At 35.6% G+C, this 72,089-nt stretch overlaps 3 protein-coding genes across 3 annotated transcripts; 1 reads left to right on the top strand and 2 right to left on the bottom strand.

The window, feature by feature from the left end:
• Positions 1-8,228: 8,228 nt before the first annotated feature.
• Positions 8,229-10,226, bottom strand: LOC131157151 (GATA transcription factor 9-like). The gene is made up of 2 exons (XM_058111070.1): positions 9,795-10,226; positions 8,229-9,162 (listed from the first exon to the last, which is right to left on the bottom strand). The coding sequence occupies exons 1-2, from the start codon at positions 10,023-10,025 to the stop codon at positions 8,494-8,496; spliced, it is 900 nt and encodes a 299-aa protein (XP_057967053.1). The 5' UTR covers positions 10,026-10,226; the 3' UTR covers positions 8,229-8,493.
• Positions 10,227-30,918: 20,692 nt separating this feature from the next.
• On the top strand, positions 30,919-34,028 carry LOC131157150 (probable polygalacturonase). Its single transcript, XM_058111069.1, has 6 exons — positions 30,919-31,213; positions 31,488-31,820; positions 32,451-32,571; positions 32,670-32,844; positions 32,936-33,006; positions 33,139-34,028. Exons 1-6 carry the CDS (start codon positions 31,181-31,183, stop codon positions 33,837-33,839), a joined length of 1,434 nt encoding a protein of 477 aa, XP_057967052.1. The 5' UTR covers positions 30,919-31,180; the 3' UTR covers positions 33,840-34,028.
• Positions 34,029-34,893: 865 nt separating this feature from the next.
• Positions 34,894-48,716, bottom strand: LOC131157149 (mitogen-activated protein kinase 2). The gene is made up of 6 exons (XM_058111068.1): positions 48,189-48,716; positions 46,141-46,270; positions 45,157-45,294; positions 37,418-37,750; positions 35,576-35,759; positions 34,894-35,471 (listed from the first exon to the last, which is right to left on the bottom strand). Exons 1-6 carry the CDS (start codon positions 48,353-48,355, stop codon positions 35,299-35,301), a joined length of 1,125 nt encoding a protein of 374 aa, XP_057967051.1. The 5' UTR covers positions 48,356-48,716; the 3' UTR covers positions 34,894-35,298.
• Positions 48,717-72,089: the final 23,373 nt, after the last annotated feature.

Here is a 72,089-nt window from a genome sequence, read left to right as displayed (position 1 = left end):
AGTTTTCTTCTTAACTTTTCCTACCTTTTTCTTTGTGTTTTTGCCTTTTTTACTTTGTTTTTACCGTTTTTTACCATCCGGATAATTTGGAACGATCTGAAATGTTTGGGTGGGGTCTAACAGTGATATTGACTTTGAGTATGTAAATCGAAGCAAAATTATGGTCATTTTTTGGACTTTTCTGATATTTTTCTGCCAAATATGACTACAATGGGTGATTCGGAGTAGTCTGCAATGATAAGAAGTGATTTGATAGTGATTTTGACCTTGAGCATGCAAATCGAGGCAAAACTCTTGTCACTATGAGATTTTCTCGTATCTTTTTTGTCAAATCTAACTATACTGGGTGGTTTGAAGTAGTCCGTAATTACAAGAAGAGATTAAACAGTGATGTCAACTTTGAGCAAGCAAATTGAGATGAAACCCTATATTCTATGGCTTTTTTGGTCTCCTTCTGCCAAATCTGACTGTATTAGATGATTCAAAGTAGTTCAAAAGTGTAAGATAGAGATTTTGATTTCGGGTGCTCAAATTGAGGTAAAACCCTACCGTTCTTGGCGTTTTCTAGTCTTTTTCTACTAATTCTGATTGCACCAGGTGATCTAGAACAGTTCGAAATTATAAGACAGTGTTTTTCAGTAGTTTCGCCATTCGGTACAAAAAACCTTGTTGTTTCAGGCTTTTCGACACATGCTAAGGTGGATGAGTGATATTACATTAAAAGATAAATTAAGGAAAAAATTATATTTACAATAAGTTAGACATAATATTGACAAGATAAAATAAGAAAACGGTTTAGATAGCTTGAGCATCTGAAACACTAGTCAAGTAATGCACAAAGAGAAAAAAGTGGGCTAATTATCATTATGGTACTAGATGGGGATTGAAAATTTTAAAATAACTTAAATGAGAAAGTGAAGAAAGATTTAACAATTCTTAAGTTAGTCAAAGAAAATGTAGTTGATCGAGTGAATTGGTTGAAAAAAAGTGAAACTTAAGACTTGTTATTATTATTGTTGTTGTTATTTTAAAAGTTATGCCCAAAGAAAAATAATAGTTTATCCTTTTAGTTAGGATTTGCTTGTTTTTATGAAAAATTTCCCTTGAAAAAATAATAATAATCTTGGCCATGCATTAAGAGTTTGACAAAATACCATATGACATTAAGGATGAAGAAATTAAAATTTATAGATTTACTTTTTGTTTTTGAGTTCGTAGGATCTGTTTGAATCAAGAATTTTTTTCAGAGGAAAGAAAGAAAAGGAAAATAAAAAGGAGACTCATTCTTTATTATTATTTTATTTATATTAAATCTAATTAAAAATAAAATTCATTTAAATATACTTAAAAATTAAAAAATCAAATATTAATGATATATAAAATCTAATTTTTGTTGATTATTTTATAATTTTTATTTTCTTTAATAACCAAATATATAAAGTGAATTTTTTGAATTTTTCTTTTCTTTCCCTGACAAAACATCATGCCTAGCCCCGCTTTATCTCTATCTTTATTTCCAGCTTTATCTTTACGTGTATTGTTATTGTCAATCAACTTTACCTTTATCAGTATTAACATTTTCAATTTTATCTTTATGTGTATTGTCATTGTCAGTTATTTTTAGCTTTATCAAAAGTTATGTAAAGAAAATAAAAAAAATAAAAATTATGTCATAGTCATATTCCAAGATGTCATGATTTCTTCTCTCGCTTCTCATCTATTTAAAGGAGGTTCCAGCTTCTAACTAGACAGAGCAAGCGAGAGCAAAGAAGTTATATTGTACAACAAAAAATAGCACATTTTCTTATTTCATGTCTCTTTTCAATTCTTACCCTTTTTGAACTTTGAACTCAAGACCCCAAAATTTATAAGTATTAAATTTTAACAACTGATATGTTAGCGACATTTTATCACATAAATTAAATTAAATTTTATTTACACAAAAACACACACAAGAGCATAGCAAATTAACAATCAAGCCTCTACCTAGATAGAAATTTTTTTAAAAATACATTTAAAAATAAAACAACTTAGAAATTAAGAAAAATATTTTCTTTAAAAAATAAATAATTAGGCCCACTCAATGGAAGATAACATGTCTAGGATCGGGTGGACAGTAATGTCATCACTCCTATGCATATCTAATTTTTTAAGACTCTTCACGCTTTCCCATCACCACCAAACTCCCCATTTCCCCAAACATCTATTCTCAATTTTCCTCAAATTCTTATGCCCCACCCCTATTGAAAATCAATCACTCTTTAACTCAATCCCATCAATATATTTATCAAATTCAATCTTTTATAATTCCTAGAATATATATATATATATATATATATATATATAATATTTATTTAATTTCTATATATTTACTAAATAGTAAATTTATTGCCTTCTGAAAAATAAATTTTAAAAAGAATTCATAAAATTAAGTCAATTGAAATTATTTTATTTTATTTGGATTATGCATCGGGTATCCACGTGTTCGTTTTACGGTCCACGTAACTAATCCTGCGCCGCTTAAAGTTGACCCCATAACTCCAAAGAGAGGGTAAATTTAGGAGTTTAGGGGCGGAAACGAACTCGAAAGGGTTTAAACACCTGACCTCGTAAGAGGCACTCCCGCAGCCCGCACTACCACCTGAACCACACCCTGGGGTGTTGCTGTCAAAATTTGTCCGAGGGAATTTGGATCAATTATTTCGCCCTTCTGCCAAAAGAAAAGTAGCTTGGAGGACCAAAGGTGTGCTTTGGGGGACCACTCTAATGTCTAAGTGTGAAAGGACTATATGATTATAGTAGTAAAAGAGTGAGTAAGGATGAAATGAGATGAGATGAAATGTCTTACCTTTCTTAGAGGGTTCTTTTTATATATATTCAGAATACCTAACTCCTTATTAATTTTCCTACATATGGATTGTAAGAGTTGTAGTTTGGCTATTCATAAGTTACTAAGGAGTAAATATTAGTGCGGTAACCTATTGCTTTAATTAATGAACTTTACCTCCTTTCTATTAAGCTCTTGATGTCTTTTCATTTTTTGATCTTATATAAGTTAATGTCAAATTTGAATGTCGGTGTCTCTCTTAGGTTATATCAGTCATAAAAATTGTTTACTCCACTTATAAAAATGAAACCAACAAGTTGTTGTCACAAGTGATTAGTAAAAAGGTTGTTAAAGTTGTTATTAAAATATGTTTTATCTAGAATTATGAAATATAATACAAGCATTAGATAACATTATAGCACCATGTTCATATAGGGATACAAAAAATATTTAAAATATATTATATGAATATGACATAAATATTCTAATTAAAATCATGCAAAATATTATAATATTTAAACACATAAATTATTTATTATTATTCTTTATTTTATAAAAAATCTCAATATATGACCTCTTTCAAAGAAAATATCAATAAGATTGTTACAATTTCTAAAATATTATTTTCTACTTCAATCTTTATAATTATTATTATTTATATAGTTAATGATTGAAAATTGAGTTTTACATTTTATTACTTTGTTCGACATTTCTATATTTATAATTTTATTTCTACGATTTTTCTGCTACAACCTATATGTTTATTTATCTAAATGATGTTAGACTCGTTATTATAATTTTAGAAGATGTCCCAATAATTTTTACCTATTTTATTTTGGGATACATATTTTTTCTTTAGCAATTATAATGCACATTAAGTTTATTTTTTTTAATCAAATGAGCTTTTTTTAATTCAAATATTAATCATTTTAAAATAAAATTTATAAATTTAATTTTATCTAACTTATTGAATTTATATTTTTGTAGAAATGTTTAGTCTTACTTTTATACTTTAAGTATAAACACTACTTGTTTACTTCGTTTTTCAACTGAATGGAATTTCTCCCTTTCGGTATAAACGTTAACTTTTTAAAATATATTTCATATATAATTTTATCTAATTGTTGTTTAATTTACTCTCTTTTAAGGTCTATCTAATTTTTTAATTTGATTTACCCCTTTTATACATTAGTTTATAATATACATATAATATAAGATGGAGACATAGTCCACCATTGATAATGAAAAATTCACTTAGAGTGAGGGATAGTAGAAGGGGTAGGGATAGTGTTGAGAATTCCACTTTTGAGTTTGTCCCATGTTGAAAAAATTGAATGGAAGATGGATACTTATATACATGGTTTGGCTCAAAACCCAATAGACTTAAGTTTTTTGGTCAAATTAGTGTTTACCTATGTGTATCAAGTCTACCTATGGACTCCTTCGGTGCTAACAAGTCGTATCAGAGTTGACAGTTTGTTACTCTGGATGAGCAACATCATAAAAAAATAAAAATAAAAATTTAATGGTGTGAAGCTAATTCTCTTAACGTGCTAACAGTTGAGGACCAAGTGTATGACTGAGACCAATAAGGATTATCTAGGCCTGAAAGATAGATCCGAATAGGGTCAAGACATGGGAAGTCGGATTGATTCAGAGGTGCGTGGAATACAATTTGAGGCACGTAAGGCGCGGTGGTAAGGCTCACTTAAGCAAGTGTTGGAGAGTTGGACTTACTCCCATGAGGGAGACAATTTTTGTTCAAGGGGGAGCAGTTATAACTCACAATTGAAGGAGAGAATGTTGAGAATTCTATTTGTGAGTTTGTCCCATATTGGAAAAATTGAGTGGACGATGGGTGTTTATATACATGGTTTGACTAAAAACCTAATAAGTTTAAACTTTTGGGTCAAGTTGATATTCACTTATGTATATTAAGCTCACTCATAGACTCCTCCGTTGCTAACAGATAAACCTAAAGTAACTTAAAATGAAATAGTGAATAAAGGTTTAATAGTCATAAATTTATCAAAAGAAATTGTCTATGATCGTCGGAATTGGTGGGAAAAAATTCATATAATGGACCCACCTAATGGAATTTAAGATTTGATTTATTATTGTTATACACATATGCACTATTACTTTGTTTTATTTTAATCAAATAGAAGTTTTTTCTCTTAGTTTCAAACATTAACTTCTATAACATAGATTGCAGATCTTGTCAAGAAAATTTTTTTAAATCTTCTTTGCTTTGTTGTGGGGGTTGTGGTTTGCTTTTGGAATCAAGTTGTATTGGTAGATTCTAACTTTTTCCTATTAGTAATAAATTGGAGGTTAATTCTTCTTTTAAAAAAATTCAAAACATAGACTTTTTAAATGAATCCACCTTTCTTTTGAAATATTTATCTTATTTTTTAAAAATAAGAATAATTTTTATTTACAAAGTTAATTATTTATACTATTCATATTTATAATTTTATATTATATTTTATTCAAATTGATATCAGAATCTATATGCATGGTATGAACTTCAATCTCTCATAAGTGGGATAGGAGAGGGATGCGCTTCAATTTTTAATCACTCATTTTCTCATATACAAGAAAATTAAGGACCTATTTAATATCGTTGTTATTTTTTCATTCTAAACTCTACTGTTGCATAAAAAATCTTTCAAGTCAATCCCTTACTTAGGTATCAGAGAGATCTCCCGGAGTACATTCCGGGTCCTCCAAGCCTTACTTATTTATCCCTTTCCAGGTGGTCGTGATCAGGGATCGTGAAGGTCGTTCAATTTTTGGCTGCAACATAGATTATAAAAATATATTTAGTTATGTTGTCAATTTTCTATTTTTGTTGTTGGTTTTCAACTATTTGCCAAAAAAAAAAAATTGAAAATTATATTTTATTATTTTTAGTTGTTTTGATAACCTATTCTCAGAAATTTTATTAAATCACTCATTTTATACACTTTAAAATAAAAAAAAATGATCATATAAATTTAAATATAATAAAATAAAAATATACATAAATTTCTATAAAAAATAGTAATAAAGCCAATCCAAAATATTTTCACTATTTTTTCTATTCTCATGTCTAATACATTTTTATTGTAAAATAAATTTTGAAAGCACAACAATAAAGTAAAATAATTATAATAATTTTTACTTTTATTATAGTAATTTTTTTAATATGTATTATTATGCACTTTTATTTTTTTAATCATATTTTTATAATATTAATTATTTTAAAGATAAAATAAAAAAAATTATTTTATTTTATTTTATAAATATTAACCAAACAAGTTGTTGGTTTCTAGTTTTTAATTTCTTTTTTTGGCTTTTAATTTTTATTTTTAGTTTTCGTTTTTGTAATTTTTAACGATGATATCAAACTACTCATAAATTATTCTTACCCTAAGCTAAATATTTCCTTTCGTCACTTATTTATGAAAACTTTTCTTCTTTCATCATCTACATGGGCCAAACTTAGCCTTAGGAAGATCGGTTTGTCTGTCCAAAATTTGTAACTTATCAATGGTATCTCATTAACAAATAGGCAGGGCCGACTTTCCCTTTAGGCGGCTGAGGTGCTCGCCTAGAGCCCCAAAAATTTTGGGGCCTCAAATTTTTTTTAATTAATTAATGTTGACATTATTTATTATGCTCTCTTCTCATACATTGACTTCCCAACTAACAAATAAATAAAATTATATTTTAAAATGTAAAATTAATGCAATTTAATTTTTTTTTTTCAAGTCTTATTTACTTCCCAACTAACAATTTTATTATATTTCTAACTATCTATTACTCTCATGTCTCTCTCTTAGCCTCTCTAAAAATTTTTTTTCATCTCTCACACTCTCTTACTCTCATCTTTCAGCCTCTCTATGATTTTTGCTCCGACTCTTGTGTTCATCGTCTTCGGGCCTCCGATTCTCTATAATTTTCATCAACCCTAATTTTGATTTCAATGTTTGTACATTATTTTTCTATTATTTTCACTGAGTTTTTTTTTTTCTATCCAGCAAGAATCCGATATTTCTAAAGTCTCGCTCGTCAATCAATTTGTAATAATAATAATAATAATCAAGTTATATTGTTTCAATATATTATTTTTATAGATTTATTAAATTTAATTTTATTTGTTTACATAATTTGTCAATTTATAGTTAATGTTAATTTTGAAATTTAATTATGCCAACGAGAAAATATGAATCCAAATATGAAAAACGAAGAAAGAAAAAAATATATTACACAAAATATTAAGGGTTCCATTAAATCTCGCCTAGGGCCTCATATTTTGAAGAGTCGGCCCTACAAACAGATTCTTATTACACGTTTTGCACATCGAAACGTGATAGATTGAGGAGAATGGAATGGAATCTATTATTTAATTTTATCATACTGTCTGTTCAAATTTTCATTTCATTCATTTCTCGCTCCATTTCATCTTACAAATTAAACACGACTTTTTATACTATTTAGAATATACATTAAAGCATACCTCATGTTCAGATACTTATCTATATTAAATTTCCTATCCCCTTAAAAGAAATATTCCTTTCTTAGAACAAAATCAATTTTTCATTTTACCTTTGCACCCAAAATTTATTTATTTATTTTTCATAATCATGAGAAAGAAGGATTAGTACATAAGAAAGCTATGGTAGAATTTCCAAGTTAACAAGCCTTCAGATCATATGCCCTTTTCCATATGTACATGTATCAAGTATGGTCTAGGATAGGGACCATGGACCCAACCCCCTCACCTCAAGCTTTGCATCTAAGGATGCTTCAAAATAAAATTTTCTTTTACTGCATGAAGTTTTTAAAAATTGAATTCAAAAATTCTAATGCAAACAATTTAAATTCATGTGATCAGACATTTCAATGTTAAAATCTAACACTTTTTATATTATAGGTATCGAGTTCAGATACTGAAAAAAGAAAAAAAAAATGATAGAAAACAAATTACCCTTTTTGTATATGTAGATTCAATTAGAATTTTGAACATCGATAAAAATATATATCAAAATGTTTTACCCAATTATTTAGAGAGCTTTTGAATTTTAAATTTGTGTTGGATTTGAATAAAATATAATATAAAATTATATTAAAGTTTATTTAAATCCGCTCAAATATAAATTCACAATCCAAAATTCATACTCCTAAACATTACTTTAAAGTAACTTATATCAAGTTCATCATCATATATATCTATATATATATATATAAAGTGACTTCACCATGTGCGAATGTCAACAAATTATTATGAGGCATGGGCATGACTCATATATGGCCCATTGTTTGCATGATTAATTATACAGTAATTTCTAGAGATATTTTTGTTTGCTTGAAAATAAATTAAATAATATTTATTTTAAAATTTAAAAGGAGAATATTTCCACCAATGGAAATTGATTAATTCTAAAATTTCCAAATACAGCAGTTAAAAAATGAGAATATTAGAGAACACTATTGAGTACTCTTAAGTCTTAACACTTAACGATTCCCCCTTCTCCCCCTAATTTTTCCCCTATTTTTCAATTTAAAAAAAAAAAACTAAAATTGCAAATTTTTGACTTTTTTTAAAAAAAAACTACAAAAATGTGCTAAATGAAAAACTCCGACCCGGGTCCTATACCGACACCCACTAGATCAGACCCCTAAAAGCCGGACCCGTATGAAGACGGGTCAACTATCAAGTAATCTCCAACGTCCGATACCCCGAAAATGGTATTCTGACAAACGAATGGCTGCTGCGGGGCTCTTTGGAACTCCTTCTGCCTTCGGAGCTCCATAACCTTCCGGTGCGAATTCGAATGCTTTGTGGAAACGAAGGTCGGGCTCGCGGCGGGTCGGTATTCGGGTACCAACCGACCCGACTTGAACCGAACCCCACAAGCGTTGCACAGCGTTTTAGGACCCATGGGCCCCGTCCGCCACTGCGGGGTCTTCTCCGTCGCGCAATGCAAGCATTTCCGCCCCTCGGAGTTCTCCGAGCTCTCTCTCTTCTTCATTTTGCCGGGTTTCTTCGCCGGCTCTAACTCAGAGGAGGACATCGCCGGGGAGAGCACCAGGAGGCGCGAAGACCAGTCGCATGGGGCGGCGCGTGACCGCTTGCTCCGTGCCTTGCCGGGGACGGACACGTCGGGCCGGAGCATGGGCGCGGTGACTCGGGTTCGGTTCTCGGGGTCGATAGGATGAATTTCGGAGGAGGATGAGTGGGCCGGAGCTTTGAGTCCGGAGAGAAGCTGGAGCTTCTGCAAGTCTTCGCTTGAAAACGATTCCTCCACGAAGTTTGACAACCATTCAAGCTCAGCCAAGTCATCACACTGCAAAAAAATTAATATACAAACTGAAATTAAGCAAAATTAAAATAATAATTTGATGAAACTCGGAAGTTTTAAATTAATTTCTGAATTATGAGAACGGAAGTATAAATATTTTTAAAAAAATTTGCAACGGAAAATTGTTGATCAGAAAATTTAAGGCACAGAAATTATTCCGCTGCTAAAATTTGTTGTTCGAGGCTTCGCGCGAAAATTTTCACGTAACGATAAAATGGAAAAAAAAAAAATTCAATTCATAAATTTAGAAAATTTTCTATTTGAATTTACCAGCGAAAAGGTACGAATATTTTCATAAATTGCCGATAAAAAACGGTAATTTAGAAAAATGAAAAGTAGCCACACGATTATTTTACTAAAATTGGTTAGTTGTGAAAATTTTAAATTTTTTCTATTTTTGTGTATGTATATATATTTTCAAAATTCACAGGCGAGCAAAGAGTGGAAAACGAACAAGGAGTTAAAACAATTTCGTTGAGTAAAATTTAGAATTGCTTTCCAAAATTAACCTGCAACATTTGCAAAAATTTTAGAATGAGTAATAACGGAAAATTTTGAGGAAGGGGGAGAACTGGAGAAGGTCTGCATTCAAAATTGAGCGTCGGTGGGAGAATTACCGGCACGCAGAGTTCGTCGCTGGGGAATTGAGCGTCGGCGAAGGGCCGGCTGGCGATGTTGCCGGAGAAATGAGGCTGTTCGCGAGCGGAGGCGGCGGAGTTGTAGCTGTCGACGCCGGTGACTGTGGAGGAGTCGGTGGAGTTGCCGGTGACGGAGTCGAAGAATTCGTCGGTGATCAAAGCGTCGTCGTTGGGGAAATCGAGGAGGTCTTCGACGGCGAACTGGTCCATTGCTCAGACAAGGCTCGGAGCCTAAGACAGGGCTTCTTTTCCACTTTAGCGAGAGAGCGAGAAATGCAGAGAGAGAGAGAGAGAGAGAGGTGTGTGTGGAGAGAGAAAAGGCTAATTTTAGAGAGAGAAAGAGAGAGGTGGGTGGTATGGTTGGAAGGGGATGACACGGGGACTGAAGCTGAGAGACTGGAGGATTTTGAGGAGTAAAATAGGGGCCAAAGTGAAAATTAAGGAAACTTTAGGGATCTTTTACCTGATTAAATGAAATTAAAATAAAGGGAAGTCGCTTGCAGGTTCTATAAAGTTAATTGCACTTTGTTAAATTACGCATTTGCACTCCCATTTTGTTTAATTGCCCCCCGGTTTAACTACCCCTCATCTTTTGAAATGACCATTCTACCCTCACCCCAATTTCCTCTCTTTTTTTTTAATAAAAAATAATTAAAAAATCATAATTGGAGTGGTTCACTTCCCAATTTGGATACCATGGTCTCATTTGCATTTTAATTCTCACAATTACTCTTGGATACTACCTAAATGTTTTTACTCATTTACTAAAGCAATTATATTCGATTTCATATGGCAATTTTTTTGCATCCATCCTTTGCGTGAAAATTTTAGAAAAAAAATCATAATGGTTGCCCGTCTCTCTGATTCAGTGAGGTAATGCCAAGTTTATTTTAAAAATTAATTATTTTTTGAATTGTGATTCCCTAAAATGATAGAGTGTGTCAGGTGTGTACTGCACACATCATTACCGTTCATTTTATATGTTAATGTTTCAACTTTAAAAGTGTATGTGATCCACCAAATGCTTATGTTTCCAACACATATACACTTTACATAATGAAAAAAATCTCGATATTTGCACATTAATAATTTAGAAAAAAAAACATATAAAGAAGAGAAAATAAAATTAATAACTTAATTTGTGGGTTATTAAAAGGACAAATAAATATAATTCAATATATATATAGAGTCCCAACATTAAAAATGCACACCACCCACTAGATAAAAAAACCTAGCAAAGAATCTCTTGATATTCACACAATAAATATTATCCTCTTAATAATTATAGAAACAAGTAAAATAAGGAATAGAAAATCAATAGTTTAATTTAGGAGTTGTTCAAGAATAATAAAGGTAATTCAATAAATATACCAAACACATCATTCACCATTCACTTCAAACGTTAAAAATGTACACGACCCATTAAGTGTCGACACAAATTTATCTATAGTACTACGAAAAATCTTTCATTACTCATAATTGGGGAAAAAAACATAAAGACGGGGGAATAAATTAATAATTTAATTTATGGGTTTTAAAAGGGCAAAAAGGGAATTCAATGAAAGAAATAATTGAATACAAAATAATAAAAAGAAGGAATAATAAATAAAGTAATTAACAAGAATTAAGGGGTGGGAAAATTAATAGTTGAATTCAACCCCTTAAGAATAGATCCTGCAGGTTTTGTGGCTGTGACTCTTCCATTAGCGTCCAAGTTTACAGCCGGATTCCTCTGCCTCTCTCTTTAATTATTTTTCCTCCCTTGGGACTTGGGCTTTTTCTTTATTTTATATTTTCCCCCCCTCTGTTTTCCCCTTATTCTCTTTTTTAATTTATACTATTACAACTTTCTACCCCCTATCATGCCCATTATTATATTATCTTCCCACGTTTCCGCACGATGGTTACAGCTCAACCTGATTCAACCAACGCCCACGATCCTTCCGCGTGTCCCCTCTCCCTTTTTATTATTTTTACCTTTTTTCATCTTCCCTGCCACGTCGGAATATACTTCCTTCCCCAATCCGGATTTTTGTTTTCTGCAATTTTATATTATAAATTGTTTTTTTATTTTATATTTAAAAACCCTTAATCATATAATCATAAACTTTGATATATGGCCCGCTTAAGCATAAACTTGGGTGGTAAGGACTTGCGTCAGGCGGCTTTGGACAAAAATGAATTCTAGGGTTCAAATCCTGTCATCTGCAACGCACATCCACGATTTACCTCATACATGTTGGTTAATGGCATGGTTCGCATATGCGTGAGATTAGTCTGATACATAAGCCTAGAACACTCGGTGATATAAAAAAGTAAAAAATAAATAAATAAATAAACATTGATATATGCATATGCGTGCACGTATATATAAAATGGTATCCGTCTATCTGAGACCGTTTGAGTACTTGACTAATTCATCAGAATAATGAGTTTATCATTCTACTTTTCTCCACTTAAATACTAAGATATTATTTTATGTGTAAAGCAGTATATACATAATTTATAAATAATACTTTTTATAAAAATAAATTATTAAAAATTTAAAAGTAAATTTAGTTAAAAATATTATATGCAATCTTTAAAAAATTATTGGAAATTGATATCTCTATATTTAATTTTGTAATTTCAAATTGATAAAGATGGATAATCAAAATATTAAAAAATTTAAACTTCATTTCTATGAATTCCTTTCCAGAGGCATATGACTTGTCTTGAGCAAAGAAAGAGAAGTATTAATATTAACCGTAATTATATTTTCACCATATATGGACCTCTTTTATTAACTCTAAAATAAAAAAAGTGATATGAAATATATAAATAATTTTCATCCACAAATGAAATAGTTGGAAATTCGAATGTTAAATTTTTTATTTGAATTTGTACAGATTGAGATATAATGAAATATAAATTTATATTAAATTTTGTATAAATTCAAGTTTTAAAATTTATACTCAAACACTATATTAATGGATTCTTAGTAGAAATATGATTTATTTGATTTGCACAAATTTTTTTTTTTTTTTTGCTTAAATAAATTCTTTCAACAAAGCACACATTATCACTTTAAAAAAATTTTAAAAATTAAAAAATTATCTTAGGTCTTTGAGCCCATGTTACAAAATAAGCAACATAATACAGAAGACAAACTTAATGTTTTAACTAACCTTATATTTGCTAATTGTCAAATTGTACAATTTAATTTGACACAAAATGGATAAGGTCCATTAGCAATAATTTCAGAATTTGAAAATACTAGATTTTTTAAAAAATATATTTTTGAGAGCATTTCGGAAAGACACAAATATAAAGTGGATCCCATATTTACTGTCGGTCAGTAGTACTCAAAAAATATTTATTTTCAGAATAAGAAAAAATTAGATCCGGACCACAGTGGTCCTCTTGTCAACTCTATCCACCAATGAAATTATGCCAAATAATATGAGATGTGAGCCCGGAATACCTAGCATTGCCATCTATAATAATTTACCTACCATAAGATAAAACTTTTCTTAATTTTTCTTAATTAATTAAATATTTTTTTTTGGGGGGAAAAATGGCAGTGTGTGTATGTGTGGGCTGCCTGCCTTTCCTGGCTTAACACTCAATAGGTGGGGTGGGGCCTGCGGAGCACGTGACAAAGTGGGGCGTGGTGTCAGCGATCATGTGAGCTCTAATCTAGGGGTGGTTTGGGTGTCACGCAAGGAAGTCTAACCCAGCCGGGGTCAAGTCCACATGGCTGCCATCAGCGGGCGGGGTCAAGTCCACGTGGCTTCAATCAGCGGAGTCTCAGTCTCACCCGCTTTCTTCTTCTTCTTTGATGCTTCCCGCACGTGCCATGTCTAAGCACCGTGCACTGTAGCACGTGCAATGCAGTCACGTGGTTGGCCAACACCTGACGTGTCCCTTCCCTTGACGTGTGCCGGTGAGATTGGGTCCTTGTCCCGCATTTCTCTCCCCTATTTTATTACATTTTATTTTATAACTATTTATTTCTACGATAAAATATATACACTCAAAATTACTAATAACCAAAAGGCATAATTTATTTTTTTTAAATTATATTCGTAAATTAATTAATATTTTATGCTTATTTTTCGAAAAAATAAAATGGGGGTTTCACCCTCTTGGCACATTGTTAGGCTTTTCATTTAATAATAAAAAGGTATAATTGTGGTATTTTTTGGATTAGAATTTCTGGTTAGTAATATTTGTAAATATTTTTTTAATAAACAATCTTTTTTCGTGTATGGAGAGTAATTAATTTTCAAGATAATTATTATAAATAAACTATTTTTAATCATATTATTTATTCACTTGTAAAAATAAGTAATGTGAACATATTAGATGAAAATGTTATGCTCAAAAAATAAAAAAATAATATTTTTTTCAAATAAAAGGCTTGTGACAAAGTTAATTACCTCTTTAGGAAAAAAATTAAGTAGATTAAACTTTTTATTTTGCATTCAATTTTTTTTTTTATGTTTTCTAAGATTTTTTTTCATTTTCCTTCCTTAGGAAAAAAAATATTTGATAAGGAAAATTACATGTAATAAAGTTTAGTAGCATTTTTCTTGACTCCTCGCTTGTTAAATGAAATGATATATGACAAATTTTATATTTTTATTTTTTGCTATCAAACACTAGGGCTCCTTGCTAAAGGCTTTCGGCGACATTTTCATTGCCTAATTAATAAATATTAGAGCATGTTTTTACTCCAGAAGGTTTGGCGCTTGATGAGATTTTCAAATTTGATATTAAGAATTATCTTTAAGCAATGAACTTGCCTAATGTAGATTATAAAGGATATTCCAATAATTAATGTTTAGGGTTTTTAATATTGGAAGTTTTAACTTCGAATTCTGTTAAAGATGCACGAAATGAGAAATATGCTTCTCATTTTGTCGACTCTTAATGAATCTCTCCAAAAAAAGAAAAAAAAAACTAAGTAGTCCCACAAAATTAAAATTTAGAATGCTACATACAATGTATAACGGAATAACTATTTTCTATAAATATAATATTATGCAATGCATTAATTTTATTTTTTAATATTTGAATATAATAAGGCGAGAAATATTTCAAATGTGCATTATATTTAGTACAACCATTTATTCGTCATCAACAATTGATAAATCATGAAAGTTGTGTTTGGGGATATGAATTTTAGGTCTACAATTTAAGTTTAAAGTTACAATTCGACGCTCCTAAAAATATGAGGAAAAATTAAATGATAAGTTTAATGTCATTCAATTCCAATCCTATTCATTATTGTCTTTCTAAGTTAGGAAAACCTTTTTTTTTTTTTTAGTAAAATTTGAAAATCTTCTATTGGATGTTTCTTTTTGGGCCTGTTATATAAATTATGTTGAAATGGGCCCTGTAATCAACTCCAAGGTTGAGCAAGAGGAAAAAAGGCCATAACCCAAGTTGTAGCCCATCCATAAGTCCAAGCCCAGATACCAACCCAAGCCACTAACAGACCCAAATCTCCTAGTAAACAGCCAATCTTCTACCAAACAGCATTTCCAAATTTCCCTATATTAAAAAATGGACATAGTAAAATAAAATTCAATAATTCATGTGCAAAGAGAGAGAGAGAGAGAGAGAGAGAGAGAGAGAGAGAGAGAGAGAGAGAGAGAGAGAGAGAGAGAGAGAGATGGAAATCAAAGCCATGACTAAATTGGGTCACAACCTTTTCCTTCTTGGTCCAAGTAGATTTTTTTTAAATTTTTTTTTTTTTTAAACATGAGATGGAGAAAAGAAACGTTTTTAAATAATGAATGGAGGAAAATGAGTTGAGTTATTGGAAAGAATATTGGGCCCTCTATGAAAAAAGACTGATGGGATAGGAAAACAATCCATCTTGAGGTGCCATTTGGAACTTGAAAAACATTAGAGAAAGGAGAAAAGAAAAATTTAAAGAAATATATTTTCTCATGTTTAATTATCAAGAAAAGTAAGAAATAAAAAAAATTAAGTCAATAAACAAAATTTTAATTCTACTCATCATTATATTTGATTTTTCTTAAATTTTAATCATATTAGAATAATTTTATATTTTTACTAATATTTGGTATAAAGAGAAAATATGATGCAAATTGAGTTCCATTTTTATTTTCATTTCCTTTTTTTTTTTTTTTCTCCAAGCTGTTCAAGAGCTCAACTTAGTGCAAGCTCATTCAAACTAATTCATTATATTAATGAGCGATTTTAAAGCCTAATTTTGTGACTTATTTATTAAACGAATTGAACCTAAATGTGAATGAGATCAACTTGTTTCAAATCATGAAAATGTCGACTCTAGGCTCAGTTTAGGCTCGTTTAATATGGCTGGATTAGGTTCAATTTAATGGAATAGTTTAATAAGAATTAATTATACAAGATATATTGTAGTAGATGCATAAGTAGGGACTATTTGGAAGTGAGCTTATTTAACTCAAACTCCATAATCTAAATTTAGTATTTGGGCCAACACCCAAGCCCAGTAGGCTAGGTTGGTGGGTGCAAAAAACTAAAGCACTATTAGTAAGACCCCATTTTTACTTTTTTTTCTTGACAAAGCCTAGGGCCTTTTGAACTTCTCCATAATTTTGCTTGGTAGGGTGTCTTGAGTTCATTCATTTGCATAATAAACAAGTTTGAGCAAATATTAAAGCTTTATTTGAGCTTGGCTTGAGCTTGAATGTGGTTAAAAGCTTATTAAACAAGTTTGAGCATGGTAAAGTTTGGATTGGATCCGCTTATTTGTAGCCTTATCGGGAGTTTGTAACAAGTTTTCTATTGTCGCGACGTCTCGGAAAAGGGTCCTAAATGGTAAGGGGTGACAATAGTATCGATGGTTTGCAAAACCTGTTATTTACTTAGGTGCGGTTAGTTCATCCAATTATTACTTCTTAATTGGTTTCTAGACTAATCCTAAGACCAAAAAACCAGTGGTCTCGATCTAATCTTATTAGAACTAGGATCGAGAATACAATTATGCGAGGGGAAGGTATTAGCACCCCCTATACACTAGTTTTACGAATGGTGTCTAATTAACCATGAATTATATTAAATTGAATCAAATGATCCTAAAATTAGCTCCTAAACAATCGAATTAATATTGAAATTTAAAAAGGAATTGAACAAATAGGTGCAATTTAGGAATTTCCAACCAGATCTCCAAAGGAGGAGGCTTTACTTGATAAACTCCTCTCATAATTAATATAGGTAAGGTTTGAAACACCTCTTTACCTTTTGTCTTATCATAGGGCCGCACACATGCACATACACGCAAAACATGATGCACACAAATATTAAACATGTAAAATGACCATTCAAATGCATCAAATTTAAGCAAAAAATGATCTCCAAAATTTTGCCAAATTTTCAAAGAAAATTCAAGACTTTCTACAATTCTTTAGGATTTTTATGGAATTTTTTATAATTTTATTTATTTTTGGTATTTTTATTTTTCCATTATTTTGATATGTTGATTTGAGATTTTTTTTTAAAAGATTTTCTTGATTTTTTGTGATTTTTCTTCAATTTTTCTCAATTTTTTTGAGATTTTTAATGATTTAAAAATAAAAATAAAAATTATTTTAATTAAAGAAAAAGGGGGAGCAGTTCAAGCAGACTGAGCCATGTTCACTGGTTTGACTAGGTCAATAGAGTCCAGCAGAGTTGACTCGGTTCAAGAGAGGGGAAGTGGGAAAATGCCCTGATCTGCCATGTGTCACCCATCTAAGGGTGACGCGTGGTGGCTAGGGAGTGGTTTGATCAATCTTTTTTTCTTTTTTCTTTTTTTTTTTAGAATTCCAAAGGGATGGACACGTGGTAGGATGACATCACCATGATGTCACCTGCCATATGGTAGGATATGATTTGCCCTAAGGACAAGGCTAGGATCACTGATGTGGCAACGATCTGGCCATCGAAAGTAACAAACAATGGACGACCTAGATCCCACCACATCTCTAGATGATGCCACCCAACAGACGCGGTCATGGTTGTGCTATGTGTCCCCATTCGAATGGTGATACTTGTCCTACTTCAATCCTTTTTTTTTTTTAAAGTTAACAAGTGGTAGCGTGACGTCATGATGACATCAACCACCACGTGGCATTATGCCACTAAACCAATCCAAAAACACGGATCACTAACGTGGTAGCAATTTGTCCGTCCGCATAAAATACAGTATGGACGACCAAGATTAGGCCACGCGCTAGGTGACATTACCCAACAAATATGGTCCAAATTGTGCCATATGTCACCCTCTGATGGTGACACATGACCCACTATGATCAAATTTTGTTAAAAAAAAAAATTAAACTTTTTTTTCTTTTCCTTTATTTTTTTTTGTTTTTTCCTTTTGTTTTCAATTCTTATCTCCCCCTCTCTCTCTTTACTCTCTATTCCTCTCTCTCTCTCTCTCTCTCTCTCTCTCTCTCTCTCTCTCTCACACAGCTTTCTTTTACCTCTCTCTTCTCTCTGCTCCCTCTAATCTCTCTTTCTCTCTGCTTCCTTTGATCTATTTCAGCTCTCTCCTTTCTCATTTCTCTCATCTCCTTCATTTGATTTCTATCTTAGCTCTCTCGTCTCTCCACTCCCTCAGATTTCTCTCTCATCTCTCTATTCTCCCTACTTTCTTCTTAGTCATCCAGCAGAACGATCCTTTAAAGTAACTCATTATGTTTCTCTCATCCCTCTCCTCTCTCATTTCTTTCCCTTGCTCCCTTTCATCTCTCAAATCTAGTTTTTTAACCCCCCCCCCCCTCTTTCCATTTTGTAGGTCCAGCGAACCCTGTGAAGGGCAAAGAGAAAAATCTCTCTGCTAGATCCTTGGAGCCCCCGAGCCACTAGATCCCCAAGCAGATCCAAACAATCCCCTCAACAATAATTTCCTTTCCCAATCTCTTTTATTTTCTTGTTTTTTTTATGTTTTCTCTAGGTTTTTTTTATTATAGAATTTTCTTGGTTTTTTTCTTGGATTTTCCAAGGATCCAATCGGGGATTGAGGGCTGATTGACCTGGGTTCTAACCCAAGTTAGGTTCAGGCTTAGGATTGGGTTAGGATTAGGGTCTAGTGAAGGTCGGGGTTATGTTAGGTTAGCTAGGTTAGGTCAGTTAGGTTTGGGCTTGGTCATGGTAGATTTAAGTTAGGGCTAGTCTAATTGGGCCAGGATAGGTTTTGGATTTGTTTGGGCCAAGCTTGGTTGGGCTAGAGCCAGGGCAAGTTGGGTTTGGTCTTAGTTTCAAGGTTTTAAGCTGAGTCAAGTTTAGGATGGAGTAAATAGGTTTAGGTGGGTTAGTCTTGGTTAGGCATAATTGGGCCTTAGGGTTTCTATGTTTATATAGGGTCATTTTTTTTTTAAGTTGATCCCCTATGATAGCGTCGTGGAGAGTTTAATGTATGTCATGGTATGTACAAGACCAGACTTGCCACATGTAGTGAGTGTGGTGAGTAAGTTTCTCTCTAATCCGGGTAGGCAACACTGGGAAGCCGTCAAATGGATTTTCAGATACTTATGAGGTACTTCAAGTTATGACATTATGTTCGGAAAGCAACAATGTAAGGATTTACTTAATTTACTACATAAATACTCACATTAAATGCTCTGATACCAAACTGTAATGACCTGCTTAATTTACTACATAAATAATCACATTAAATACTCTAATACCAATAACTAATGATATAAACGAAGTCGACCCGAACCCGTGGGTAACGGGGACATACCTATCATACACAGCGGACACCTAAGCAGTGGTTAAAATAAAATTTCGTCTATAATAACAGTACCAGAGCTATTCACAATCCAAAAAATTTCCGTAAAAGTATATATACAATCCCCAAAGACACCAAAAGATAAAACTAGGATCATACATCAAAATCAACTGACTCTAGTTCAAAATTCACCCTTCCAGCAGGGTAGTATAAATTGCCCCAAACAGCGTGGAGCTCGGTTTGCTTGTCTGTCTGGGTTTCCTAAAATATTTTTAAGTTTGAGTTAGACATCTCTCAGAAAGGGAAATAAACTAAATACAGTTGTGTACCAACATAAATATGTTCATATTATAATAAATAAATAGTATGTGATACATGCCTGGTAAAAATCTATAATATAATAACTGAGTAATGAATATATAATCATAGGCATATTACATCATACTAACTTTCTGTTATTATAAAATTGTCTGTTATAACTGATAATACTGAAAATACCTAGGATGGATAGCTAACTGATATCATGTATTACCCCCTATGACGGGTTGTGCAGCCCGAAGGCAGGACCTGACAATGGCTGGCTGACCACTGCCAAGTAAAATATGTCTGTAAGTACGATAAGCCCGCCCCACCCTGGTCCGGACTGCCAGGGGGACGTCTACAATACTACACTGAAGCCACATCGACTATCCATCTCCCATCCCCTTTACTGGCAAGGGTAGTAGCACAAGTCTGAACTGAACTGAATAGTTACGGTACCGAACCCTGAATACTAATCTAAACTACCATCCGGGTTCTAATAACATATAGTACATATACATATACTAGTTTAACATGAAACTAGATTGATAGCATTTCTCTGAATTCTAACATACCATAGTAAACACGGCCTTGCGCCGAATAACATGCAAAAATACGGCCTTGCGCCGGCTATCAATCATGGTCTTGTGTCGTACATATAATAACATACTGCATTGATTATCTATACTGTTTATCATGAAATACTGAAACCATACTTTCTTGTAATATTTATGGTTTTTTTGAAAATTGATGTAAATATATATCTACTGAAAATTTGACATAACATATTATCTGTAAAAATGATATTCATGCCACACAGTTTAAATAATACCAAAACTGAATATCTAAACTGATCACATTTTTTATTAAGTATTCTAAAATTGTATTTGTTATTCAACAATAGTATTTCCCAACATAATCATATTATACACATATTTACTAAAATTACTTACTCACAAATACCGAATAATTTGTATGGAAAATACTGTTTTAATTTATTCCCTTACCTAACTACTGGAAAGCCCTAAAATAACTAGTCCTGTACTCGCAGGGCTCCCAAGTCAACACCCTGAAAATAATATTTCCCCTAACAGAACTTCAGTATTTCTCCAAATACTACTTTTCTACAACTCCAGAAATACCAAATATTCATCAAAAAGCCTAAGATAACCAACTTACCCTGAATCTAGGATGGTGTCCAAGTTAGCCCTACCAACGATCTACTCCAGTAGAAATGAAGAGAAAATTTCCAAGAGTAGTGTGGCAGCTTCAAATCGTCAAACCAGTAGAAAATCGGCTCGGATTTCTAGAGAGAAGGTGAGGAAACCATATAGGAGAGAAAGAGAGAGAGAGAGAGAGAGAGAGAGCTGAGAGAAGAAATTTCTTTCACAGAAAGGGTGATCTTGGCCTAATATATAATGCTTAGCCACGTGTCTTCGTCAATGAGACATGTCACTTCATCGACGAGGCCATGAAGGAATTTTGTCAACGAACACTTACCCTTTGTCGACGAATTTCAGGCTCGGAAACAGCCTTCTCAGTATCTTCTCGTCGACAAGACACGTGTTCCCATCGATGAGCCCAAGAAGCTCGTTCGTCGACGAGACCCTGCCGAATTTCCTATTTCAATTTCTTTTCCTCTCCTCCTCCTATTATTTAATTAATATAATTCACCGGGTCTCTACAAAAAAGATAGTCCATCAGTTGTGGGATTTGTTGATACTGATTATGCAGGGGATATGGATGATAGAATGTCTACAACGGGTTATGTCTTTACCCTTTTGGGAGGACCTATATATTGGAGGTCCATTGTACAATCCTTGGTAGCATTGTCTACAACTACATTTGAATACATGGTAGTTGCCAAAGCTGTAAAGGAAGTTTTATGGCTTACCAGTTTGGTTAAAGAGTTAGGTATACAACAAAGTGGCATTGTGCTATGTTGTGAGTGTCAGAGCGCTATCTACTTGGCGAAGAATCAAGTGTTCCATACTAGAACCAAGAATATTGATTTAAGGTTCCATAGGGTCTGGGAATTGATTACTTCAGGTGAACTTGTATTGGAGAAGGTTTACACATCTGAAAATGTAGCGAACATTTTGACAAAACTAGTTACTATTGAAAATTTCAAGCATTGCTCAGACTTGCTTCATATCTCCAAGTGCTAGAAAGGAGACAGACCCGACCTAATGTTCCAAGTTCAAGGTGGAGTAGCAGGTTTATGTTTTTCGATTTCTCCTAAGGGGCATGTCACACCCCGAACCCAGTAATGGGACTCGAGGGTGAATAAGTAACCTAACATGTCCGTGTATCATACAAATCACCAATGACACAGTACCATGAATGAGGGTCCGATCCCGTGGGGTTCCCAGGCACCCTATACACATTCACATATACCACGGAAACATAGCGGAAGATAAGTCTTTCTATACATGTATAGTACCATACCAGATTCTATACAAAGGAGTCTAACTCCACAAAATACAACACAAATCTAGGTGGCAGTCAAACCCCCAAAAGACCACCCAGCATAAGCTTAGGACTTACCCAGGTACTCCCCGCAATACACCAACACTACGCTCCTACACCAGGTAGCTAGCTCTGGTTACCCGAAGGACTTGAAAAATATGTACGTACAGTAGGGGTGAGACACCTCTCAGTAAGACAAATACAGGTTATATCGGTGTGTGGCATTTGAGTGTTATCATGATTGAAAAACATATACAGTTAAATGCAATTCCAGTACTTTCACAAAATAGTTTCGAAACAGTGCACACACACACACACACACATGATCAAGTAACCCGGTGTTGTCACACCCTTCGGCCTGAAGCCGGCCCGTGATACCCGGCGTCGGCCTATAGCTGACCCATGATACACGGCGTCCTTGACACATGGCGAACCCCAGGCTCCCATGACATCGTATCGGTACAAACTAGTGGATCCACACCTTTCAATGATCAACCGGTATGGTTCACGCCCTTGGATATAGAGTCGGACACTCTTGCCAAACATGACAGGCGATAAACATATCCCCTCAGCTATAGAGCCGGACACTCTTTCAGTATCTGGAACAACTTGGAAGCTAGTTCCTATTGCATTTCATCAAAAACACAACTATGCATACTCATATAACCAAACAACCCACACCCATTTGGTAATTTATAAATCATGATTTTCCAAACGTACACAGTTTAATAAAGTCAAGGCACGACCATCCTCAACACAATACATAACATAGTATACCAAAGGTTTTCCAACAAAACCAGGGAATGCAACCCAGTACCCCTTTTTTCCCAAAAACTGTTACATGGAAAACCCACAATTTTACCCGTTAGATTTCCCCAAATGAGTAACCAAAACGCACGCAGGACCGTGAACCATAGTTCTACTAAGTCCGATTTAAAAAATAACCAACATAAACTGAATCCCCTTACCTTTTCCCGAATGATAAATCCCAAACTCCAAGACCCCTAAATCGCGAATCGAGTTCCAAAACCTACAACCCACAGTACAAAACTCGCTCACAACTCTGTTACCTACAAGACTACTGAATCAGAACTAAAAACCAAGCCTTACCTTTATTTTGGGCCAAAACCTGAGAATGCCCGAAACGAAAATCCAATCCGTAAAATTTAGAATCCTTCCCTAATCCTCGTGGTAATATCGGATCTATGATTCCCGCTACAAACGGCGAAGAAATCTAGAAAGAAAGAGAGTAGGTTGAGCTTCTAGAGAGATATAGAGAGAATTTGAGTTTTCTTAACTGATAAGTAATGAAAATATCTATTTATAACCCTTCTCTTAATTAATTAATTAATTCCCTATATCACGGTTTGGGTTCTTGCAGGGCATATGTTCACCAAGGTGGAGTTTGTTGTGAATTATGACTTACATTCAAAGGGAAAACATGAATGGAAATTATAATGCAACAATGCAGCAGAGGCAGTATTTAATTTTTATTTGAAGCTGTCAACGGATTTTCTAAAATCGTTGACAGTTTTTTTCTGGGCAGCATGGATGAGTTCAAAATTTGAATATGAACATTAAGTTGGTTGGGTTTTGGGGGGAAACCTTCGAAGAAAACTTTATTTATACATTTTTCTGAGTGTATTTAGAAAAGAAGATCATTATGAATTGTATTGTATTGTCTCCTTTAATATTTACATAGTGAAAACCTTTACTGATTGCTCCCGTGGATGTAGGCATTGCCGAACCACGTAAATCTTTGAATTTTTGTTCTTTCTTTTAGATATACTGCGTGTGTGTTCTATATTTTTCCTTCATTAGTTGCCGCATTTAGATTCCGTTGTGCAAATATGAGTTTATACACAACATAGTAGTTGGGAGAAAGAGAAGACTTCAACACACTTAATGATAAGCCTGGTACAAAGGGAAAAAGGAAGTGCACAAAGACTAAGTTGGTTCACCAATGTCACCCTTTAAGTGAAAGATCTAAAGCATGAGGTGGGCACTAGTTGCCTCAACCACGAGGCTAAGGCTTGGTGAATTTCTAGCCTCCTTGGGCATGAGAGAACTAATAGTGCAAGCAAAAAATAATACATAAATTTAGATGAATCGATGAATTTTTAGAGGAGTAGAACTAAATTGAAGAGGAAAGAGAAAGTGGAGACAAACTAGGTCCACCCAACATAAGAAAAGAGGTGGGATTTCGAGAAGCATTCCAACTCAACGCAAGCTCTAGCACCTTGGTAAAATGATCAGATATGTTCGCCTAATTAGAATTGGTAAGGTGAGTAATGTAACGACCTGCCTATTTTACCATATATTTTTTTTTCAACATACATAATAATCCTAATATCCTGTTAAACTGTCATAGTTGTGATTAACCTAGACCCATGGGTACCAGGGATATACCTACCATACAACTCTGATACCTAAGCAGCGAAAAACATAAAATTACATATATACCATACAACACCAGAAACCATACCAAAGTTCTATTGAATCTATCAAATATATACAATCATCCACAAAAAGGATCCAAAAAAGATATCCTGGGGTCTCAATCCAAAAACCCATCTGACCCTAGCTCAACTACTTACCCTTCTGACAGGGTAGCTCAGTCAACTTTTACTATTGTGGGGCTTTATCCGCCCTCTTACCTGGATTTCTTGAAATGTTTGTAATGCTGGGGTGAGACACCTCTCAGTAAGGGAGATAAACTAACATCAATGTGTGACAACATGAGTAATCTTGTGATAAATATAAACAGTACCTAGTAAAAACTGTCTGTATGATTTCTGAATAAACATAATTATTCATAACATAACATATTATACTGTATTTCTGAATCATGTAAATCATCTTATATAACGGTACAATACTTGAAATAATACCCAGGATGGATAGTTAGCTGATGTCATGTCTCACCCTCCCCCCCACATGATAGGGTTGTGCGGCTTGAAGGTGGGACTTAACAATGGCTGGCCGACCATGCTGAGTCAATATAAGTTTGTAAGTACGATGAGCTTGCCCCTCCTGGTTCAGACTATCAGAGGGACACCTGCACTACCATGAAACCACATCGACTGCCATCTCCAACACTCTATTTGAGATGTGTGGTAGCACTAACATGAACGTGAACTTGAACATATAGCTACGGTACCGTGCTTCGTGAAACTAAACTAAGTTATCCGGGTTCTAGTAACATATAATACATTTCACTGTAACGACCTGCTTAATTTCCATATATATTTTTTTCATAATATAATAAAACCAGTATAACACATCCAGCAGATCATGATCAACCTGAACCCGTGGGTACCAGAGATACTTTAGAGATATAATACGGAAGCCTAAGCAGCAGGAAACATAAAATCATATACATCTCCACGTATTATCTAACACAATACCAGAGTTACTATATTCATTATATACATCTCAAAACAGTCAAAAACCAGTCCTAGGGTTGTTTCCCATAAGATCACCCAACCCTACCAAAATACATACCCTTCAGAAAGGGCAGATAAGCAAAACTACCTCAGTGGAGCTTTATCCACTCTCTTATCAGGGGCTCCTGAAAAGTTCATATAATTTGGGGTGAGACACCTCTCAGTAAGGGAAATAAACTAATACTAGTGTGTGGCAACATGAGCTTTTCTGTGATATACATATAATCATATACATAAACATAACTAGTAAAACTGTATATATCATTTCTGGGAAAAACATATTTAATCATAGCATAGAAGAACATACATGATTTTTTAAAGCATAATCCATCTCATACAATAATAATAATAATAATAATAATAATAAGAAAACAACATTGGTAGGTTAGTTGGTTGTTGTCATGTATTATCCCCACATGACTGGGTTGTGTGGCCCGAAGGCGGGACCTGAGAATGGTTGGCCGACCACTGCTAAGTCAAAAGTACAGTCTGTAAGTCCAATGAGTCTGCCAGACCTGGTTTGTACACCAGGGGCGTTCACACTTCTTAAAACCACATCGACTATTCGTTCTCATGCTACTCCGTACAGCAGCGTTAACACAATATCATGATGATCATGAACACATAGTAGCAGTTCCGTGCAAGTGCTAGCCTAAACCAAGGCAACTAGGTTTTGATAACATATAACATATAATCAAACTGTGATACATGGATATTTCATATTATTAACTGCCAAATCAACATCATCGCATCATTTTGTATATTTATATATCATGAAAATCATTGGCCCGTATACCGGCATTTCATATTTTACCATAGCTTGGCCCGTACGCTGGCAAATTATATCCATAGCTCTGCTCGTACACCAGCAAATCATATCCATTGCTTGGCCCGTATGCCGGCAAATCATAACCATAACTCAACCCGTACGCCAGCAAATCATAACCATAGCTTGGCCCATACGCCGGCAAATGATAACCATAGTACTATTATGTTCCCAGAAAACAGTAATTTATCATAAATTCTACTCATGCCACACAAAATGGGTTTTACAAATAATCAGAATATCTCATCAGTTTCAGCAGTATTTTCCAACATAATACATATTTATATACTTACATTTTTCTAAAATCAAATGCTATAAAATTATACTTATATTTTCATAAACATCTAGCTTAGTTTATCCCCTTATCTGATTCCTGAAAATCCCCTAAGAAAAACAATCCTTCACCTGTAGGGTTCCCCGTTCAACACCCTGAAAATGATATTTCCTAGAACTAAATTTCAGTATTTCTATGCGTACTACACTTCCTACAACTGTCAAGAAGTCAAATATTGAGTAGAAATCCTTACCCTGGATTTGGAATGGATTCTGAACTAGCCCCACCAATGATCCACTCCGGTAGATATGTAGAGAACTTCCTTAGGAGTGTCGTGGTGGCCTCGGATCGTCGAACCGACAAAAGATCGGCCCGAAATCCTAGAAAAAAGTAAGGGGAACCGAAGGAAGAGAAAGAGAAGGGTTCTTGCTTGAAAATGGACTGAAAAATCACGTTTAGGTTTATTTATACACTAGCCTTCGTTGACGAGCCACACCATCTCGTCGATGAGGTCAAGAAGACAATTCGTCGACGAACTCTTCCCTTATCAATGAAATTCAGAGATGCCCAAAACACCCTCTCGGTATCTTCTCGTCAACGAAGCACACCCTCGTTGACGAGCCCAATATGTCTTCGCGTTCATCAACGAGGACCTGCTGTGCTCCCTTTTAATTTCCTTTTTCTTCTTCCTCTTTATTATTTAAATACCATAATTCTTCGAGTCACTACAATGATACTGATACATAATTGTTTCATATTTCATAGAAATATCTGACATGATCATATTTTTATGAATTATTGACATAACATACATATTTATGACATCTACACCAACATAAATCACGGCATCTACGCCGGTATATCATAACATGTAAATCACAGTATCTGCGCTGGCATATCATATCGTATAGATCACAACATCTGCACCGACATATCATATCGTATAGATTACGACATCTGCACCGACATATCATATCATATAGATCACAACATTAGCGCCAGCATATCATATCGTATAGATCACGGCATCTGCGTCGGCATATCATATCGTATAAATCACGGCATCTATGTCGGTATAAAACATAATATATTGAATCTTGATATTTTTGTACTATTTAACTTAATACTTCAAAACCATAGTTCCTGTGTTGTTTTTATAGTTTTTCTGAAAACTGTTATAACATGCTTATTATGAGAAATCATAATATTTCGATATGACATAAATTTCATAGAAAGTCATACTCATGCCACACAAACGTGAAAGTTATTCTAACATAAAATCTAAACTAAAATCATGTTTTCTATTAATATATATATATAAAATCCATTTCCCTGTTCAACAACAGTATTCCCAAACACTATATTATTTCATACATAATTTATGAAAATAAATGTTGTATAATAATAAGTAATTTCATGAAAATGATGATTTAATTTATCCCCTTACCTAACTTACTGAGAAGCCCACAATCTAACCCAAAACTATGCCTGTAGTATTCCTAACTCAACACCCTAAAATTTATATTTTCCCCAACAAAACTTTAGTATTATTTCATCTATTACACTTTCTTCAGTTCAGAAATATCAAATACCTTATAAAACTTAAAATACCCAGCTTACCCAGATTTTGGGATGGTGTCCAAGTTGGCCTAACCAACGATCTATTCCGGCAGACTTGAAGAGAATCTTCCTAGGAGTAACATGACGACTTCCAATAGTCGAACCCGCGAAGAACAAAGCTGGAAATCTAGAGAGAAGGAGAGGGAGACGAAACCTAGAGAGAGAGAGAGAGAGAACCTTGCATGAAAATTTTCTCGCTAAAACCTGAATTTGCAATATTTATAAAGTGCGGATTCGTTGACGAGACATGTGAACTCGTTGACGAATCTATGAAGGGAGTTTGTTGACGAACACTTACCCTCGTCGACGAATTTTAGGCCCTTAAATTAGCCCTCTCGGTAATGTCTAGTCGACGAGACATGCGTACATGTCGACAAGCCCAAGAAGCCTGTTCGTCGATGAATGTTTTGTGCTCGTCGATGAGACCCTGCTGAATACTCTTTTTTGAAATTCCCTTTTTCTCCTTCCTTTAATTATTTAATTACTATAATTTTTCGGGTCTCTACAAGTCTAGCATCTTAGTAAAATGTTGTAAAATGAGTATCTTAAAGTGTACAACCACAGCAAAAATCCACTCTAGTGAAATGAAACATTATGATAATACAAGTGTTCAAAATAAAAAGTTCATTGTTAAAATGAAATAGCCTTTAAGTTTCACAAAAAATCTATCATGTAGAGTTCTCTAAATCTAGATCCTTTAAATAACCTTTTTTTTACTTATTTATAAATAGCCACATGTGATAGACCGATTAAATGAGTATATCTAAAATGATGTAATTTTGAAAAGAGTCTAAATATTTTTCTAAGTTTCAAATGGTACTCATAGTTTCATTTGAACATTGAAAAATATTAAGAAAAGGAAAGAAAAAAAGAGAGGAAGGAATATATTTTTTCATATTTTATTGTCAGCGAAAATTATAAAAAAAAAAAAAAAACATATCAAATCAAAGAATAAAAATATGATTCTACACATCATTAATCCATTATTTTTAAAAATTTTAATTATATTAAAAAATTATTTTTAATAATATTTGACATAGAAAAAAATATGAAATGAAAGAAGAAACTAATAATTCATCTTCTAAAAAATGAGAATACGTCTATCCACAAACCAACGATAACATAATCCTCTCCATTAAAGAACAAGATGATCTCACAATAGACCTTACCTACCACAGAAGAGAGCTATTCCAATACAAAACTTGGTTGGGATATGGCATCAAACACCAATTACTTAGAAGATCTATTATATATATAATAAACTTTATGGCATGGAGGGCAAAATCAGAAGTGGAGCTCATGTAGTCATGTGGGGTGTGAGGTGTAGTGCACCTGAGAGAGAGAGAGAGAGAGAGAGAGAGAGAGAGAGAGAGAGTTGAGTCCAAACAAGGCACTAGGGCCACCACATAAAGAAACAAACAAACAAGACCTATAGCACAAAAATTCTCGTGAATGCGTTTTGCTAGGTTTCTCATGGGGGGCAGACAAGTCTCGTGATGAAGGTCCCTGTCAATCACTCACGGGACCTCTCTCATTTTCTTTGGACGCATAATTTAGAGTTTTGCATAATTTTGGATGTACTTTAATCTATTATCTAGGTTAAGACAGATTAATCCCTGTTTGGTACAATAAAAATTAAAATTAAGGGGTTAAGCACATTAATGAAGAGAGTAAAGGTTTAATTGATTTACATAGTTAGACTTGGTCGAGCCGTCATGCAACTCAAGATAATGAGTTGTAGTTTGTATGAAAGAAAATAAAAAGAGAATTTTTTCATGTCCCAATCAATTTCCTACAATGTTAAATTAGTTTTCGACAAAGTGTAGTAAGTGATGGACAAGCGAAAATGTGAATGTAAGTCTCGACCATTCTCTCTCTCAAAATGACTATTGTGTGCATATGACATTGTATAACTTTAATGTTAGGTTTTATTAGGAAACATGCCTATATACATGTGTTATAAATTAAAAAAAAAATAAAATTGAATACAATGATTTACATGATCCGACTTTACATTTTTACGAAATGTTCATAATTTCCTCAATAAAATTTTTAATACTTCCCACTTGTTACAACCTTCAAGTAAACAACTCATGAAATTCAATCCCATTAGTGACTATAAAGTTGGTTCACTAGAGATGACCACAACTAGGAGTGTACTCAAGTCGAGTCGAGTGAACATAGCAAAATGCTCGGAACTTGATTCAACTCAAAAAATGTTAAGTTTCAAACTCGATTTGAATTCGATTGATTTCATAATTATTAAACTTGAATTCAATTCATTAAAATACTCAAGTAATTCGAATTCGAGAAAAATCGAGTCTACTCGAGTTATAAGATAAGTCAAATACAAATAGTTCGCGATAATATTTGGCTTACTTTGTACCCTAACCACACACCCCTCACCAACTTACAAAGCCCTTTCATAGTGCGCACTCAATGGTCTGCAATATGATATGGTTTTACGCATTCAGCTCACCTTTCCCTATTTTCAGTTAAAATCTTACTGCACTTTCTGCGGATACAATTGTATTTTTCTCTGGAAACCACATTCTCCACTACCAAACATTTGAAAACCAAAACATAAAAACCAGAACAGAACAAACCAAAGCAAAACAAAAACAAAAACTCCTGTGGGCATTGTACAGCACTTGTGATTGTACAGTCTATATATACTCTGCCTATGCAACAGAGCAAATCACATTTTCCTTTTGAGCAATGGAGTTCCGGGCAGGTCTCACGACAATCCAAGTACAACTCACTGCGAACTCTTTCTTTCCCTTCTCAAGTTTTAAAAACTCCTAAACTAGTGAAAACACTTTTGCTTTAGAATCATTTTCCTGGGTGGGTCGATGCAAGTTTGCTGCCGTCAGGAACATTTTTTTTTTTAGTTTTGCTTTGGGGGTTTCAATTTTCCCCCTAATTTCAACTTCTCATCCATAAAATGAGTCCATTCTGTCATTCTTGTGATTGGGTCTTCTCCGTAATCACACAAATTCATTCTCTTTATTGAAATGTTGTACAGGTAGTTGAGGCAATTTCAGTTCTGGCTGTTCTGGTTTTGCTGAGCTCCGGGGGAGTTAAATGCAGAAAAGCCCGTAATTTGGATTCATTCGAGTACTCTGCAATAAGTTGCAGAGCCCACAGTGCATCGTTGACGGATTTTGGTGGAGTCGGCGATGGAATGACGTCGAATACGAAGGCCTTTCAGGCGGCCATTAGTCACTTGAGCCAGTTCAGTTCCGAGGGCGGCTCTCAGCTCTTCGTTCCTCCCGGAAAATGGCTGACGGGTAGCTTCAACCTCACCAGTCACTTTACTCTGTTTCTTCACAAAGATGCCGTTCTTCTGGCTTCTCAGGTCAGTGCTTGGACTGTTATTATTATTATTATTATTATTGTTGTTGTTGTTGTTGTTTTATGAACGTAATTTGTTAAGAAGGGGAGGAAAGCACCAAACCATACCGTTCAGCAGAGCTCACCAAAAGCTACAGATGATGACACCAGCATGAGCAAAACTGCACACACTTCGAACAAAAGATAAAGCCAAAAAAAAAAAGGCAACACAAGCAATCCAATCTGTAGTTTCTGAGCAATTTTCCTGCCTCAGTCATTAGTTAGTCTCTGTTCCAGAAATTTCATCTGGGTTTCACAGTAGAAGTGTTTAAAACCCTCGTAGAGATCTTTGCAGCGTCCTAAAAACTCTTGATTAGCAGTTCGCACCAATGTTATGTTTAGTTTTGCAAAATGGAATGGGGTAGGAAAGGAATGAAATGAAAATTTGAATGCAGGAGATTATGAAATCAAGTACATTCCCTCTGATTCTATTCTATTCTTATGTACCAAATATGCAGTTAGTGCCTAATTTGTTTCCTACTCACTTCTCAACATGAAAACAGGGACCATGTAAAACTCTTCTATGAATTTTTCTCACATTTCATCATGTCTGCTAATCAGTTTCCGCATTTCCTAAATTGGGTATTTGGGTTAGGAGGAGAGCGAATGGCCGGTGATTGAACCCTTGCCATCCTATGGTCGAGGAAGGGATGCAGTGGGTGGGAGGTATGTAAGTCTTATCTTCGGAACCAACCTCACCGATGTCGCGGTAATAGGTATTAAACTCAGAAGGGTGCAATTATGTTCTCAATACTAGGAAGAAATTTTGCAAGTTTTTGTTCACCATATGCGTATGGGTTCCACTTGATTTCAGGGGACAATGGCACCATTGATGGTCAGGGTGAGCTCTGGTGGCAAAAATTCCATGAAGGAAAGCTAAAATACACCAGGCCTTACTTGATTGAGATTATGTACTCTGATAATGTGCAAATATCCAATCTTACATTGGTGAATTCACCATCATGGAATGTTCATCCTGTTTACAGCAGGTTTTTCCACCTCTGGCTCATAGCTTGTGCTGTGTATTTGTAGTTATGTTTTGAATTGCTTTCCTGATTAAGAGAATAAAATGAAATGCAGCAACATTATCGTACAAGGGATTACGATACTTGCACCAGTCACCTCTCCAAACACAGATGGGATTAATCCAGGTTTGTTTCCTAATGAAATTGGAAGCATTTCTCCTTGTATGATCAATTTGCACTGTTAAGTAGCTCATATACTCACAGCAAGAATTACTCTCTGATGATAATTTGACTTGGGGTTTTCTTCATCTGGTTCAGACTCTTGCGCGAACACCCGAATTGAGGACTGTTACATTGTCTCCGGAGATGATTGTGTTGCAGTGAAGAGTGGTTGGGACGAGTATGGAATAGCATTCGGAATGCCAACCCAGAAGCTTATAATCCGACGCCTCACGTGTATCTCTCCATTCAGTGCAGTGATCGCACTGGGCAGTGAGATGTCTGGCGGGATCCAAGATGTGAGGGCAGAAGACATCGTAGCCATCAATTCAGAATCAGGAGTCAGGATCAAGACTGCATCAGGAAGGGGAGGGTTTGTGAGGGACATATATGTTAGGCAGATGACCATGAAAACCATGAAATGGGCGTTTTGGATGACAGGGAATTACGGGTCTCATCCCGACAACAACTACAATCACAACGCACTTCCCATGATCCAGGGGGTTAACTACCGGGACATGGTTGCTGAGAATGTGACAATGGTGGCTAGACTGGAGGGAATTTCTGGGGATCCATTCACCGGAATTTGCATATCAAATGTAACCATTGGAATGGCAAAGAAGGCAAAGAAAGTTCCATGGAATTGCACTGATGTTGCTGGGATTTCTAGTGGGGTGAACCCTAAAGCATGCAATCTCTTGCCTGACCAGGGGCCTGCAGCATGCACTTTTCCAACAGACAGCCTGCCAATTGATAATGTTGAAGTACAGATGTGTTCTTACAGGGTAAAATATTTCTGAAACAGAGGACCATATAGGAAATGTGTATTGGGAGCTTGTTTCCTGGAGAGTTCCTACTAAGCTTTTTTTGTTTTCGGCAAATATGTAAGTACTTAAACCCTTCAGTGCATTGCCAATTATTGGTATGAATGAAGAAGTGTTGCACCATTTAAAATTGTGAAATGATCAGTTATGTTTACCTTGTTGCAATCTTCTACAAAGAGCAAAACTGTTTTTGAATTTTTAACTGCTTCAGCTGTTGAACATTGTTGGAAAAATATGTTAATCTGTCTATTTTAAATGCAATAAAATCAACAAGCTCAAACATAAAATAAACAACAATTAAAATAATATAATGGATCTGAGCCTGTGAGTCATCGGATGTCTGCTGTCCTAAAGATGGTATTGCCTCCTCACGTATGAGTGCTATCAGCAAACACCATCTCCAAGATAAAATCGAGGTTCGGTCTAGATCAATGCCCAAATATAAGTAATATAAAATATAAAATCAATAATGAAGACGAAGAAGAGAGGAGATGCCCAATTATAAGTACATAAAATATAAATCAATAATGATGACGAAGAAGAGAGGAGATGATGTTGTACATGTATGTTTCTCTCATGTGTCACTATCTCTAGATCGATACCCAAATATAAGTAATATAAAATATAAAATCAATAATGAAGAAGAAGAAGAAGATAGGAGACGATGTTGGGTGTGTTTTTCTTGTGTGTAACTATCTCCTTATATAGAGACACGGACACTCTTTTTAAAGGCGACATCTCTTGAAAGACACCTATATCATGAATAGGTATCTTTTATGAAAAGAGGTGCCGTTAAATAATACCTATTTAAATAGGTACCAAAGAGAGGAAGACACAACTATTGTCAATAGATATCTTGAATGCCTATTGAGAAATTTTGAAAATTCTCTAAATTTCCAACATTTCTCCATAGCTAATTCAGAAAAATGGAGAAAAAAGGGCATAATATGTTAAAGAGATTTGACACTATACAAACTCTACCTTAATAAGCAACAAACAGAATGAAATGAGGAGAAAGGAATAGGCCTTGTGACTCACGAAAGTTATTTTTATTTGAGCAAGAAAATCCAGATTGATTACTTATTACAATATCCAGAATATCTGTGCTCCAAGCTCCACAACTCTGAAGGTCACTTGCTATTAATGGAAATAACCTGCCCAGTTTCTTGAACTGCTACAACTTATAAGAGGTTCCTGACCCCAGGAATGTACAATAACATGGACTTGCTCATATTTGGGATTCTAAATCCTTGATCAGTTTGGCTTCATCTCCTTTTACAAGAATTAACAAAAGTTTCAAATGATAAGCACACAAGATTACTGCTTTTTCTAGGAAATCTTACAATGGATGATTGACTATGCATCACATTCATAAGAAAAAGCAATTCCCAATATAGTTCTACAGCATATGCAAAGGGCCATGATCACATTTCTCCTAATGAGTTGGGTCTGGATTGAACTTCACTGATTCCCTCCAGATGAGCTCCTTAATGCTTTCTTCAGTGATTGATGGTTGCTCAAAATCAAAACTGAAAGGCCTCGGGCAAACAGGCTCGTCATTGATGTCGTGGAGAGATGACAAATATGGATGGGAAAGTGCTTCATCAACTGCACACAGATGACAAGCAAATCCATGGAAAGGTGAACAAACTGGACCCAAGTAATAAGCCACTACTGAAAGATGCTACACTTGAAACTTTGGACTCTCATACCTGTAATGCGTTTGCTGGGATCGAAAACAAGCATTTTCTCTAGAAGATCAACTGCCCCAGGAGATTTGCCAGGAAATCTAGCAGAGAATTGTTGCTTTGGGTATTGAGGGAACTGTCTTGCATATCTTCGGGCATTATCACTTCGGAGAAAACCCAAGCTGGCATCATCGGGTGAACCTAGCAGCTTTTAGACAGAAAAAAGAATGCATGTGAAGCGTTACAAGTTCTTCTACTGGAATAAAAACACGGAACTTGTTTCACAACCCTCCATGATAACACCAGGAAAATCTGTTAACAACTTGGTGCTTCTAAGACGTTATGATCATCATTTAAATAATCACTTGATGTAGCATTGTATTGGTAGTATCCAATCCACATCAATGACGAGATATACATATCAATCAAGTACATACAAATGTCATGGTGAGTTCAATGATGAGTAACAGACAAATGTCATGGTGTGTTGCATGAAATATTGCACAACACCTTGATGGCCGGCAATGCAAATTCTGAATGATATAGTTCAATTACATAATAGGAGGTAACATGTGGACAATTCTCAAACTTTAACCTTCTAGCATCAAATAATATTAAATTCTAACACCCCGCAGGAAACATTTAAAGAATATCATTAATAGTTGGATTCTCTGGAAGACAGATTGGACTTCAAAGTTCTTGGGCATGTCCTTGAGAATGGCTACCTACTGATCACCAGCATTTCTCAGCCAGTTGATGCTCCATTGTGATAAGTGATAACAAATGGAAGCTTCCCCAGCAAGTATTTTCAGGAAACTTTATACAGCGCTTGGCCTGAAGCAGCAAGAGGAGGTGAAGTGATAACATCTTTCAAAACAAGAATTTATAGCTTCCCCATCTAAGAGAAAGGAGAATTTCCAAATATAACAAAAACAGATCCCCAGCAATCTGCAAGTAGCTTGAAATTTGGCCAAGGCGGGTTTTTATTGGCTTTATATTGAAGGGGGTGCCAAGAATATCATGGGAAGCTGTGCAAGGTTTGGAGGACTGATGGATGTTGCCCCTAAAGTGGAGGTAGTCAACTGGGACATTACAGTCAGCTAGGGAGACTGATCACATGCTGTTCCACTTTGTGGCCCATGAATTGGGAAAATTCGCATCAAGTCTCTATCTTGAGGCATTGATAGAAACCCAAGCTATGTCATTTTTGCAAGCCAAGAGCTTGCAAAGTTCACAGCACATCGTGAGGTACATAGAATTTTCAGGAAATGTGTAGTTTGTTGGTTTACACTGAAGGCCCCATGAGAAGTGAGAACCCTCTAGAATGGATATTCTAGATAATCCATGAGGCTCATAATTGTTTGTTTTGTATTTATCAATCTTTCAATCCTTGGGGGGGAAAGTAATTGGTATCATAGACACCAAAAAAGCCTCTGTCTTTGTTATAATTACAAAGCAAACTCAAAATTTTTATGAACAAATCATCTCAAAAAATCAGCTGCAACTACCAGTCTTATGGTCTGGCTCAGTGGTATCTGCTCTCTGCCAATTGTAGGTAATTGTAAATTTAGTCCCATAAGGCTCTTGCACCTCAGTTGTAGGTTGATACCCTTTAGGAAGGATGAAGTGCAAGCATGCGTGTATGTTTGCTCCTGGGCTGGGATTATAGTAATTAGAGAAGACTGTTTATGTTGGGGGAGTGGGGAGGTTTGGTAAAATGCAGAAGAGTGGGCACTTACCAAGCATTTTTCAAATTTTGGTTAAGCAATATTTTATCAAAGTAAATGAGCTCAAATCATGGATTGCAGAAAACCACTAGTATGTCTCAGCAGAAACAAATTCACCCGAGAGTCTCAATACCCATACCTCTGTGATTAGCCTCAATTGATGAACATAATCTTTTCCAGGGAATAGAGGCTCTCTGGTCATTATTTCCCCAAGAATGCAACCAACAGACCAAACATCAATTGCAGCAGTGTACTCTGAGCAATTAAGGAGCAACTCTGGTGCCCGATACCATCGAGTGACAACGTATTCAGTCATAAAATCCGTTTCAGATGTTGTCCTTGCCAAACCAAAGTCTCCAATTTTAAGGTCGCAGCTTGCATTCAAAAGCAAATTGCTAGGTTTAAGATCACGATGCAAGACATTTGCTGAATGTACATACTTCAGTCCTCGTAGCAGCTGATACAGAAAGTACTGCAGAGGTCCACAAATATCTCACATACAATTTTCATCCCAAACAAGGTACCCACAACAATTCATAATATTCTACTCAAATTATATAAGATGAATAAAAATTCAATAACATAATTCAAAATTATAAAACAAGAAAATAAATCTTTTTAGTAGTACAGTTGCCACCTAACCTGTGAAAAATTTATGCCATTCTTCCTTGAGAAGATACAAGTGAACAAGCAGTTTATATTTACATAAAAACATTTAATGCTTATGCAAATGCTGAGGTAGCACTTATCCAGTCTGAAACTGAGGCTCGCAGCAGTACAAATTGCTAGATAATCAATGAAAAATGAGTTTTGATTTCAGAAGCTGTTGAATTACAATACCAAACTAATTATTCCATCTATTAGTGCAGCACTAATAAGAGCCCACAAGGCTCACAAGGATTTGTTGCTTTGCAGTAAAAAAAATGTGTCTTAAATGCCATAATGCTCAATTTGGCTATTAAGATGAGATAGGAAAGGAAATTTTACAAGTAAAAAAAATGTGGATTAAAGGCTTAAAATTTTTTTTTCCAGTCTCATTTGTCTTATCAGCACCCAAATGGAGCATTAGTAGAACAGACTAAGGAATTAGAATCATTGATCCTCATTTGGTGACTGGTGAAATTATCGTGAATGAATGACAGCAGTAATACAAATGTAACCCAAATACCTTATACAAAACTGTTGAGCTGAAATGGAAACGGAGCCAGCTTTGATGAGCTGTAAAGAGCCAGCTTTGTTGTGCTGTAGTGTCGGTGCTAATCCCAGCTCACCTCATTGAACCTCATTACCACCTTCCATTTCTATCCATCTCCATCCATCTATATAAATGGAGATGTGTGTGCGTGAAAATATATGTGAGTGTATAATTGAGTTGAAGGTGAGAGAGAGAGAGGTGTGAGAAAGAGTGAGTTGAGTTGAGTAGAGTGCAGTTGCTTCCTCCTCCTCTTGTAATTTCTCCTAGTTTTAGTGAAGGTTGGCGTGCTCCATGGACATAAGTTAGTTTGGGCCGAACCACATTAAATCTTGTTCATTTTGTTTGTTTATTTTATTTGTGGTGTGATTGTTGCTCCTAGATCCCCAAAAATTGGTATCAGAGCCAAATCGGAGGAAAACTGCCAGATCGGAGCAAAACCGCCTCTGCCCAGTATCTCAAAATCAAATTTTGAGCACACCAGCGTGCTCCTTTCAACAAGATGAAGCCAATAGTGCAAATCGGAACTCGAATGGAGGTTCCATGAGCCCACACGCACCCATATGCGCTTCCAGGAGTTCGCATGGTCGTCACGCGCCTTCATAGGTCACCGGCTCGTGACCTCACGCGCCCACACACGCGGTGTGTATCTCACGCATCTACTGCAGCAGCCGACGTCAGTGTGTCCCCGTCAGCATCCGCAGTTCACATCAATTATCCCAATCAGATGACATGTCAGTAGCTAGGACCCACTTTACCAAATCAGCTGCCACAACATCATTTGGGCCCCACCTTGCCATGTCTGCTAGCGGTGTCAACATATTTCGTTAAAAAAGGGACATTCCGTTAAGTTTAATGGAGTTTGACCAGGCTTTTCGGAGTCATTTCAGGTCCGTTTTTTGAACGAGTCGAACCATTTCCAAGGTTTTCAACTATTTTGGATCCAACCGTCTTGTCTATTTGAGCTAATTCCATCTCTAGATAGGTGAATCAAGATGTCGAACGAAAAGATCTCAAAGATCGAGATGTTTGACGACATCAATTTCGGTTTTTGGAAGATGCAAATCGAGGACTATTTGTTTGGTAAGGAGTTGCACTTACCACTAAAGGGAAAGCCAGAATCCATGAAGGATGACGAGTGGGAGTTGCTTGACTGGAAGGCTCTCGGAGCTATTAGGATGACGCTGGCAAAGTCTGTTGCCTTCAACATCAAGCACATGACAACCACTAAATCACCGATGGATGCACTTTCCAACATGTATGAGCAGCCATCAACCGCCAATAAGGTACACTTAATGAAAAAGTTGTTTACCATGTACATGCCTGCAGGTGAAAATTTTAGTAAACATCTGAGCAATTTCAATGAGCTCTTAGATCAACTCGTCTCAGTTGAAATCACGTTTGACAGTGAAATTCGTGTCTTGTTGATTCTTAGTCAGCTACCTGAGAGTTGGAAAAGTATCGTTACTGCAATCAGTAGCTCCGCAGGAAAATCAAAGCTGAAGTATGACGAGATCGGCATGATTTTGACGGAAGAGATCAGGATACATTCAAACAATGCTTCCATTTCAAGTTCAGCCTTGAACGTGGAAAGCCGAGGGAAAGATTTATGGAAAGGAAGTGGACATGGGTGATCAAACAATCGTGGCAGATTTAGGACCAGACGGTCTAGATCGTGAATTTTCAGAGGTTCCCAGGGCACGAAGAAGATTGAGTGCTAGAACTGTGGAAAGACCAGGCATTACAAAAATCAGTGCAAAGGTCTAAGGAAAGAATATGAGGCGAAGACAGAAGCAAATGTTGCTTCAAAAAAAGGTGATATGTTGATATGTTCTTTGGAGAGCAAGGAGTCTTGGGTCTTCGCTTCTGGAGCCTCATTTCATGCCCCTTGTAGTATAGATTGCCTACAGGAGTATATACCAAGTGATTATAGCAAAAGTATACCTTGACAATGATCAACCTTGCAACATAGTCGGCAAAGGAATTATGAAGATCAAGATGAACAGGTCCGTATGGAAGCTGAAGGATGTCAAATATATTCCAGACCTGAGAAAGAACTTAATCTTAGTTGGACAACTGGCAAATGAGGGATACACCACAACATTCATTGGCGATGAATGGAAGATATCAAAGGGTGCACTGACGATTGCACAAGGTAAAAAAAGTAAAACACTTTATGTGACCTCCAATGTCTACATGTCTATTTCAGTTGTTACAGGAAATGACGATAACAACATTTGGCACCAATGACTCGGTCACATGAGCGAGAAGGGATTTAGGGTGATGCACTCAAAGGAAAAATTGAATGATCTACGATCAGTAGAGATTGACATGTGCGAGGATTGCATACTCGGAAAACAGAAGAGAGACAGTTGCCAGAGATACACCTGTACCCCAAAAAAGGAGAGACGTGAACTAGTCTATTCAGACGTATGGGGACTGGCGACCGTCTCATCCACAGTGGAAGGAATTACTTCGTGACATTTATCAAAGATCATTCTCAGAAGGTATGAGTTTACTTTTTGAAATATAAATCAGATGTCTTTGATGCTTTCGAAATATGGAAAGCAATGGTTGAAAATAAAACTTTTTAAAAATCAAGAAGCTAAGAACCGACAACGGTGGTAAGTATGAAGACACCAGATTCAAGAAATTCTACTATGAGCATGGTATCAGGATGGAAAGAACTGTACCAGGTACGCCCTAACACAACGGCGTAGCCGAGCGGATGAACCGATCGTTGATTGAAAGAGCCAGAAGCATGTGTATACAGTCAAGCCTACCAAAGCAGTTATGGGCAAAGGCAGTCAACGCAGTAGCATACTTGATCAACAAGAGACCATCAATACCATTGGACCACAGACTACTAGAAAAAGTATGGAGTGGAAAAGAGGTAAGACTTTCACATTTGAATGTTTTTAGTTGTGTTGCATATGTGCATATTAGTGATCATGTTAGAAACAAACTTGATCCAAAGTCCTGGAAATGCACCTTCGTCGATTACGGTGAAGGTGAGTATGGGTATCGCATTTAAGACGATGAAAACAAGAAGGTAATTAGAAGCAGAGACGTGATCTTCAATGAAAAAGTGATGTACAAGGACAGACACACAACAGAATTCACAGAACCAGTTCAAAATGAAAAAACCTATGTAGACTTGGATAATGTCCTAGAATGTGTTGGGACACAACAGCAAAACGCCAAAAATCCTCAAGCAGAGGAACCTGTGGAGCAGATCGTTGCACCACCGCCTCCTACTCCAGCTCCGAAGTTTAGGAGATCTTTTTGGCCCCATATACCAAATAAAAGGTATTTGGATTATTTACTTCTTACAAATGGAGGAGAACCCGAATGCTATGATAAAGCATGTCACGCAGGAGATTCGAACAAGTGGGAGCTTGCGATGAAGGACAAGATGTAGTCCCTCACTTCCAACAAAAAATAGGAACTAGTTAAGTTGCCAAAAGGTAAGAAGGTTCTTCACTACAAGTGGGTGTACATAATCAAAGAGGAGCATGATGGCTCCAGGAAGTACAAAGCCCGGTTGGTAGTCAAAGGCTTCAAATAGAATGAAGGAATTGACTATATCGACATCTTTGCATCAATTGTGAAGCTAACAACCATCAAATCAGTCTTGAGCATTGTTGCCTCGGAGGGCCTACATCTCGAGTAGTTGGATGTGAAGACGACATTTCTTCATAGTGAATTAGATGAGCAGATTTACATGTACAAGCTAGAAGGATTCTTAGTGAAAGATAAAGAGAATTGTGTGCAGATTGAAGAAGAGTTTGTACGGTCTCAAACAAGCTCCCTGGCAATGGTACCGAAAATTTGACGACTTTATGCGCAAGAAAGATTTTCATTAGTGTAATGCCGACCACTGTTGCTATTTCAAGAGGTATTAGTCTAGCTATATCATTATATTGCTATATGTCGATGACATGCTAGTCGCAGGACCAGATATAGAAGAGATCAGAAAATTGAAGCAACAATTGTCAGAGGAGTTTGACATGAAGGACTTGGATTCAGCGAAGCAAATACTTGGGATGCAGATCTCTAGAGATAAGCAACAGGGAACATTGCGGTTATCTCAGTAGGAGTATATTAGCCGTGTTTTATAAAGATTCAACATGAGCAGCGTTAAATACACCATTGGCCGGTCACTTCCGCCTCTCCGAGGATCAGGCTCCCCAGACAGATGAAGAGAAGGACTTCATGGCTAAGGTACCTTACGCCTCAATTAATGGAAGTCTCATGTATGCCATGGTTTGTACCAGACCAGACATTAGTCAAGCAGTGGAAGCTGTCAGCAGGTTCATGTCAAAACTAGGGAAAACTCACTAGGAAGCAGTGAAGTGGATCTTGAGGTACCCACGTGGCACTATTGATAAGTGCCTATGTTTCGGCAAAGGAGATTTAAAAATTCAAGGTTATGTTGATGTCGATTTTGTTGGTGAAGTTGATCACCGCAGAAGCACCACCAAATATGTGTTTCACTGTTGGCACAAAAACTTTTAGTTGGATGTCACAGATACAAAAGATTGTTGCCCTATCCACTACAGAAGTTGAGTACATAGCAATGACAGAAGCCAGCAAAGAGATGATTTGGCTTCAAGGTTTGTTGACAGAGTTCGGAATAAAGCAGGTGAGAAATGTTTTGCATAGCGACAGTTAGAGTGCGATACATCTGGTAAAGAACTCTGCATTTCATTCAAGAATCAAACACATTGGACTTCATTATCACTTCGTCAAATCTCTGTTAGAGGACGGAGTGCTGACACTTGAAAAAATCCAAGGTAGCAGGAATCCAACAAATAATGTTGATAAAGGTGGTGACTATAGAGAAGCTAAAGTTATGCTCAACTTCAGTTGGTCTTCATGCTTGAAGACAAATTTGAGCACATCATTTACCTATATACTTGTTGAGATGGTGTCACCATCTCCAAGTGGGAGATTGTTGAGTTGAAATGGAAACGGAGCCAGATTTGATGAGCTGTAAAGAGCCAGCTTTGTTGTGCTCATGGTCTTAAATTTCCACGAAATTGTCGAAATTTTCGTCAAAATTTCCGATTTCCATCACCCTCGAAATCGAAATGGCAATCGATTTCCGTCTTGCATAATTTCCATTGAAATCTCAATGAATCATCCGAAATTTATCAAAATCTCGAAATTTGTTGAAATTTTAACTATACAATGAAATTTTATCAGAATTCAAATGAGAGATTTAAGAGTGAAGTGAAATTTCTCTTTTAATTGATTTTATTGAAACAAAAGATTATTACAAGTTCTTTTGAAATTATATGAAAAAATAAACTTACAGTAACATTTTATTTAGCCATTCATGTCTACATTATCATTATTTGTATAAGAAATAATATTTAAATTATTTATGAATTTAATTTGTATTAACTGAATATGTTTAATGTGCATTATCTTACAAATATGTTTGATACATATACTATTTTACAACTTTTCCACCTCATGCAAAACAAAGATGTATTTAATTTGTAATATATTAGTCCTAAAACTTATATTATTATGTTTGTTAACCATTTCTAAAGTTTCACAAAGAATTCCATACTTTGCTACTAATTTCCGTTATTTTTTCAAATCGAAATCGAAATTGACATCGAAATCAAAATTTCCGTACTTTTGGAGCTTCGAAATTTGAGTCGAAATCGAAATTTAAGACCTTGGTTGTGCTGTGGTGTCGGTGCTAATCCTAGCTCACCTCATTGAACCTCATTACCACCTTCCATTTCTATCCATCTCCATCCATATAAATAAATGGAGATGCGTGTGCATGAAAATATATGTGAGTGTATAATTGAGTTGCGGGTGAGAGAAAGAGAGAGAGGTGTGAGAAAGAGTGAGTTGAGTTGAGTGGAGTGCAGTTGCCTCTTCCTCCTCTTGTATTTTCACCTAGTTTTAGTGAAGGTTGGTGTGCTCCGTGAATGTAGGCCAGTTGGGGCTGAACCAGGTTAAATCTTGGTGTTCATTTTGCTGGTTTATTTTATTTGTGGTGTGATTGTTGCTCCTAGATCCCCAGCAAAAACCTCTGAGGAATGACATGCGAATGTGAGAACATCAAGATTTAAGTAAAATTTTCTGACATTTGATTCAAACTTAATATTAACAAGCCAATAGGAATTTTAAAATTTCAACATCAAAACTATCCAAGGATTTCTTCTTTATGTTTGTACTAGATTATCACTATAAACAAGTGGATCCAACTATGCAGCAAGCATGTTATGTGCAATGGTTCAAAGATAACATAAGATGCTTACTAGGTTTATATTTAAAGTTTCTCCTTGTTGCTTGCTGTATCAGGATTTTCTAATAATGTAAAGCCGTTTCAATTTATAACAATCACCAATTTACTACCCAGTCTTCCTTTTTCTGCTTCTGTTTGGCTTTATTGGGTTTCAACTACTTTCTGTTAGAGAGAAAAGTTAATCAGAATACACCCTTCAATTTTAAAAGGTAAAAAAGTAGAAGTCATGTGGCGGCTAAAACTAAATGTTGCTAAATTCTCAAGCCCCATTTTTAGATAAAAATTATTCTTTTTTTTTCTTTTTTGGTTTAGAAAAGGAGATGGAAATATTTAAGCTATAAGGATTTACTCTAATTAGTTACAAGGAACAAAAAATAATAGGATAAGGCCCTAGTAGTATTTTGTGACAAACCTGACAATGGTCATCTGTCAACGATTGGTTAGAATGAATTATGTGATGGAGATCAGTGTCCATCAATTCATAAACAATGTAAACATCATTGAAGGTCTCCTTCTTTGGGGGTCTTATTATATCTTTGATGGCAATAACCTGCAGCAAGGAAATGAATAGTAATATCATCTTTGTACACATACAGAAGCAGTAATAATTATAGCATTGCATCCACACACAAAAATGTATCAAACAATTTACAAACCAATAATGCAGTCAAGAAAATCCTGAAGACCAACTACCATTTGACAATCGACATTAAGAAGTTTTAAAAGCATGTGGACCAACTGAATCAAAATACAAGAAAATAACATAAATTGACGCTCACCAAACGACTAAAACTGCATGATAATATTCTGATGTGGACAATGAGTGGTCATGGTTTTGAATGATTATGAGAAATATTTCACAAAATAACATCAGATGGTTGCAGAAAGTCATTTTGACCACATTTGGTGGTAGAAGTGATTGTGCTGCAGTTTCAAAAGGCAAAGCTAACACTTCACAAATTTCCAGAAATACTACTTTCCAAGGGAGAGAAGGAAATTTTTGGCAGTGCACCCATTAATAGTGTGGAAATATTGAAGCTTTAGGAAATGCTTAGGAGTATTATTCTTTGTTATCAAATCATAATGTTATTTTACTGCAAATCCATGTATGAACTTATTCTATGTTTGTATATCAGCTTTTGACTAATTTAGCAAGTCTAAACTTGATTAAGAACTCTCTAATCAGGCTCAGAATGATGTTCCTTTCTAACCAACAGCAATCTTGGGAAGAACCATAACAATCCTGTGCAAATGCTGGAAAAACTTATTATTGATATAATGCAGGAGAACCACAACAATAATCTATATATATATATATATATATATATATATATATATATATATATATATATATATACATATATATGTATATATATAGTAAGGTAATTGACCTTACATTCTCATGATCCATGTGGCGAAGAAGCTTAATTTCTCTTAATGTCCTCTTGGCATCTATTTGGTTGTCAAATGCATTACCAACTTTCTTAATGGCAACCTCCTCATGTGTTTCTGAATTCACAGCAGCACTGAAAAGAATGGAATCAGGTTATCCTCCATTGTATTATCAAACATGCAACATGTCAAAATAACCAAAATTCTGGTTTTAGAGTTCCCTACTTAGAATCAGTATAGCATCTTACACTATCATGCCTGTATGACATTAATATGGTATTATGCACAACTATTTATAAAATAAAGGATATCATACAAATAGGAGTGAATGAGTGCAAGTTATTAGGGTTATCTGTCAAGTTTGCAGCTCATTATCATTTCCAACCATTTTTGTCTCATGTTTTTAACTGTTCATTAATATTTTAGAACATTTTGGGCAATCCCTAAGGGTTCAAAGACATAAAGCATATCAATGGTTGCTATAGCATTTCTATTTTACCAGTCATATTTATAGGTTGGTTTCTGTGTTAAAGGTTGTCTGCTTTAGGAATCTATATTTTACATGTTTCAATTATTTTCTGAAGAGTTTTCAGTCTATCAACAACTATTAATGATGTATATCAAATATTGGATGAACGAAACATTTCAATCTTGATATTTGGCACTGTGCATGCAAATATAATATCTATAGAGGAAAATAGATATTATGCCTATTATAGCTTCCGACTCTTTCTTCAACACAATTAAATTCCCATTTTGAATTTATCTTGGCTCCAGTTGTTACCTCAACCCTAATTCCAAAGGAAGGTGCACACACACACATGCACATGCGTGTGTGTGTGTGTGTGTGTGTGTGAGAGAGAGAGAGAGAGAGAGAGAGAGAGAGAGAGGTTCTGTCATGAAATCAGGCATCAAAATATATAATTGAAATACAAAAAAAAAGCTATGTCAGATCAAATCAAGCCAAAATAAAACAGAAGTCCATGCATACAGAACCAGCCTTATTATTCAAAAGCTTTAATCATGAGTCCAGGTTCCAGAATTGGGAACATGACTGAGATCAATGGCTTGCAAGAAGACATTCAAGCTTGGGATGCATAAAATTTATTATTATTATTTTTTAAAAAATGAGGCTCCAATCTTATATGCAGCTGCATGGACAGAAAATAAGGATTGCCCCTGGAAGATTATCATAGCAGCTGATTCCAACTGATGCTGTAAAACTATTTAGTACTAGTGGTGGTGATCTCAGAAAAACATATTTTCATAGCGTTTGATGTTTGCCTTCCAAGAACATGGCTGATGTTACCAGGACAACACACTATTAATGCATGCGACAAGTTATAAACGATTGATCTAAAATGAAGGAAACCTACTCTAGAAAGTTAAAGATCATTTGCAAAGTTGTCTTGTTAGAACCAAGTCAAATTTATCTCTTATCTTTGTTTTTAGTAGTTGTCATTTAGAAAAAGCAAGTAAAGGTCTTCTTGGGAAAAAGAAATTGGGCATAGATGTATTGGGGAAGTCAAGTTGCCTTCCGAATGCACAGAACATACTTTAACAGTGAATTGGTGATGAAGGAGGCATCCTATGCAGCTATGCTTTGAGCCACATACCAGTTCTGGAATGAGCTGATAAAAATCAAATATTATCGTGAACAAAGAAATCTCCAATTGAGATGTGCATCTATGAATGATATTCCACCATGTTCATGATATGTACAAATATGAATAGCACCATCTTTCATAAAAATATATTACATGATTACCCATTCACCCAAAATTGGACATGCACGCTAGAAAAATGAATTCAACTCGATTACAGTGTGGGATGGATTGATTCTGATATCTGCAAGCTTGCAGACGCCACAATCCACTTTAAAAGCACCCACTACCCACCCAGTACCCAATCGAAATAGAGCCAGAACACCGATAGAACGATCAAACTATGAATCATGAGCTTTCACAGAACAAAACGGAATGAACCACATGTAGAACACACATGAACCGACCCACAAAGAAACGAATCGTCGAAACAATATAAACGCCTTACCAGACAAGGCCACTTGCTCCTCTACCAACGGGGCGAATCGGAGGAACATACTTAGCTGAGACCTCAAACAAGTTACCATACACATTGTACTGAACGTATCGACCTCCATGTGTGAGCACTCCTCTGATGTTGCCATCTCCCGAAGCAGAGCTTGAGTGCGTAGCCATGCTCACCCCCACAAGACACAGTTCCCAAAAAATACTGAAACCCAGAAAGAGGGTTTAAGGCTTTCTCTGGCGGAGGGGATAGAGTTCCGGAAGGTTGAAAATGAGATGCATTGGCATGAGAGGCTGTGATGCGTGGAACTGTGAATACAACTTCCTTTTAACCAAACCGCCCACTTTCGATCAGAAAATTGTTTGAAAATCCGTGAAGAGAAGAAGAACTTTTAATTGCTTTTTCTGTGGGGGGGGGGAGTCGGTATATAACTGAAATTAGAATATATAGGATGCTTCTGAGGGGGAGGTGGGCTGATGCAGCTCACATGATCGTGTATGAACAGCCGTTCATCTGGCCCCGGGAAAATTTTCAGTTTTCAAATTCTTTATCATGTCAGTCCAAATTTAAAATCTGAAATCAATACTCCTAAATAAAAATTTAGAACTAATGTTTTGGATTCTAATTTGAAAGAGAGTAGGAGCACTGCATTTGAGAGAAAGGTTTCGAATTTTGGATTTAAATTTGGATGGATTTGGGTAAAATTTAATATAAATTTATATTATATATTTTTTCAAATCCTATGCCTCTGCCAAACATAGAGTAAGTATTAACAATGCATATCGACAGTTACATCAAACCGTCGACAATCACATTTGTCCGCTGCAAATTTAAATGACGAAGATTCGAGACAAATTATCACAATAAAGAATAAGAAGCGTCAAGGATCCAATGCTAACAAATACACGAAGAACAATGGTATTTTTATTTAATAGTTGAGCCGTGAACACTGAGTGCTTTAGAGAGGATACAATCAAGAGAATGGAATTAAATTTATCACTTGATTTGATCATCTTTCCATTCAAATCTTCATTACATTCCAAACATGATGTAATATCAATCCACTAAGAAATATGAAAATGGAACCTTGAATTTAGAAATATATAAAACTACACAAAATTCAATATAACTTCTTAAAATGTTACACATTTGATACTGCCTAACCCAAGCTTAATTTTAGGTTTCCAATTGCAGCAATTTTTTTTTTTTTTTAAATAAAGGTAATCAAGAGTAACTTCATCACCAAAAAAAAAAATGATGCGTCATGTTATGAGTGGGAAATCTCATGACTTTTAACAAGTCTCTCCAAGCAGAGCAGCATTTCAGTAATCCTAACCAGATGGGTCGCTTCCCCTGCCCCCAGCTAAGCACTGCATTAAATTAGTCTCTCTCAAACTACTAATCCCCAACCACCCTCTTAATAAATTAAACTGCCTTGACAAGTCTCTGGAAGAGTTCAAGATCACATTCGCTCTTTCTCACCATTCATTTACCAAAACTGATCTATGCTTGGCCGTCTCATATGATTGTTCACAACAACCGTGCAGAATTTAATCTGGCTTGTGTGCGGATATTGTTCATGCCCATCAGTGTTCAACATCACATCATCCTCTTCCCAGTTATTTCCTTTCAATGACTTCATTGTTTCATTTCTACTAATTTCCCTTGCAAGTTGGCTGCCAAAGGTTGTTCACTCTTTTAAGCTTACCTCAACAAACTGCACTGCTAGTGGGCAAGATTGAAAGTAGATTGGTTCCCAACCCATTTCAGCAATCATTCAGATTTATAATTAGGAATACTAAACAATAAATGGGTTGGAAGCAGCTTACGGCTGCAGTGGGGAGAGTTCAGGATACGCAAGTCTCCAATGGCTGCAACAGTGTCCTTGTGATGATGACCCCAGTTAAAGTCCTTGTGACTACCTTTAAGAAGTACTAGGCAAGAATTTTTTTCATGTGGCCAGCTTTTGTATACTGTATATTGAATGCACCACTCGATGTGGGTATCATGCATGTGGATGTACCTAGTGTAATTTCCCTATGGGTGGGGTTATACTGCCCTAAGTAGCTGGTTTATTAGCTTACCGTTGTGCAGTTGTGCCCTTTGCTGTAATTTTTTTTTTATATAAAAAATAATAATAAAGAGTGGGTTTTGTTGAGCAAGACTGTACTTCATGACAACAATCTTGCCTAACATCACGAAAAGTATCAAGCAAATTGGAGACTAATATTACGTGAACTTCCTATTTAAGAGAAGTGAGCAAGTCATCTAAATATGGACAGGAGCGTGTAGATTTATTATATTCACTTTTATGATCCCCATTTATATGTATTCCTTATTTTCCTCTTGTTTCTTTTGTTCTAGTTTTATCATGGTATCAGAGCAAATTGATTCTTGAGAGGTAAAATTTTATTTGAGGATATTTCTCCTCGGTTTTGTTCCTCTGTTTTTGAATACCACAAAACAAAGGTTGTATTTCTCATATCTTCTCACATCAACATTTTTGTCTGTTAACAAAATTGAGAACTACATATGCGTTGACCTAGTCTATTAAAGCAACATATATTCTACCTTATTTAGTCTAACTATATATAGAAGGGTATATTGTATATAAGCATATAATTGATAGGCATTTATTCTTACCTTGCATATTCTGATGTAATGGTTGATTTTCAGCCTTATAATGAGCCCAACAATTTCTATATAAAGGGAGCAACTCTCACAAGGAGGGTCATTTAGAACAAAACCCTTTTTGACATGGTATCGGAGCCCCAAATTATTTTCGTAATTATCTCTCAGTTTGACTAAATTCTTGGTTTCTCAGTAATTTGTTTTTCTGTGGGCAGCGGCAGTTTCTAGTTGTGATGAATTTTTGGTGGCTATCGATAGATTCTGGAGGGGAAATTTCGGTGAATTAGTTTGGGTTTTTTTTTTAATTTTAAATCTATCGCAATTCTGGTGCCGTTGGGCTATTGCAAGTCTAGTTCTTGTGGCTATAATTTTGTAGCTATTCTGTTTGGGTGTGTGACTATTGACAATTTTTTTTTTTTTTTGGTGTTGTTGGCCTCTCGAAATTCTTATTCTAGTAACTATTGTGATTGCTCTTGTGATGACCTGCTTAATTTCCACATTTTTTTATACAATAAATACAATATCACAAAGCTCGACTCAGTAGATCATAATCCACCTCGACCCGTGGGTACCAGAGATACATCAGAACACATAACGGAAGCCTAAACAACAAGAAACATACAATCACAATATTATAAAGACGAAAACATCCATCACATTACCATGAATACCAGAGTCACCATATCCACTGCATTTCAGTATATACATCCCAAAAACAAAACTAGGGACATTTCCCACAAAATCCAACTATCCTTACTAAAACTTACCCTTCAAAGAGGGCAGATAAACAACACTAGATCAGCGGGGCTCTTCCTGCTCTCCTATCTGGGGCTCCTAAAAAGTTTATAAAATTTTGAGGTAAGATGCTTTTCAGTAAGGGAAATAAACTAATACTAGTGTGTGCAAACATGAGTATTCCGTGTTATACATATACTATACAGAACATATTCAGTAAGTGTTTTGTCAAATCTGGGAAAACATATATATCATCAAAACATGGCAGAACATACTGCATTTTCATAAACATATTTCATCTCATATAATAATAATATAAAAACATTCTTAGTAGGTTAGCTGGCTGTTGTCATGTATTACCCCCATATGATTGGGTTGTGTGGCTCAAAGGCGGGACCTGACAATGGTTGACCGACCACTGCCAAGTCAAAAGTACAGTCCATAAGTTTGATGGGTCTGCCAGACCTAATCCATACACTAGAGGCACTCACACACTTCTTAAAAACCACATCGACTATCCAATCTCACACCACTCCGTATAGCGACGTTAACACAGATATCATGATCACGAAGACCATGGACACATAGCAATGGTCCCATGCAAGTGCTAGCCTAGACCAAGTCAATCAGGTTCTGATATCATATAACATATACTGAAACTATGATACATGGATATTTCATATCATTAATTATCACGTCAATCATATCATTTTGCATATATACGTATATCATGAAAAATCATCGGTCCGTACGCTGGTATTTCACATCTTACTATAGCTTGGCTCGTACATCGAAAAATCATAGCACAGTCCGTATCATATTCATAGCTTAGCTCGTACGCCGGCAAATCATAGCACAACTCGTACGCTGGCAAATCATATACATAGCTCGGCTTGTACGCTAGAAAATCATACACATAGTTCGGCCCGTACGTTGGCAAATATATCAAAAATATCGGCCCATACGCTGGTTTTCGATCATAAAAATCTGTATCTTTCACATATTCCTAGAAAACAGTATTTTATAACAATTTTTACTCATGCCACACTAACATGTTTTTTCGCATATTCAACATACCATCATTTTCAACAGTATTTTCCCAAATATAAATCATATATAAATATATTTATTTTCCTGAAATCAAATGCTATAACAATATACATATTTTCATAAAATACTGGCTTAGTTTATCCCCTTACCTGATTTATGAAAAACCCCTAAGAAAATCTCTCCCGCACCCGCAGGGTTCCCAACTCAACACCCTGGAAATAACATTCCCCAAAACTAAAGTTCAGTATATCTACGCGTATATCACTTCCTACAACTGTCAAATAACCAAATACTGAGTAGAAAGCCTTACCCTATATTTGGGATGGTTTACACCTTAGCCCCACCGACGATCCGCTCAGGCAGATTTGCAGAGAACTTTCCTAGGAGCATCGTGGTGGCTTCAAATCCTCAAACCAGTGGAAATCCAACCCGAAATCAAAGAGAGAAGGAGGAAGAACCGAAGGATGAGAGAGAGAGGGTTTTTGTGCTTAATTTTCATGAAAAATCGGAGTTTTTCACTATTTATAGGGCTGGATTCGTCGACAAGCCATGTCATCTCATCGACAAGTCCTTTAATAATTTCGTCGACGAAACCCACTCCTCGTCGATGAAATTCAGACTGCCCAAAACCTCTCTCAGTATTTCCTCATCGACGAATCTTGCCTTCGTCAATGAGGTCCTCTTATACCCTCGTCGACGAATCCCCTGTGTTCGTCAACGAGGTTCTGAAAATTTCTCTCAGTTTATTCCTTCCAAAATGCAATGTCATCGACGAAGTCGACTGCTTCCTTCTGTTTCCAATTTCCATTTCCCTTTCTTTTTATTATTTAAATACCATTATTCTTCGGGTCGTTACAGCTCTGTTCTGTCCAATTTTTTGGTGGTTATTATGTCAAGAGAAAATTTTATTGTTTGCCTTAATGGCAAGAACTATGCTAGTTGGGATTCTAGTTCCAAATGTTTGTGAAAGGGAAGGAGTTGTGGGGTCATTTGGATGGGTCTTCTATGACTCCAATTGATCCCAAGGAACTTAGTTCATGGGAAGGCAAGGATGCCAAAATAGCTTCCTGGCTACTTAGCTCTGTTAAACCTCATATGGTCAATAATCTTCGTGGGTTCACTACTGCTAAGATGATGTGGGATTACCTTCGGCAAAATTACTATCAAGATAATTATGCCCAAAAGTTTCAATTGGAGTTAGACATCAGAAACTATCGCTAGGGGAATCTCTCTATTGAGCAATTTTATTCCAATTTTATTACTTTATGGAATGATTATTCTGGGTTGGTGCATTCTCAGGTTCCCAAAGAAGCTTTAGTAGCACTACAAGCGGTTCACTCTAAGAGCCAGTGGGATCAATTCTTGATGAAGCTCTGGCCCGAGTTTGAAAGTGCACGAGTTGGGTTAATTAATCGCACACGTGTCCCATATTTGGAGGTTTGGTTGGGTGAACTCTTGTGTGAAGAACAGTGTCTCACCTCACAACTTGGCCTTGCTCAAGATGTTTGTGGTTCTGAGCTAGTTAATGTAGCCTACGCTGCTCAAGGCAGAGGATGATCTAGATCTCTACCACAGTGTTATAGTTGCAAGAAAATTGGGCACATTGCAAAATATTTCAGCAATAAATTCTACAATTATTGCAAGAAGGAGGGTCATATCATTAAGGATTGTCGTGTACGCCCTTAAAATCGATCCGCTCTTGCTTTTCATAATGCTATTCAGTCCAATTTTGTGCATACATCTTCCACGCAGCCCGCTGTTCCGGGTTCTTCTTCCAACATTACTCCTGAGCAGGTTCAATAGATGATTATTTTCGCCCTTTCTACTCTTTGTCTCCAAGGTAAGAAACATCTATTTACTTCTCATTGGTTAATTGACTATGTGGCTTCCAATCACGTAACTGGCAATCCAGCAGCTTTACATGATGTTTGTAAGTATGATGGTAAGCAGGATATTCAGATCGCCGATGATAGTACTCTTCTTATTACAACAGTTGGAAATATGGGGTCTTCCTTTACTAATGTTTTCATGTCTCTTGATTTATCTTCCAATCTCATTTCGGTTGAACAATTAGTAGAAGAAATAGTTCTCTTCATTAATTTTGATCGTTCTAGTTGTTGTGCATAGGATCAAGCGTCAGGAAAGGAGATAGCAAAGGGGTCTAATGTAGAGACCCAAAAAATTTAATTTATGAAAGTAATAAAATAAAATAAAAGAAAGAGAGAGAAAAGAAGGAAAAGAATAAGTATAGGGAAAGAAATTTAAAAGGGGCATCAGCAGGGATTCGTCGACGAACCCAGAGTCTTCGTCGACGAATGTCCTTCTAGGTCTAGTTGACGAAGTACACGTGTCTCGTCGATAAGAAGATACTGAGAGTTAGGAAATTTTAGAGAATATAAGGATTGTCAATGAACCAGCCTCCTCGTCGATGAAGTGTCTTCATTGGCTTGTCGACGAATCACTTTGACTCGTCGATGAAGCCTAGCCTATAAATAGGAAATCCATCATTTTTCAGCTTGATTTTTCACTCCTCTCTTCTCTCTCTATCTCTCTCTAGGTTCAGCTAGCCCACCTTCTCTCTTCGATTTCGACTCAATTTCATCCTGTTTCGACGATCAAAAGCAACCATGGGGTTCGTGAGGATATTCTTTAAAACTTAACTAGAGCGGATTATTGATTTGGAGTCATTGGGCACCACTCCAAAATTAGGGTATGTAACACCCCAATTTTCATACCATTTTTTTTTTTCATCTCCAGTAAATAATAAATATTAATCCAACACCTATCACGTCAGAACTCTGATACCATATCAACACAACCCGACCCGAAGTGGGATACCGAGTAATCAGTCCATCATATAAAAACATACCTAACAGCAGAAGTCCATATATACATATCATCCAGAATACAGATACCAGAGAATTATCCATCCATATATACACATATCTATACACATTTCCAAAATCAACGGAATACCCTAGGGGATTACATAAACACATCCCCAACACAAAACACTTACCCTAACTATCAGGGTACCAGCTCCCCTCTACCTCGAAGCTCTATCACCTAGTCTATTACGGTTTCCGGAAATATTAAAATATTTGGGTGAGACACCTTTCAGTAAGATAGAATAAATTATTCATGGTGTGTGGTAGTATGAGTTCAATTACATTATATCACATTCCATTTTAATAAATATAACAGTTGGGAGAAAATACATAGATATGTACCCATAATCATATATGTGTGTAAAACATATTTTTCAAAGACTTTCTTATCATTTTCACAATCATATACGTACTTTCTTATTTCTCAAAATTATATTCAAATTTTCTTTCATAAGCTTTTCTTTCCTATATTCATATCTCAATAGCTTTTGTGAGCTTTTCTTTCTCTTTTTCATTTCTCAATAGCTTTTGTGATGCCCCAATTTTTCATACCATTTTTTTTCATTTAAATAACACATATATCGGCCACATCAACCTCTGATACCACAATACATAACCCGACCCGAAAGTGGTAACCGGGTATACAATCATACTTATATACACAAACCTAGTAGCGGAAGTCATTTCATATATATATACATTGTGATGCCTTGATTTTCATACCATTTTTTTTCCATATAAACAACACATATAACCACATATCGGCCACATCAACACTGATACCATAATACATAACCCGACCCGCAAGTGGGTACCGGGTTTACAATCATATCCATTCATAATCCTAACAGCATCAGGGTCTCCTTCGCCTATACTGGAAGGCCCTGCATCATCACCTCCAGCTTGGCACTACTACTCCCAAGACCCATCCTGCAAATGATATAAAACCATTTTAGAACCCTATCATCATAACTCACTATCACACCCAGCTTACCAAAATCAACAAAATATTCCGCTATACACATTTTGCTATCCCCATTTAAGATTCAATCCTACCACTCAGAAACACGATCCGGCGATAGTATCTATGGTTTTCCATAAGTTATCACCCCAAGAAAAACACAGAAACAATCACAGAACTCCTACAAAACCCTAAATTCTAATCTCATTCTCTAACAACAGCTGACCCATATCTCATCATTATCCACTCATATACTCTGGTATTGTATTCTGCTATTTACTAAAGTCTGCAAAACCTAACAAACCTAGGCTCTGATACCAAACTGTAACGCCGCGATTTTTATACCATTTTTTTCCATATAAACAACACATATAACCACATATCAACCACGTCAACACTGATACCATAATACATAACCCAACCCGCAAGTGGGTACCGGGTATACAATCATATTCATTCACAATCCTAACAAAGGAAGTCATTTCCAACATATAAACATACATACCATGGCGAATACACATACCAGAGTACTACCATCCATATATACAAGTCATACACAGAAACTCTAAAGGAATCAAACCTCCATAGCTCAAAATACTCACCCTAACTACTCAGAGTATCTGCTCCCCTCTATCCCAGAGCTCTATCACTGGGTCTATCTCGGTTTCCTAAAATATTTAAATGATTGGGTGAGACACATCTTAGTAAGACGGAATAAATTATCTACAGTGTGTGGCAATATGAGATTCATTATATCATAGCATATAAGCATATCAATGTTAGTATCTTTTGAGAAAATATACCATTTCGCATTTACTATCATATAGATATACAATATACACTTTCAAAAGCTTTTACTTTAATTTTCAAAACCATTCGTTGTAACCCAAATTTACTAGAAAAGTTCCTAAGAATAGGGAAGCTTACCCGCCCATACAAGCAGCTTCCGACTACCCTGATATCATTTGCAACCTAGCCCGATTAACTCGGGTTCAGCTACAACTGATACTTATCAAAGCACTCATCTTACTTAGTAAGCCCTCAGGCGGTGTGTTTTACCTCGCTTAAATTATTTATTAACTCACGCTACTCATTTCTCATTTTCATTCTCATTTCCATTTTCATTTTCATTTCCATTCTCATTCCATTTCCATATCTAACTTATAAGTGTCACCATACTGATATATTTGTGTTTGTACTCATGGTTGCATTGAGGATCTCGCTCCACGTCATGTTTCCCCCATGAATAGGGTTGTGCGTCCTAAAGGCTGGACCTAACCGCGGTTGGCCGACCTGGTTAGGTCAAATATCATCATATATCTCATGTCTGTAGTACGATTGGCCAACCAAACCCCTGATCCGGACTCAGGGGGCACAACAACTTTACTGTATGGCTTAGTCTACTGTCACGCCACACACTCCACGAGCCCGTGTGGTTGCACTAACTCCACTAGCAACGGTATCGTACTCTCAATATCACAACCTTTCATTAGGGTTTCCTTATCCATCCATCAGGGTTTTCACTACTACATACCAGCAATCATTATGTGTTATTGACGTTTCATCAATCACATGTCTGTATTCCCCTTTCAGAATTTCACATTTCATTTCTCACAATTTAGTATTCATATTGCAGAATTAATTGTGCAATATTCACATTTCTTATAGTCGCATTTCTTTATTTTTCCTCTTGTTTCTTTTGCTATAGTTTTATCATGGTATCAGAGCAAATTGATCCTTGAAAAGTAAAAATTTTATTTGAGGATATTTCTCCTCGGTTTCGTTCCTCTATTTTTGAATACCACAAAACAAAGGTTGTATTTCTCATATCTTCTCACATCAACTTTTTGTCTGATAGCAAAATTGAGAGCTACATATGCGTTGGCCTAGTCTATTAAGGCAACATATATTCTACCCTATTTAGTCTAACTATATATAGAAGGGTATATTGTATATAAGCATATAATTGATAGGCGTTTATTCTTACCTTGCATAGTCCGATGTAATGGTTGATTTTCAGCCTTATAATGAGCCCAACAATTTCTATATAAAGGGAGCAACTCTCACAAGGAGGGTCATTTAGAACAAAACCCTTTTTGACATGGTATTGGAGTCCCAAATTATTTTCGTAATTATCTCTCGGTTTGACTGAATTCTTGGTTTCTTGGTTTCTCGGTAATTTGTTTTTTTGTGGGCAACAGTAGAGAATTTTGGGTAGCGGTAGTTTCTGGTTGTGATGAATTCTTGGTGGCTATCGACAGATTCTGGAGGGAAATTTTTGGTGAATTAGGTTTATCCTTTCTGATTATATCCTTGTTGCAATTCTAGTTTGGGGTTTGTTTTTAACCTTTTAATCTATCGCAATTCTGGTGTTATTGGGCTATTGCAAGTCTGGTTCTTGTGGCTATAATTTTGTAGCGATTTTGTTTGGGAATGTGACTATTGACATTTTTTTTTTTTTTGGGTGTTGTTGGGCTCTCGAAATTCTTATTCCAGTAAATGTTGTGATTTCTCTGTTCTGTCCAATTTTTTTTGTGGTTATTATGTCAAGAGAAAGTTCTATTGTTTGCCTTAATGGCAAGAACTACGCCAGTTGGGATTCTAGTTCTGAATGTTTGTGAAGGGAAGGAGTTGTGGGGTCATTTGGATGGGTCTTCTATGGCTCCAATTGATCCCAAGGAACTTAGTTCATGGGAATAAAAGGATGCCAAAATTGCCTCTTGGCTACTCAGCTCTGTTAAACCTCATATGGTCAATAATCTTCATGGGTTCACTATTGCTAAGATGGTGTGGGATTACCTTCAGCGAATTTATTATCAAGATAATTATGCCCAAAAGTTTCAATTGGAGTTAGACATCAGAAACTATCGTCAAGGGAATCTCTCTATTGAGCAATTTTATTCCGATTTTTATGCCCAAAAGTTTCAATTGGAGTTAGACATCAGAAACTATCGTCAGGGGAATCTCTCTATTGAGTAATTTTATTCTGATTTTATTAATTTATGGAATGATTATTCTAGGTTGGTGCATTATCAGGTTCCTAAAGAAGCTTTAGCAGCACTACAAGCGGTTCACTCTAAGAGGAGCCAGCAGGATCAATTCTTGATGAAGCTCTAACCCGAGTTTGAAAGTGCACGAGCTGGGTTAATTAATTGCACAAATGTCCCATCTTTGGAGGTTTGGTTGGGTGAACTCTTGCATGAAGAATAGTGTCTCGCCTCACACATTGGCCTTGCTCAAGATGTTGGTGGTTCTGACCTAGTTAATGTGGCCTACACTGCTCAAGGCAAAGGATGATCCATGTACCGACCTGATTTTACTGCCATATTTTTTTTCCTATAAATATAGACTATGAAATTTCACTGCTCTGTTACCTTTTAATATAAATCAAACTATTATCATGGTCCAGATAGGACCCATAGAATCTGAAACACAACAACAACCTAAGCAGCAAGAAGCCGAAGTCATAAAACCATAACCATATAAATACATTACAATACTAGAGTGTCTAAACAATTTCCAAAACATACATACACAACTGCTCCTAGAAATACCCTCAACTGAAATAAGGGCTATACAAAATAACCTCCCAAAAATACTCACCCTACTGATGGGGTAGTACAGTAGCCCCCTCTATTTGCAAGCCTGATCCGCTCGCCTATCTAGTTCACCTGAAAAATATTAAATCATTGGGATGAAACAACGCTCAGTAAGACGAAATATGCTATTGCTAGTGTGTGGCAAATGAGTTACATATTCGTAAAACCTGATTTAGAAATACTATAGATAACTGAATCTAAGAAAACATGTATAAATAGAGTACTGCATAGTTCATATATGTGATACTTAACAAAGCTATTTCCATGATTTTTCTATTCATAATACTTTTAATATTCATAAGTGCATCCACTGTTTATGTAAATCTGACTATACATATAATAATTAATCAAAATTTCCTAGATGGATGTATGTCATGATTTAACCTCTCATGACACGGTTGTGTGGCCCGAAAGTGGGACTTATCACTGGATGGCCTACCAAGATAAATCACTATACTCCGAAAGTCAGATCGGCCTCCTCAACCCTAACTGACGAGGAGTCTGTCCACAACATAGGCACAATCGACTGCTATAAATCCACATACTATCTGAGTTATTTGGTTGCACTCTGAATTGTAAATAGCTATGGTACCGTACTCTGTAAACCGATCTGTAATGGTGCATCAGGGTCTGATACTATATAATACATCTCTATATAAAATCTATCTGTTTTATCATGATTCTGTATCAACTGTATTAACCATGACTCTATAAAACTCTGTATTAACCATGACATTATAAATAACTATATTTCTGTACAAACTGTAATTCTATATGAACTATAATTCTGTATGTCATGGTTCTGTAAAACTGTCTAATTATGGTACTTATGAAAATTGTAAAAAAAAAACATCTTCCTATACTATAACTGTGAATCATGAAACTATAGAGACTTTATTTTTGAATAAAAAAGTATATCTGTATAAACTGTGTATCTAAATAATTGTAATTCCGTAATTTAAAACTGTTCAATCTATGAAAAATAATTCTATAAATCTGAATACTCGTAATTCTGTAAAAGCTGTGCAAAATACTGTACTATACCAGTATTTCTCATGCCACACATGTAAATAATACTCATTAACCATAATCAATAAAATTGTATAATTCCTACTCTAGAAAACCCATAAACAAATACTATATTTTTCTGGTGAAAATAACTGATTTACTAGTATAGCATATTTCCCTTACCTAATTTCTGTAAAGCCCTTACAATGTCTAGTCTTACACTTATAGGGTTCCCTATTCAACACCCTGAAAACAACATCTCCCAAAACAAAACTTCAGTATTTCTCTGACCACTACACTTTCTATAACTGTAAGTAAGCCAAATTCAGAATAAAAAGTCTTATTGTGAATTTGGGAAGAAATTCAATATAGCCCCACTAACGATCTACTCTAGTAGACTTGAAGAGAAGTCTCCCAAGAGTGTCATGGTGGCCTCGGATTGTCGATCCGGCAAAAAATCAACTCAAAATCATAAAGAGAAGGGGGAAAGGGATGAAAGGAGTGAGTGATAGAATTTCCTCGCATGTTTTTTGTTGAAAAATCTAGTTTTAGCATACTTATACACTGGCCTTTGTCGACGAGACACGTCACCTCGTCGATAAGGTAACGAAGGAAGTTTGTCGACGATGCTTATTCTTTGTCGATGAAATTCAGGGTTGAGAAATAGCCTCTTGGTATTTCCTCATCAACGAAACATGCCCCCATCGACGAGCCCAAATAGCCACTTTGTCGAGGCCCCTGTTGAATTTCATTTACAATTTCTTTTCCCTCCTCCCTCTATTATTTAAATACCATTATTCTTTGGGTCAATACATTCTTCCCTCTCTATAAAATTTTTTCCTCAAAATTTACTATTCATATGATTCACCATTCCTAAAGAAATGTGGTCTACTTATTTTATTACTCACCCTCACTTGTGGTGGAGGAATACCGTGGTTACATAGGTAGTTCTTGGAGATTACAATTATACCCATAAAAGAAAAAATTCTCCCAAAACCAAAAACACTACCTATCATATACTCTACATTACAATTACACTGTACTAAATAAAATAAAATTATCATTACTTTAACTTACATATCACCGCTGTATCCCACTAAATAGGTGTGGGTATTTTTGTCGAATTTCATCTTCAAGCTCCCAAGAAGCTTCTTCTACCATGTGATTCCTCCGCAGAATTTTTACTAGTGGTATCTTCTTACTGCGCAATTCTTGTTCTTTCCTATCTAAGATTTGCACTGGAGTTTCCTCATAGGCTAGAACATCACTAAATTCTAATTTTACATAACTGATAATATGGGAAGGATCTGGAACACATTTCCTTAATATAGAAACATGAAATATGTCATGTATTCTGAACATAATTGGTGGTAAAGCTAGTCGATAGGCAACTGACTCAATCTTCTCAAGTATCTCAAATGGGCCAATAAACCTAGGGCTCAACTTACACTTCTTCCTAAACCTCATGATTCCTTTGAGTGGTGCTATTTTCAAAAATACATGATCACCCACTTCAAATTTCAATTCCCGGCGGCGAGTATCCGCGTAACTTTTCTACCGACTTTGTGCTGCACTGATTCTATCTCGAATAAGTCAGAATTTTTCATACGCCTACTGTACTATTTCTAGTCCCAAAACTCGCCTACAACCAAGCTCACTCTAGTATAAAGGAGAATGACACCTCCTACCATAAAGTGCTTCATAAGGTGTCATGCCTATACTAGCTTGATAGCTGTTGTTGTAGGCAAACTCCACTAGTCGCAAATGTCGGGTCTAGCTACCCCTAAAATCTAATACAAACCCTCGGAGCATATCCTCAAGTACCTGAATCATTTTCTCTGTCTGACCATCTGTTTGAGGATGAAAAGCGGTGCTAAATGCTAACTAAGACCCCAAAGCCTCCTACAAGCTCTTCTAGAATCGTGATGTAAAAGGTGGATCACGGTTTGTGACTATAGATATCGGTACACCATGGGGTCGAATAATCTCCTAAATGTAAATCTTTGCTAATTTGTTTATAGGGTAGCTAACTTTAATAGGTAAAAAGTGGGCTATTTTCGACAACCAATCAACAACTACCCAGATGGAATTCTGACCATACGGCGCTAGCGATAGCCCAATAACGAAGTCCATGGATATGTGATCCCACTTCCACTTGGGGATGTAAAGTGGCTGCAACTGTCCTATCGCCCTCTAGTGCTTTGCCTTAAACTGTTGGCACGTCAAGCACTACTGCACAAATTCTGCAATTTTCCTCTTCATGTCACTCCACCGGAAATACTCACAAAGATCCCTATACATTTTAGTTTTGTCAAGATGAATCGTGTATAGAGATCTGTGAGCCTTCTCTAGAATCGTTCTCCTAATATCATCATCTGTAGGCACACACAATCTGGTGCGAAACCTTAGAGCCCCATCATAAAAAATGCTGAATTCCTCTCCTTGACCATCCTGTACCCTGACTATTACCTCTGCTATTTCTGGGTCATCCCCCTAAGCGACTTTAATCTTTTCATATAGTGTACGCTGCACAACCAGGCTAACAATAAATTCATGAGGATCACCCTCCATTAACTCTACGCTGAGCCCTTCCAAGTCCATCTGAATCGAGTGTTGAATTATTGCGGCTAACTACACTGCACTCTCTGATTTATGACTTAGTGCATCAGCCACCACATCTGCTTTACCTGGGTGGTAGCTGATGGTGCAATTGTAATCCTTGATGAGTTCTAACCATCTCCTTTGCAATATATTCAACTCTTTTTGCGTAAAGAAGTACTTTAAACATTTATGGTCAGAAAATATTTCACATCTCTCACCATACAAGTAATGCTTCCAAATCTTTAGTGCGTGTACCACTGCAGCCAATTCCAGATCGTGAGTAGGGTAGTTCTTTTCATTCTCTTTCAACTTCCTGGAAGCATACACTGCCACTCTACATGCTGCATCATACACAGTCGAGCCTTTTCGAAGATAGGTCACTGTAAATTACATAACCATCACCTCCTTATGGAATCGTCAGTACTGGTGCAGTGATGAGCCGCTACTTTAATTCCTGAAAACTCTACTCCTATTCATCATCCCATGCAAATCTAGAATTTATCCTAGTCAACCGCTTGAAAGGTCCTGATAAGGCTGAAAACCCTTCAAAAAATCGATGGTAATAACTCGCTAATCCTAAGAAACTTTTGATTTCCTGAACGTTCTTCAACCTGGCCCAATTCACTACCGCATCAATTTTACTAGGATCCATAGAAATACCATCCCCTGAGATCACATGACCTAAAATTGACACTTTCTCTAACTAGAATTCACATTTACTAAACTTGGCATACAACTTCTTCTCCCTGAGCGTCTGCAATATCTGTCTTAAGTGCGCCTCATGATCCTCAAAACTCCTCAAATAAACCAGTATATCATCAATAAAAACCACAACAAACTGGTCTAAATATTGGTGAAAGATTCTATTCATCAAGTCCATGAACACAGTTAGGGCATTTGTTAGACCAAATGGCATAACGAGAAATTCATAGTGTCCATTCCTGGTCTTGAAGGCTGTCTTCGAGACGTCCTCTACTTTTACCTTTACTTGATGATAACCTGATCTGAGGTCGATCTTGGAATACACTCGCGTACCTTGGAGCTGATCAAATAGATCGTCTATACGGGGTAGAGGATATCTGTTCTTAATAAGGACTTTGTTTATCTCCCTGTAATCAATACACATCCTCATAGACCCATCTTTCTTTTTTACAAACAACACTAGAGCTCCCCACTATAAAACACTGGGTCGTATAAATCCCTTATCCAGCAAATCTTGTAACTAATCCTTTAATTCTTCTAATTTAGTTGGAGTCATATGGTAAGGAACCTTAGAGATCGGTGTTGTCCCTGGAGGTAAATCTATAGCAAAGTCTACCTCGTGATCGGGAGGCAATCCAGGTAGCTCTTTTGGAAAAACATCTGAAAATTCCCTTACCACTGGTGTACTATCAAGCTTCGATTCATTTTATGACACTTCCATTACAAAAGCCATAAACCCCTAACTTCCATTTAAGAGCAATCTACTCGCCTGCACGGCTGACACTAACTGCGACGAAGCATGCATACGTGAACCAACAAATCTAAATTCTTACTCGCCAGGGGTCTAACAATTATTTCCTTCTAATAACAATCAATACTGGCGTGATTAACTACCAACCAATCTATGCCCAGTTTTACATCAAACACACACATATCTAATACGATCAGGTCAGCTGGTAACACTCTCCCCTAAATTTCTATTGGATAGCCCCTGAGCACCTTTTGACACCTCATCACTGACCTTGACTGTGTAGCTACTAACAATTCTACATCTAATAATTGGATCTCATTTCCAGACAATTTGACATAGGTTGCAAAGACAAAGGAATCAGCAGCACCTGAATCAAATAAAACAATAACTTGATATGGTAGAACAGTAAAAATACCTATCACTACATCTGCGGCAATCTCTGCATCACCCGGTGTCAAAGCATAAACCCTTGTTGGGGCTACATTCCTCGGCTGGCCTGCACGAGGCGCTCGATAACCTCCCCGATAGGGTCTGGGACCTGGGACCTGGATCGGCAGTCCTGGGCATGCTCGTTCCATGTGGTCAGGTCTCCCACAGCGATAGAAAACATCTCCCCCTACTCGACACTCCCCCAAATGTCGTCTCCCACATGTCTGACACACCGGGTAGGTTTGCATACCCTGATTCTCATGAGGTCTTGTCATATGCCTCTGATCTCCCCTATAACAATTTCCTCTCAATGGGCCTCAACTGGAACCTGCTTGAAAACCCTGAGGCGTGGGCCTCTTTCTCTGACTCTGAGCTACAATACATTTCTGTATGCCACTCTCAATAACCGCAGTCCTATCTACGACCTTCGTAAATGTTTGAGCCCAAAAACCAATAACCTGCTCAAAAAAGTTCTGGCATAAGCCTTCTTCAAACTTTCTTGCCTTTTTCTCTTCATCTAGTTCTAAATGTGGAGTAAATCGTGACAACTCAATAAATCGAGCTGTGTACTGAGATACTGTCATCTGCCCCTGAACTAGGTGCATAAATTCTGCTGCCTTTGCGCTCTGAACAATAGTAGGGAAGTATCGCTCGAAGAACAACTCCTTAAATCGATCCCACGTCACTGGCACTGGATTCAACCTTTGCTCTTCAATCAGTCACGCTGATCTCCACTAGTGTTTTGCCTCTCCTGTCAGTTTAAACGTCGCAAATACCACCTTCTGCTTGTCCGTACATGGAAGCATTGCCAATGTCTCCTCAATGTCCTGGACCCAATTTTCAGCCATAATCAGGTCAGCTCCTCCAGTAAAGGATGGGGGCTTCATCTGCATAAACTACTCGATCGTGCAGCTATGCTCCCCTGAGCTCCTGGCTTTCTCGGCCATCACCTGTTGGGTGACACTGCGCAATACTGCATCAAAATCTCCACCTCCCATACTGGAAGGTCCTGGTTCGTCTCCCCCAATGTTCATACCACTGCTTCCTGGGTCCATCCTGAAAACAAAGAACACACTTTAAGGACCTTATCTCCCGTGCAAACCTATTCTATTTCATTCAACTAAAATCCCACATTCACACTTAAATATATCCCCCTATTCTAAATTCAAAATCAGATCCTGTAACCCAGACACACGACTCGAAAATAGTTTACTATGACTTTCCTGAAATCGTCATCCCAGGAAAGATATAGAAACCACCACAGAGATCCTGTACCCAGACTACGGGATAAACCTCAAATTCTTTCCTATACTCTGGTATTGCATCTGTTGCACTCTAAAGTCTACAAAACCTAGCAACCTAGGTTCTGATACAAAACCGTAACGACCTGATTTTACTGTCGCGACGTCCTTGGAGCGCGTGTAGCCCCAGGCGGCGAAATTAAAATCAATTTAATATTTTCATGGAAAAACATGGATATCGGAGTCGCCACTAACCTTTAGTGTGGTTAGAACACATGATTACTACCCCGTTAGGGGTAGAATTGGTTTACATTACCAGATTTGGGGCCGGGAGTTCGGTTACGCGAGGGGAAGGTACGAACACCCCCTACGCGCCCGTTCTTATGAACGGTACCTAATTAATTTAAAATTATCCCTAAGTTAATCTAATAATTCTTTAAATTACTCCTTTTTTTGAACTTATAAACATATGTAAAAAATAAATAAATAAATAAATAAATAGAATAATAAATAAATAAAGATAATATATACATATATATATTCCCTCAGAGCTTAGGGTACGTGATGCCCGAAGGCTCATACCCCCGCAATAAAATCATAGGGATTATAAAAAATCAAAAATATTTAATAAAAAAAATGTATAATAAAATAAAATAATAATAATCATTATAATAATGAACATAATAATAATAATAATAATAATAATAATAATAATAATAATAATAATAATAAATAAAAATAGTAAAAATAATAATAATGGTACTAATGATAATAATAATAATAATAATATTAATATTAATAGTAATAATCCCATAATGACAATAATAAATAATATTAATACGCACATATTAACAATAAATACATATTCCAAATATCATAATGGTAACATAATAATTTCACACATGATAATAATAATAATACACTATAAATAAAAGGTAATAATAATAATCTTCCTAATGGTACACACCCCTAATATCCTATAAATACCTTTACACCCATATGGAAATAATTGATAAAAGAGATAAATCAAATTTCAAATTAAAACATGGAAACCTATGCACAAGTAAAGAAATAACGAAATTATGGAAACAAGGTATTGCTGAAAATAATAAATACAAGATGGTTGCCAAAATTAATACACAACCCTAACTATACACATATTAAATACAAAGTGAGTACAATAATGACTAAAAACCCTAAGTACATAATTTATATGAAAGCAATTTCAACCCTAAAAGTACATCAAGATACAATAAATCAAAATATGAGAATATAATAAACCAAAACATGATATACAATGTTAAGAATATATAGTAGTAAGGCAGCAATTTTAAATATACCCTAATATACAATATATACTAAAGTAAATAACATATCACAATCAATAACATAGTTAATTAAATGCTACAACACACAATATATTAATATACACCCAATGAATATTACCACATTTAGATACAAGGCAATAGACTACTTGCCTCTGCAGATAAAAGAAATCCTACAACAATGGGAACAAATCAATTAATATTTATAATAAAAAACATAGACGTGGGTATTAAATATGAAAACAATTAAAAATATGGACATGGATATATATACATATTTTATCTTCAATATAACAATAATAAGGGTGATTCATAACAATAAATAACAATTATTAACGAAAAAAAAAAACTACCATGCGATATAAGTGCAATAATAATAACAATAATGCTACACATAACAATAGTAACATACAAACAATACCACAATATTGCTAATAGTTTTATACAGAGGATATTAATATTTAACATGATCAACATAAAAGAAAATATATATATATATATATATATATATATATATATATATATATATACATGTTAACATCAACAATGATATATATATACATATATATATATATATATATATATATATATATATGCACACATATACCTAGTTGGCCGGAGAAATCTGGAGGACCACCGGCAGTGGTGTGGTGGCTGCTGCTGGTTATGGCCGCCAGGCTTGGAGATGGTTGCAGAGAAGGTGACCGGAGAGCTTAGGAGCCTAGGATGACGGTGGAAAGTCTGGGATGGTGTTCGGCGGTTGCTGGAGAAGGTGACCGGAATTGCAGGTTCGTCGGCGAGATGGAGATGAGAGGACTTGGAGGATGGCTGGGGGATTGAGGACGGAGAAAGAGTGGTGATGGCAGAGGGTGGCGGCGATTGTTGGCAAGGGAAGAAGAAGAACGAGAAGCTGTCGCCGGAGAGCTGCTGGGTCGTGGAGGTTCTGATGGTCGGATTGTGATGGAGTTGCAGAGGGTCTTGGCTAAGTTTGTGCTGGCAACCTATCTGGACGAGAGGACCTTCACGGCAGCAGGAGTGACGTGCGGAATCCTGGTGGTTGGCCGGAGATGATGGCTGGGTGCGGTGGTTGTGAGCAGGGGACTCACAGGGGAGTCGTCAGAGCTATGGCTGTGGCTGTGCAGCGCAGCCTCCTTTTCTCCTTTGTGTGTAATGAAGCCTTTTTAAAGGCTTTTCCAAAAAACCCTAACCCCTCAAAATAATAATAATAATAATAATAATAATAATAATAGGGTAATAATACTAATAATAATAATAATACGTAAGTAAATAAATAATAATAATAATAATAATAATAATAATAATAAGAAAAATAATAATAATAATAATAATAATAATAATAATAATAATAATAACAACAATAAAATAGTAATAATACTAATTATAATAATAATAAAGATAAAAATACTAATAATAATAAAAAATAAATAACATTAATAATGAAAATAATAAATAATAATAATAATAATAAACAATATAAATAGAAATAAAAATAAAAGTAATAATAATAATACTAATGAAAAATAATAATAATAATAAGAAATAAAATAATAGTAATAAGAGTAATAAAAAAAATACTAATAATAATGATAATAAAAATTAAAAATAATAATGAAAATAATAAATAATAATAATAATAAAATAGAAGTAAAAAATAAAAATAAAAGTAATAATAATAATACTAATGAAAAATAATAATAATAATAATAATAATAATAATAATAATAATAATAAAGAAAATAATAATAATAATAATAAGATTAGTGAAAATTAATAATAATAATAATAATAATAAGAATAAATAAAATAATAAAAATACTAATAGAATAATAATAATAATAAAAATAAATATATTGGGCCTCGGTAAAAATGGGGTGTCTACAATCCTGTACCCAAACTACGGGATAAACCTCAAATTCTTTCCTATACTCTGGTATTGCATCTGTTGCACTCTAAAGTCTACAAAACCTAGCAACCTAGGCTCTGATACAAAACTGTAACGACTTGATTTTACTGTCATATTTTTTTCTATAAATATAGACTATGAAATTTCACTACTTTGTTACTTTCTAATATCAATCAAACTATTATCATGGTCTAGATAGGACCCATAGAATCTAAGACACAACAACAACCTAAGCAGCGAGAAGTTGAAGTCATAAAACCATAACCATATAAATACATTACAATACCAAAGTGTTTGAACAATTTCCAAAACATACATACACAACTGTTCCAAGAAATACCCTCAACTGAAACCAGGGCCATACAAAATAACCTCCCAAAAATACTCACCCTACTGATTGGGTAGTATAGTAGCCCCCTCTATCTGCGAGCTTGATCCGCTCGCTTAACTGGTTCACTTGAAAAATGTTAAATCATTGGGATGAAACAACGCTCAATAAGGCGAAATATGTTATTGTTAGTGTGTGGCAAATGAGTTACATATTCGTAAAACCTGATTTATAAATATTGTAGATAACTAAATATGAGAAAACATGTATAAATAGAGTACTGCATAGTTCATATATGTGATACTTAACAAAGCTATTTCCATGATTTTTCTATTCATAATACTTCTAATATTCATAAGTACATCCACTATTTCTGTAAATCTAATTATACATATAATAATTAATAAAAATTCCCTAGATGGCTATATGTCATGATTTAACCCCTCATGACAGGGTTGTGCGGCCCGAAAGTGGGACTTATCACTGGCTAGCCTACCAGGATAAATCACTATACTTCAAAATTCAGATCGGCCTCCTCAACCCTAATTGACAGGGAGCCTGTCCACAACATAGGCATGATCGACTGCTATAAATCCACATACTATCTGAGTTATGTGGTTGCACTCTGAACTGTAAATAGCTATGGTACCGTGCTCTGTAAACTTATCTATAATGGTCCATTAGGGACTGATACTATATAAAATCTATCTGTTTTATCATGATTCTGTATCAACTATATTAACCATGATTCTGTAAAACTCTGTATTAACCATGATGCTATAAATAACAATATTTCTGTACGAACTATAATTCTGTAAGAACTGTAATTCTATATGTCATGGTTCTGTAAAACTATATAATCATGGTACTTATGAAAACTGTAAAAAAAAACATCTTCTTGTACTATAACTGTGAATCATGAAACTATAGAGACTGTATTTCTAAATAAAACTGAATATCTGTATAAACTGTGTATCTGAATAACTGTAATTCTATAATTTAAAACTATTCAATCTATGAAAAATAATTTTATAAATCTGTATACTCGTAATTCTGTAAAAGTTGCGTAGAACACTGTACTACACCAATATTTCTCATGCAACACAAGTAAATAATACTCAATAATTCCTGCTCTAGAAAATGCATAAACAAATATTATATTTTTCTGGTGAAAGTAACAGATTTACTAGTATAGCATATTTCCCTTACTTGATTTCTGTAAAGCCCCTTCAATGTGTAGTCTTACACTCGCAGGATTCCCTGTTCAACACCCTGAAAACAACATCTCCCAAAACAAAATTTCAGTATTTCTGACCACTACACTTTCTATAAATGTAAGTAAGCCAAATTTTGAATAAAAAGTCTTACCCTGAATTTGGGATGAAATTCAATATAGCCCCACCAACGATCTACTCTAGTAGACTTGAAGAGAACTCTCCCAAGAGTGTCGTGGTGGCCTCGGATGGTCGATCCGGTGAAGAATCGACTCAAAATCTTAGAGAGAAGGGGGAAAGTGATGAAAGGAGTGAGAGAGAGAATTTCCTTGCATGTTTTCTACTAAAAAAATTGGTTTTAGCATACTTATACACTGGCCTTTGTCAACGAGACACGTCACCTCATCAACGAGGTCACGAAGGAAGTTTATCGATGATGCTTATTCTTCGTCGATGAAATTCAGGGTTGAGAAATAGCCTCTCGGTATTTCCTCGTCGAAAAAATGCGCCCCCGTTA

The sequence above is a fragment of the Malania oleifera genome, chromosome 6 (assembly GCF_029873635.1).
Source record: "Malania oleifera isolate guangnan ecotype guangnan chromosome 6, ASM2987363v1, whole genome shotgun sequence".
In the NCBI taxonomy this organism is placed as follows: Eukaryota; Viridiplantae; Streptophyta; class Magnoliopsida; order Santalales; family Ximeniaceae; genus Malania; species Malania oleifera.
Note: the sequence above shows the minus strand (reverse complement) of the source record. Positions and strands in the feature narration are given on the sequence as shown.

Excerpts from the sequence above, each read along its gene's own strand:
- LOC131157151 (XM_058111070.1), bottom strand. The coding sequence starts at position 10,025 with ATGGACCAGTTCGCCGTCGAAGACCTCCTCGATTTCCCCAACGACGAC. Across the intron at positions 9,163-9,794 it reads GCGACGAACTCTGCGTGCCG|TGTGATGACTTGGCTGAGCT; the intron begins GTAATTCTCCCA and ends ATTTTTTTGCAG.
- LOC131157149 (XM_058111068.1), bottom strand. The coding sequence starts at position 48,355 with ATGGCTACGCACTCAAGCTCTGCTTCGGGAGATGGCAACATCAGAGGA. Across the intron at positions 46,271-48,188 it reads GGAGCAAGTGGCCTTGTCTG|TGCTGCTGTGAATTCAGAAA; the intron begins GTAAGGCGTTTA and ends CATTCTTTTCAG. Across the intron at positions 35,760-37,417 it reads AATTGAGGCTAATCACAGAG|CTGCTAGGTTCACCCGATGA; the intron begins GTATGGGTATTG and ends TCTGTCTAAAAG.
- LOC131157150 (XM_058111069.1), top strand. The coding sequence starts at position 31,181 with ATGGAGTTCCGGGCAGGTCTCACGACAATCCAA. Across the intron at positions 32,845-32,935 it reads GTTCATCCTGTTTACAGCAG|CAACATTATCGTACAAGGGA; the intron begins GTTTTTCCACCT and ends AATGAAATGCAG. Across the intron at positions 33,007-33,138 it reads CACAGATGGGATTAATCCAG|ACTCTTGCGCGAACACCCGA; the intron begins GTTTGTTTCCTA and ends CATCTGGTTCAG.